We start from the raw sequence: 72,089 nt of genomic DNA on the forward strand, positions 1-72,089 counted from the left end.
CATACAGATCTATCAATCAATACACCTCCTATGCCAGCACATCCAGATCTATCAATCAGTATATCAATACACATCCTATGCCAGCACATCCAGATCTATCAATCAGTATATCAATACGCCTTCTATACCAACACATCCAGATCTATCAATCAGTATATCAATACATCTCCTATGCCAGCAGATCCAGATATATCAATCAATACACCACCTATGCCAGCACATCCAGATCTATCAATCAATAGACCTCCTATGCCAGCACATCCAGATCTATCAATCAATATATCAATACACCTTCTATACCAGCACATCCAGATCTATCAATCAGTATATCAATACATCTCCTATGCCAGCAGATCCAGATATATCAATCAATACACCTCCTATGCCAGCACATCCAGATCTATCAATCAATAGACCTCCTATACCAGCACATCCAGATCTATCAATCAGTATATCAATACACATCCTATGCCAGCACATCTAGATCTATCAATCAATATATATCAATACACCTTCTATACCAGCACATCCAGATCTATTAATCCAATATATCAATACACCACCTATGCCAGCACATCCAGATCTATCAATCAGTATATCAATACACCTCCTATGCCAGCACATCCAGATCTATCAATCAATATATCAATACACCTCCTATGCCAGCACATCCAGATCTATCAATCAATATATCAATACACCTCCTATGCCAGCACATCCAGATCTATCAATCAATAAATTAATACTCATTGTATACCACCTACCTATCTCTACTAATTAGGGTATCAATACAATATATCAATACATTCCCGCACCTGCACATCCTGATCAATGAATATCAATACACGTTCTATACTGCCCACCCAGATCTACCAATAAATATATCACTATACCCACCAATCTAAATCTACTGATTACTATATCAGTACCCCACCCACCCAGACCCACCAACCAATGTATGACTACCCCACCCAGACCCACCTACCCACCCAGATCTACCAATAAATATATCACTATACCCACCAATCTAAATCTACTGATTACTATATCAGTACCCCACCTACCCACCCAGATCTACCAACCAATGTATGACTACTCCACCCAGACCCACCTACCCAGCCAGACCCACCTACCCACCCAGATCTACCAACCAATGTATTACTACCCCACCTAGACCCACCTACCCACCCAGATCTACCAACCAATGTACGACTACTCCACCCAGACCCAGCTACCCACCCAGATCTACCAATCAATGTATGACTACCCCACCTAGACCCACCTACCCACCCAGATCTACCAACCAATGTACGACTACTCCACCCAGACCCACCTAGCCACCCAGATCTACCAATCAATGTATGACTACCCCACCTAGTCCCACCTACCCACCCAGATCTACCAACCAATGTATGACTACCCCACCTAGACCCACCTACCCACCCAGATCTACCAACTAATGTATGACTACTCCACCCAGACCCACCTACCCACCCAGATCTACCAACCAATGTACGACTACCCCACCTAGACCCACCTACCCACCCAGACCCACCAACCAATGTATGACTACCCCACCTACCCACCCAGATCTACCAACCAATATATAACTACCCCACCTAGACCCACCTACCCACCCAGATCTACCAACCAATGTACGACTACTCCACCCAGACCCACCTACCCACCCAGATCTACCAACCAATGTACGACTACTCCACCCTGACCCACCTAGCCACCCATATCTACCAATCAATGTATGACTACCCCACCTAGTCCCACCTACCCACCCAGATCAAACAACCAATGTATGACTACCCCACCTAGACCCACCTTCCCACACAGATATACAAACCAATGTATGACTACCCCAGCTAGACCCACCTACCAACCAATGTATGAATACCCCACCTAGATCCACCTACCCACCCATAGCTACCAGCCAATGTATGAATACCTGGCCTAGATCCACCTACCCACCCGGATCTACCAACCAATGTATAAATGCCTCACCTAACCACCCAGATCTACCAGCCAATGTATGAATACCCCACCTAGTTCTACCTACCCACCCAAATTTACCAGCCAATGTATAAATACCCTGCCTAGATCCACCTACCCACCCAGAGCTACCTACCAATGTATGAATACCCCACCTACCCACCCAGATCCACCTACCAATGTATGAATTCCTCACTTAGATCTACCTACCCACCCAGATCTACCTACCAATGTATGAATACCCCACCCAGATCCACCAACCAATGTATGAATACCCTGCCTAGACCCAGCTACCTACCATGATCTACCAACCGATATATGAATACCTGGCCTAGGCCCACCTACCCACCCATATCTACCACCCAATGTTTGAATAACTCACTTAGATCCACCTACCCACCCAGATCTGCCAACCAATGTATGAATACGCCGCCTAGATCCACCTACCCACCCAAATCTACCAACCAATGTATGAATACCCCACCTAGATCCACCTACCCACCCAGATCTGCCAACCAATGTATGAATACCCCACCTACCCATCCAGATCTACCAACCAATGTATAAATACCTTGCCTAGATCCACCTACCCACCCAAATCTACCAACCAATGTATGAATACTCCACCTACCCACCCAAATCTACCAACCAATGTATGAATACCCCACCTAGATTCACCTACCCACCCAAATCTACCAACCAACGTATGAATTCCCCACCTAGACCCACCTACCCACCCAAATCTACCAACCAATGTATAAATGCCCCAACCTACCCACACAATTCTGCCAGCCAATGTTTGAGTACCGCACCTAGATCCACCTACACATTCAAATTTACGAGCCAATGTATGAATACCCCACCTACCCACCCAGAGCTACCAACCAATGTATGACTACCCCACCTAGATCCATCTCCCCACCCAGATCCACCACCCAATGTATGAATACCCTGCCTAGGCCCAGCTACCTACCAAGATCTACCAACCAATATATGAATACCTGGCCTAGGCCCACCTACCCTCCTATATCTACTGACCAATGTATTAATATTCCACCTTAACCCCCTGCCCACCCAGATTTACCAATGTATGAATACCCCGCCTAGACCCACCTACCCACCCAGATCCTCCAAAGCGATGCATAAATCTCCTGCCCAGACCAACCTACCTACCGAGATGTACCAAATAAAATACCCCACCTAGACCCCCCCTACCTACCCTGATTTACCAACCAAGGTGTAAATATCCCACCTACCCACCCAGATATAGCAATCAATGTATGAAAACCTCACCTATAGCCACCTTCTCACCCATTCCTAATAACCAATTAATACCTAGTTTAGACCCACTTACCTACCCAGATCTACAAACCAATGTAAGAAAACTTGGCCTAGAGCCACCTACCCACCCAGATCTACCAAACAATGTATTAATACCCCATCTAGATCCACCTACCTACCCATATGTACCAACTAATATATGAATTCCTTGTGTAGTCCCACCTGCTTACCCAGATCAACCAATGAATGATTACCCTGTCTAAACCCACATACCCACCCAAATCTACCAGCCAATGTATGAATACCTGGCCTAAGCCCACCTACCTACCTAGATCTACCAACCCATGTATAAATATCCCATTTAGACCCACCTACCCACCCAGAACTATGCAGTATAAAAAACCTTGCCAAGACCTACCCACTTACCCAGATTTACCAACCAAATGGTGAATACCCCACCTATAGCCACCCCCTAGATGTATTCATCAATATACATCTCCCATACCTGCCAAATCAGATCAATAGATTAGTAAAATATTAATACACCCCTCCCCTGAGGAAGCAGTGAGGGGCGGAACAAGAACAGAATTTTATGTTCATTATTTATGCCCTCTGTGGTGTTATATTATGATCAGTGTTGGTCAGGTGACTAATACCTGTATTTTATATTCCCCTTCCCAGATCAGTCTGTATGCCGCCACCCTCTGGATCCTAAAACCTGGGCACTGGACTCCGGCCCTACCTTCCCGTGATGCTCCATCCGCCAATGGCCTGTCACCATCTGCAGAGATGACGGCTAGTGATCTGCGGGGTCGTCCTTTCTACTGCCGAGAATGGGTCTTCCAGAGGCTTCAACACTGTCTGGAGGGGCTGGGGGGAGCGCGGGCCCCTGGTATCCTAATCACAGGGGCCCCTGGCGCAGGGAAGACGGCCTTGTCTACGGAGATCCTCTGGCCGTCTTCAGAGGCAGGGAAGAACTCTCGCCTCGGTTCCTGTGTCCTGGCACACCACTTCTGTCAGGCGCACGCGCATGCCAGTTTGGATCCACTGCACTTCATACAGAGCCTGGCACGCCAACTCCGCCACAGCTCGCTCATCAAAGGCTACCGGGGAGAGGCTGACACCAATGCTTGTAAGGGTGATCTGAACGAGATATTCAAAAGGTGAGGAAATAGTGGTCCCACCCCTGAGGTTCTCTAGTATATCTGTTAGTTGTAGACTTTGTATGCCCACCTTCATCCAAAATTGTGTGGCAACACCCCTGAGGGTCAGTAATGAAACCTCTATTATGTTGTGTACCTGCTGTCTGTGTAGGCTGTATGATCCCATCCCAAGGACACGCAGTGTATCTTATTTCTGCTCTGTAGCCCCCACCCCTAAGAATCTGTACCTGTAATCTGTAAATTGTGTAACACCGCCCCTGCGGGTCAGAAAGGAAATCTCTATATTGTGTATCTGCAGGCTGTATGATCTCGCCCCATAGACATGCAGTGTATCTTATTTCTGTAACTCTGGCCCCACCCCTGTGGATCTGCAGTATACCTGTAAGTTGTGTGGCACCTCCCCTGAGGGTCTACACTGAATTCTCTATAATGTTTATCTGAAAGTTGTATGATTTCACCCCACAGACATGCAGTGTATCCTATTTCTGTAACTCTTTGGCCCCACCCCTGAGGATCTGTGGTGAACCTGTAAGTTGTGTGGCACCTCCCCTGAGGGTCTACACTGAATTCTCTATAATGTTTATCTGAAAGTTGTATGATTCTACCCCACAGACATGTAGTGTATCCTATTTCTGTAACTCTGTGGCCCCACCCCTGAGGATCTTTAGTGTACCTGTAATCTCAATATTGTGTAAGTTAATTGTGTACTGGTCCAAATCATTTGGTGGAGGGGGGATTATGGTGTGGAGTTGTCTTTCAGGGGTTGGGCTTAGCCCCTTAGTTCCAGTGAAGGGAACTCTTAAGGTGTCATCATACCGAGACATTTTGGGCAATTTTATGCTCCCAACTTTGTGGGAACAGTTTGGGGACAGTCCCTTCCTATTCCAACATGACTGCGCGTCAGTGCACAAAGCAAGGTCTATAAAGACATTAATGAGCGAGTTTGGGGTGGAGGAACCTGACTGGCCTGCACAAAGTCCTGATCTCAACCTGATAGAGCACCATTGGGATGAATTAATGCAGAGACTACAAGCCAGGCCTTTTCGTCCAACATCAGTGCCTGACCTCACAAATTAATTTCTGGAAGAATGGTCAAACATTCCCATAGACACACTCCTAAACCTTGTGGACGGCCTTCCCAGAAGAGTCGAAGCTGTTATAACTGCAAAGGGTGGGCCAACTCAATATTGAACCCTACGGACTAAGACTGGGATGCCATTAAAGTTCATGTGTGTGTAAAGGCAGGCGTCCCAATACTTTTGGTAATATAATGTATTTGGCAGCACAGCGGTAGACCAGCCACATACATGCCTTTGGAATGGGTCACTTTGTTGTGCTGAGAGCATGCTCAAGTTAACGCCCTAGCACTGTGACCGCGCTGTCGCCAACATCTTCTGGTAAACTAGTGACAGTTGAGAGCCGGGCTTCTAATCATGTGATTGCTGTGATAGGCGATCACATGATCTGAAAGACCAGTGGCGGCTGGTTCGTTAGGGGTGCAGGGGCGCCGGACGCATGGAGTTCAATGGGGATTTTTTATTTTTTTGCATCACCTGATTAGAGCCAGAGGCTCTAATAGGGCGATGCAAAGGGTGGACCCGGGGCGCAGAGCAGTGCGTCCCGAGCCCACCCATTGTGTGACAATAGCGAATGAAAGTTCGCTATTGTCACACCGATCCTCCTCCTGGCCAATCAGGAACCCATGCCATTGGCCAAGGAGGAGTCGGGAGCGGAAGGACTGGAGGAGACGCGCCGCCGGGACCGAGGAGAAGCCGTTGTTCGGGGGACTGAGGAGAAGCCGATCGCCGCCGCTGCTGCTCCAGGTAAGTAAGGGGGCACGCACGCTGATCTCTGCATTGGGGGCATGTATGCTGGTCACTACATTGGGGGCACACACGCTGATCTCTGCATTGGGGGCATGTATGCTGGTCACTGCATTTGGGGCATGTATGCTGGTCACTGCATTGGGGGCATGTATGCTGGTCAGTACATTGGGGGCATGTATGCTGGTCACTGCATTGGGGGCATGTATGCTGGTCACTGCATTGGGGGCATGTATGCTGGTCACTGCATTGGGGGCATGTATGCTGGTCACTGCATTGGGGGCATGTATGCTGGTCACTGCATTGGGGGCATGTATGCTGGTTAATGCATTGGGGGCATGTACGCTGATCTCTGCATTGGGGGAATGGTACGCTGGTCACTGCATTGAAGGGGGCATGTATGCTGGTCTCTGCATTGGGGGCATGTACGCTGATCTCTGCATTGAAGGGGGCATGTACGCTGGTCACTGCATTGAAGGGGGCATGTACGCTGGTCACTGCATTGAAAGGGGGCATGTATGCTGGACACTGCATTGAAGGGGGCATGTACGCTGGTCACTGCATTGAAAGGGGGCACGCTGGTCACTGTGCATTGAAAGGGGGCACGCTGGTCACTGTGCTTTGAAAGGGGGCACACTGGTCTCTCTGCATTGAAAGGGGGCACACTGGTCACTGTGCATTAATAGGGGGCACGCTGGTCTCTCTGCATTGAAAGGGGGCACACTATACCTTAATTACTGAAGGCCCCTTTCACACTTTTGGGACCTCAAAGTCACACAATTTTTTACAGCGTTTTTTGCCGCAAAGCAATGCCTATTACATTTTTCTGTTTGCGCTCCCCCAAAAATTTTGAGCACCAGCCGCCACTGTGAAAGACGATGTAGCACCTCTAGCCTTGCGATCTCTTCAAATGCCGGCCCTTGCCAACGGGAAGGGGATAACAAGGCAAAAGGGAGCAAATAAGAGAAGTTTAATGATAAGGTTTACGGAACGCGTGGAATGGTCTGCAGGACTGGTCGTGTTGTTTTGTCACAAAGTATTCTCGGGTAACTAATGTGGAGCCTTGTTCAGGAGAACCTTTGAGGTGATGTTTTGTAGCCTTACTGACGCGTTTTCCTTTTTTTGAGGGTGATCCTTGCTGAGATGCAGGTGTGAAGGCCGATCGGAGAACCTAATAATGGCTTCTCTTCTTGCTGAATGAGCCTACTGACGTCATTTCTGCTGCCAGGTGGTCTTTAGTTCCTGGCATTATATATTGTTTCGGGCAGGCCTCTGGGTATTGTTTTGTTCTTGCTGCGTGGGTTCCTTTTTTGACCTGTCTTGTGGTGGGATGACCTTACTGATGTGTTGTCTTATTTCCGCGTAGTTTTGTTGCCTTAGAGGGGCCTTCACTGACATGTTCTAGTTATGTAGAGTCTACATTTCCTGGCACGTGGCCATCTAATAGGGTGATCCCTCATTGACTCGTGGGCTCATTACAGGCTGGTCTTCCTTATACTGATATCTAGTCGCATTGCTTAGTGGTTCCTAATTAGGGATAGACCGATATCGTTTTTACAGGGCTGATACAGATATTTTGGTCCCAACGTATCGGTATCGGCCGATATTTTGTACATTTAAAGTTTTGAAAAATAAAGATATTTTTTGACACAAATCTGGTACTGAGCATATTCATTTTTGTTTAATGCTTAATGGCTGGCTGTCTGGCACCCTGTGGTGGGTGGGTGGCTGGCTGGCTGTCTGGCACCCTGTGGGGGGTGGGTGGATGGCTGTCTGTCTGGCACCCTGTGGTGGGTGGCTGGCTGTCTGGCACCCTGTGGTGGGTGAGAGGCTGGCTGTCTGGCACCCTGTGGTGGGTGGGTGGGTGGCTGGCTGGCTGGCACCCTGTGGTGGGTGAGAGGCTGGCTGTCTGGCTCCCTGTGGTGGGTGGGTGGCTGGCTTGCTGTCACCCTGTGGTGGATGGCTGGCTTGCACCCTGTGGTAGGTGGCTTGCACCCTGTGGTGGGTGGGTGGCTGGCTGGTACAGGGCCTGTGGGCGGCTGGCTGGTACAGTGCCTGTGGCTGGCTGGTACAGGGCCTGTGGGTGGCTGGCTGTCTGGCATCCTGTCTGTGGGTGGCTGGCTGTCTGGCACCCTGTGGGTGGGTGGTTGTCTGGCACCCTGTGGTGGGTGGCTGGCTGGCACAGGGGCTGTGGGTGGCTGGCTGGTACCTGAGGGTGGCTGGCTGGCTGGTACAGTGCCTGTGGCTGGCTGGTACAGGGCCTGTGGGTGGCTTGCTGGCTGGCTGGTACAGTGCCTATGGCTGGCTGGCTGGTACAGTACCTGTGCATGGCTGGAACAGGGCCTGTGGGTGGCTTGCTGGTACAGTGCCTATGGCTGGCTGGCTGGTGCAGTGCCTGTGGCTGGATGGTGCAGTGCCTGTGGCTGGCTGGTACAGGGCCTGTGGGTGGCTGGCTGGCTGGCTGGTACAGTGCCTTTGGCTGGCTTGCTGGTACAGGGCCTGTGGGTGGCTGGCTGGCTGGTACAGTGCCTGTGGCTGGCTTGCTGGTACAGGGCCTGTGGATGTGGGTGGCTGGCTGGCACCGGGCTGCTGTGGGTGGATGTATGGCTTTGATAGACTCCCGCAAGACTAGTCCCGACTCCAGACGAGGCTGTCCAAGGCGAGGGAGGCGGCCTAAGAAGGCAGAATGACATCACAAAAATATCAGCCAGTTCCGGGGCCGATACCGATATATCGGGGAAAGTGCTTATCGGCCTTGCTGATAATCGGTCTATCCCTATTCCTAATTCACCGGCATAAGACCTGGTTGCTGGGTGGTGCTCAGTTTACTTTCATATGTCCTCATTCTAGGCAAGGCCTTCATTTAGTGATGTGACTTCTTTGCAGGATGTGAACGTGTCCTTATTGTAGGCTGGCCCTCTGTTTATTGACATGGCTTCTTTGCAGGCTGGTTGATGGGTTTCCTCATTGTGGGTGGGTTCTTCATTTACTGACGTGTCCTTGCCACCGGCTTATCCTCCATTTATTGACGTGGCTTCTTTGCAGGCTGGTTGATGGGTATCCTCATGGTGGCCTGGTCTTCCATTTGTTGACATGGCTTCCTTGCAGGCTGGTTGATGGGTATCCTCATGGTGGCCTGGTCTTCCATTTGTTGACATGGCTTCCTTGCAGGCTGGTTGATGGGTATCCTCATGGTGGGCTGGTTCTTGGTTCAATGACATACAGGTGCATCTCATTAAATTAGAATATCATCAAAAAGGTCATTTATTTCAGTAATTTGCTTCACAAAGTGACACGGCTCCCCAAACCATCACTGACTGTGGAAACTTCACACTGGACCTCATGCAACTTGGATGCCTCTCCACTCCTCCTCCAGACTCTGGGACCTTGATTTCCAAATGAAATGCAACATTTTCCACAGTCTGTGATGATATAAGTTTTTTTACTTTTTGAGTTGAATTACTAAAATAAATTCAAATTTTGATGATAGTCTAAGTTTATGAGATGCACTTGTATGTCCTCATTGCAATGTTTCTTGCAATTCCTTTCATCTTTGCAGGCTGGTTGATAGGTGCCCTTATTGTGGGCAGGTTCTTCATTTACTGACGTGTCCTAATTGCAGGCTGATCATTTATTGGTGTGACTTGTTTGCAGGCTGGTTGATGAGTGTCCCTAAGATTGGCTGGTCCTCAGTTCACTGACATATCTCCTCCTTGCAGGCTGGTCCTTCATTTTTTGATGTAGCATCTTTGCAAGCTGGTTGACGGGTGTCCTAATTTTTGGCAGGTTCTTTGGAAGCTGGTTGATAGGTATCCTGATTGTGGGTGGATTCTTCGTTTACTGACATATGTCTTCATTGCAGGCTGATCATCTATTTTCTGATGTGGCATCTTTACAGACTGGTTGTCAGGTGTCCTCGTAGTGGGCTGGTCCTCCGTTCGCTGACATATGCCCTCCTTGCAGGACTGGTCCTTCATTTTTTGGTGTAGCACCTTTGAAGGCTGGTTGATAGGTGTCTTCATGGTGGACTAGTCCTTTATCTATTGACATGACATCTTCTTTGCAGGATGGTTGATAGGTGTCCTCATGATGGGCTGATTTACTGACATATGGCCTCCTTGCAGGCTGGTCCTTCATTTTTGATGTAGCATTTTTGCAGACAAGTTGATAGGTGTCCCCATTGTAGGTGAGTTCCTAATTTACTGACCTGTCCTCATTGCAGACTGATACTCCATTTATTGATGTGGATTTTTTGCAGGCTGGTTGATAGGTTTCTTTGTAATGGGCTGGTCCTCACTTTACTGACATGGCCTCCTTGTAGACTGGTCCTTTGTTTTTTGATGTAGCATCTTTGCAGATTGGTTGATAGGTGTCCTCATTGTAGGTGGGTTCTTCATTTACTGACCTGTCCTCATTGCAGGCTGATACTCTATTTATTGATGTGGATTCTTTGCAGGCTGGTTGATAGGTGTCCTCATGGTGGGCTGGTCCTCTATTTACTGACATGGCTCCTTTGCAGGATGGTTTGTAGGTATCCTCATGGTTGGGCTGGTCTATTTACTGACGTGTTCTTATTGCAGGCTGGTCCTCTTGCCACTGACAGAGATTCCTCCTCCTTCCCAGAACCTCTTGCTGCTGGTGGATTCTGTAGATGAGACTTGCTGCTGTTGTCGTTCAGATGGATTTGAGGCAGAGTCCAGCTGTACCATCGCAGAGTTGCTGGCCAGTCACCATGAGCTGTTCCCACCATGGCTGCTGCTGGTGTGCACGGCACGGAGGCAAAACAAGACTGTCACCAGGATGTTTACAGGTGAGCATGGGAGAATAGTATCCCTGTGGCATGCATGATGTATGCAAATCTCCCGAGACCAGACACGAAGTTCTAGTAGATGCTCTCCCTGGACACGTAGTTCTAGTAGACGCTCTCCCTAGACACGTAGTTCTAGTAGACGCTCTCCCTAGACACATAGTTCTAGTAGACGCTCTCCCTAGACACTTAGTTCTAGAAGGCGCTCTCCCTAGACACGTAGTTCTAGTAGATGCTCTCCCAAGACACGTAGTTCTAGGAGATGCTCTCCCTAGACATGTAGTTCTAGTAGACGCTCTTCCTAGACACGTAGTTCTAGAAGGCGCTCTTCCTAGACACGTAGTTCTAGAAGGCGCTCTTCCTAGACACGTAGTTCTAGTAGACGCTCTCCCAAGACACGTAGTTCTAGGAGACGCTCTCCCTAGACATGTAGTTCTAGTAGACGCTCTCCCTAGGAAGGTAGTTCTAGTAGACACAGACGCTCTCCCTAGACACGTAGTTCTAGTAGACGCTCTCCCTAGACACTTAGTTCTAGTAGACACAGACGCTCTCACTAGACACGTAGTTCTAGTAGATGCTCTCACTAGACACGTAGTTCTAGTAGACGCTCTCCCTAGACATGTAGTTCTAGTAGACGCTCTCCCTAGGAGCGTAGTTTTAGTAGACACAGACGCTCTCCCTAGACACGTAGTTCTAGTAGACGCTCTCCCTAGACACGTAGTTCTAGTAGACGCTCTCCCTAGACATGTAGTTCTAGTAGACGCTCTCCCTAGGAGCGTAGTTCTAGTAGACACAGACGCTCTCCCTAGACACGTAGTTCTAGTAGACTCTCTCCCTAGACACTTAGTTCTAGTAGACGCTCTCCCTAGACAGGTGGTTCTAGTAGACGCTCTCCCTAGACACGTAGTTCTAGTAGACGCTCTCCCTAGACACGTAGTTCTAGTAGACGCTCTCCCTAGACACGTAGTTCTAGTAGACGTTCTCCCTAGACACGTAGTTCTAGTAGACGCTCTCCCTAGACACGTAGTTCTAGGAGATGCTCTCCCTAGACATGTAGTTCTAGTAGACGCTCTCCCTAGACACGTAGTTCTAGAAGGCGCTCTTCCTAGACACGTAGTTCTAGAAGGCGCTCTTCCTAGACACGTAGTTCTAGAAGGCGCTCTTCCTAGACACGTAGTTCTAGAAGGCGCTCTTCCTAGACACGTAGTTCTAGTAGACGCTCTCCCAAGACACGTAGTTCTAGGAGACGCTCTCCCTAGACATGTAGTTCTAGTAGACGCTCTCCCTAGGAAGGTAGTTCTAGTAGACACAGACGCTCTCCCTAGACACGTAGTTCTAGTAGACGCTCTCCCTAGACACTTAGTTCTAGTAGACACAGACGCTCTCACTAGACACGTAGTTCTAGTAGACGCTCTCACTAGACACGTAGTTCTAGTAGACGCTCTCCCTAGACATGTAGTTCTAGTAGACGCTCTCCCTAGGAGCGTAGTTCTAGTAGACACAGACGCTCTCCCTAGACACGTAGTTCTAGTAGACTCTCTCCCTAGACACTTAGTTCTAGTAGACGCTCTCCCTAGACACGTAGTTCTAGTAGACGCTCTCCCTAGACACGTAGTTCTAGTAGACGTTCTCCCTAGACACGTAGTTCTAGTAGACGCTCTCCCTAGACACGTAGTTCTAGTAGACGTTCTCCCTAGACACGTAGTTCTAGTAGACGCTCTCCCTAGACACGTAGTTCTAGAAGGCGCTCTTCCTAGACACGTAGTTCTAGAAGGCGCTCTTCCTAGACACGTAGTTCTAGTAGACGCTCTCCCTAGACACGTAGTTCTAGTAGACGCTCTCCCTAGACACGTAGTTCTAGTAGACGCTCTCCCTAGACACGTAGTTCTAGTAGACGCTCTCCCTAGACACGTAGTTCTAGGAGATGCTCTCCCTAGACATGTAGTTCTAGTAGACGCTCTCCCTAGACACGTAGTTCTAGAAGGCGCTCTTCCTAGACACGTAGTTCTAGAAGGCGCTCTTCCTAGACACGTAGTTCTAGTAGACGCTCTCCCTAGACACGTAGTTCTAGTAGACGCTCTCCCTAGACACGTAGTTCTAGGAGATGCTCTCCCTAGACATGTAGTTCTAGTAGACGCTCTCCCTAGACACGTAGTTCTAGAAGGCGCTCTTCCTAGACACGTTCTAGTAGACGTTCTCCCTAGACACGTAGTTCTAGTAGACGCTCTCCGTAGACACGTAGTTCTAGTAGACGCTCTCCCTAGACACGTAGTTCTAGTAGACGCTCTCCCTAGACACGTAGTTCTAGTAGACGCTCTCCCTAGACACGTAGTTCTAGTAGACGCTCTCCCTAGACACGTAGTTCTAGTAGACGCTCTCCCTAGACACGTAGTTCTAGTAGACGCTCTCCCTAGACACGTAGTTCTAGTAGACGCTCTCCCTAGACACGTAGTTCTAGTAGACGCTCTCCCTAGACACGTAGTTCTAGTAGACGCTCTCCCTAGACACGTAGTTCTAGTAGACGCTCTCCCTAGGCACGTAGTTCTAGTAGACGCTCTCCCTAGGCACGTAGTTCTAGTAGACGCTCTCCCTAGGCACGTAGTTCTAGTAGACGCTCTCCCTAGGCACGTAGTTCTAGTAGACGCTCTCCCTAGGCACGTAGTTCTAGTAGACGCTCTCCCTAGGCACGTAGTTCTAGTAGACGCTCTCCCTAGGCACGTAGTTCTAGTAGACGCTCTCCCTAGGCACGTAGTTCTAGTAGACGCTCTCCCTAGGCACGTAGTTCTAGTAGACGCTCTCCCTAGGCACGTAGTTCTAGTAGACGCTCTCCCTAGGCACGTAGTTCTAGTAGACGCTCTCCCTAGGCACGTAGTTCTAGTAGACGCTCTCCCTAGGCACGTAGTTCTAGTAGACGCTCTCCCTAGGCACGTAGTTCTAGTAGACGCTCTCCCTAGGCACGTAGTTCTAGTAGACGCTCTCCCTAGGCACGTAGTTCTAGTAGACGCTCTCCCTAGGCACGTAGTTCTAGTAGACGCTCTCCCTAGACCCCTAGACTTGTAGTTCTAGTAGACGCTCTCCCTAGACACGTAGTTCTAGTAGACGCTCTCCCTAGACACGTAGTTTTAGTAGACGCTCTCCCTAGACACGTAGTTTTAGTAGACGCTCTCCCTAGACACGTAGTTTTAGTAGACGCTCTCCCTAGACACGTAGTTCTAGAAGACGCTCTCCCTAGACACCTAGTTCTAGAAGACGCTCTCCCTAGACGCCTAGTTCTAGTAGACGCTCTCCATAGACACGTAGTTCTAGAAGGCGCTCTCCCTAGGAATGTAGTTCTAGTAGACGCTCTCCCTAGGAACGTAGTTCTAGTAGGCACTCTCCCTAGGAACGTAGTTCTAGAAGACGCTCTCCCTAGACACATAGTTCTAGTAGACGCTCTCCCTAGACACTTAGTTCTAGAAGGCGCTCTCCCTAGACACGTAGTTCTAGTAGATGCTCTCCCAAGACACGTAGTTCTAGGAGATGCTCTCCCTAGACATGTAGTTCTAGTAGACGCTCTCCCTAGACACGTAGTTCTAGAAGGCGCTCTTCCTAGACACGTAGTTCTAGAAGGCGCTCTTCCTAGACACGTAGTTCTAGAAGGCGCTCTTCCTAGACACGTAGTTCTAGAAGGCGCTCTTCCTAGACACGTAGTTCTAGTAGACGCTCTCCCAAGACACGTAGTTCTAGGAGACGCTCTCCCTAGACATGTAGTTCTAGTAGACGCTCTCCCTAGGAAGGTAGTTCTAGTAGACACAGACGCTCTCCCTAGACACGTAGTTCTAGTAGACTCTCTCCCTAGACACTTAGTTCTAGTAGACGCTCTCCCTAGACACGTAGTTCTAGTAGACGCTCTCCCTAGACACGTAGTTCTAGTAGACGTTCTCCCTAGACACGTAGTTCTAGTAGACGCTCTCCCTAGACACGTAGTTCTAGTAGACGTTCTCCCTAGACACGTAGTTCTAGTAGACGCTCTCCCTAGACACGTAGTTCTAGAAGGCGCTCTTCCTAGACACGTAGTTCTAGAAGGCGCTCTTCCTAGACACGTAGTTCTAGTAGACGCTCTCCCTAGACACGTAGTTCTAGTAGACGCTCTCCCTAGACACGTAGTTCTAGTAGACGCTCTCCCTAGACACGTAGTTCTAGTAGACGCTCTCCCTAGACACGTAGTTCTAGGAGATGCTCTCCCTAGACATGTAGTTCTAGTAGACGCTCTCCCTAGACACGTAGTTCTAGAAGGCGCTCTTCCTAGACACGTAGTTCTAGAAGGCGCTCTTCCTAGACACGTAGTTCTAGTAGACGCTCTCCCTAGACACGTAGTTCTAGTAGACGCTCTCCCTAGACACGTAGTTCTAGGAGATGCTCTCCCTAGACATGTAGTTCTAGTAGACGCTCTCCCTAGACACGTAGTTCTAGAAGGCGCTCTTCCTAGACACGTTCTAGTAGACGTTCTCCCTAGACACGTAGTTCTAGTAGACGCTCTCCGTAGACACGTAGTTCTAGTAGACGCTCTCCCTAGACACGTAGTTCTAGTAGACGCTCTCCCTAGACACGTAGTTCTAGTAGACGCTCTCCCTAGACACGTAGTTCTAGTAGACGCTCTCCCTAGACACGTAGTTCTAGTAGACGCTCTCCCTAGACACGTAGTTCTAGTAGACGCTCTCCCTAGACACGTAGTTCTAGTAGACGCTCTCCCTAGACACGTAGTTCTAGTAGACGCTCTCCCTAGACACGTAGTTCTAGTAGACGCTCTCCCTAGACACGTAGTTCTAGTAGACGCTCTCCCTAGACACGTAGTTCTAGTAGACGCTCTCCCTAGGCACGTAGTTCTAGTAGACGCTCTCCCTAGGCACGTAGTTCTAGTAGACGCTCTCCCTAGGCACGTAGTTCTAGTAGACGCTCTCCCTAGGCACGTAGTTCTAGTAGACGCTCTCCCTAGGCACGTAGTTCTAGTAGACGCTCTCCCTAGGCACGTAGTTCTAGTAGACGCTCTCCCTAGGCACGTAGTTCTAGTAGACGCTCTCCCTAGGCACGTAGTTCTAGTAGACGCTCTCCCTAGGCACGTAGTTCTAGTAGACGCTCTCCCTAGGCACGTAGTTCTAGTAGACGCTCTCCCTAGGCACGTAGTTCTAGTAGACGCTCTCCCTAGGCACGTAGTTCTAGTAGACGCTCTCCCTAGGCACGTAGTTCTAGTAGACGCTCTCCCTAGGCACGTAGTTCTAGTAGACGCTCTCCCTAGGCACGTAGTTCTAGTAGACGCTCTCCCTAGACCCCTAGACTTGTAGTTCTAGTAGACGCTCTCCCTAGACACGTAGTTCTAGTAGACGCTCTCCCTAGACACGTAGTTTTAGTAGACGCTCTCCCTAGACACGTAGTTTTAGTAGACGCTCTCCCTAGACACGTAGTTTTAGTAGACGCTCTCCCTAGACACGTAGTTTTAGTAGACGCTCTCCCTAGACACGTAGTTCTAGAAGACGCTCTCCCTAGACACCTAGTTCTAGAAGACGCTCTCCCTAGACGCCTAGTTCTAGTAGACGCTCTCCATAGACACGTAGTTCTAGAAGGCGCTCTCCCTAGGAATGTAGTTCTAGTAGACGCTCTCCCTAGGAACGTAGTTCTAGAAGGCGCTCTCCCTAGACACGTAGTTCTAGTAGATGCTCTCCCAAGACACGTAGTTCTAGGAGATGCTCTCCCTAGACATGTAGTTCTAGTAGACGCTCTCCCTAGACACGTAGTTCTAGAAGGCGCTCTTCCTAGACACGTAGTTCTAGAAGGCGCTCTTCCTAGACACGTAGTTCTAGAAGGCGCTCTTCCTAGACACGTAGTTCTAGAAGGCGCTCTTCCTAGACACGTAGTTCTAGTAGACGCTCTCCCAAGACACGTAGTTCTAGGAGACGCTCTCCCTAGACATGTAGTTCTAGTAGACGCTCTCCCTAGGAAGGTAGTTCTAGTAGACACAGACGCTCTCCCTAGACACGTAGTTCTAGTAGACGCTCTCCCTAGACACGTAGTTCTAGTAGACGCTCTCCCTAGACACGTAGTTCTAGTAGACGTTCTCCCTAGACACGTAGTTCTAGTAGACGCTCTCCCTAGACACGTAGTTCTAGTAGACGCACTCCCTAGACACGTAGTTCTAGTAGACGCTCTCCCTAGACACGTAGTTCTAGTAGACGCTCTCCCTAGACACGTAGTTCTAGTAGACGCTCTCCCTAGACACGTAGTTCTAGTAGACGCTCTCCCTAGACACGTAGTTCTAGTAGACGCACTCCCTAGCCACGTAGTTCTAGTAGACGCTCTCCCTAGACACGTAGTTCTAGTAGACGCTCTCCCTAGACACGTAGTTCTAGTAGACGCTCTCCCTAGACACGTAGTTCTAGTAGACGCTCTCCCTAGACACGTAGTTCTAGTAGACGCTCTCCCTAGACACGTAGTTCTAGTAGACGCTCTCCCTAGACACGTAGTTCTAGTAGACGCTCTCCCTAGACACGTAGTTCTAGTAGACGCTCTCCCTAGACACGTAGTTCTAGTAGACGCTCTCCCTAGACACGTAGTTCTAGTAGACGCTCTCCCTAGACACGTAGTTCTAGTAGACGCTCTCCCTAGACACGTAGTTCTAGTAGACGCTCTCCCTAGACACGTAGTTCTAGTAGACGCTCTCCCTAGACACGTAGTTCTAGTAGACGCTCTCCCTAGACACGTAGTTCTAGTAGACGCTCTCCCTCGACACGTAGTTCTAGTAGACGCTCTCCCTCGACACGTAGTTCTAGTAGACGCTCTCCCTAGACACGTAGTTCTAGTAGACGCTCTCCCTAGACACGTAGTTCTAGTAGACGCTCTCCCTAGACACTTAGTTCTAGTAGATGCTCTCCCTAGACACGTAGTTCTAGGAGATGCTCTCCCTAGACATGTAGTTCTAGAAGGCGCTCTTCCTAGACACGTAGTTCTAGAAGGCGCTCTTCCTAGACACGTAGTTCTAGAAGGCGCTCTTCCTAGACACGTAGTTCTAGAAGGCGCTCTTCCTAGACACTTTCTAGTAGACGCTCTCCCAAGACACGTAGTTCTAGGAGACGCTCTCCCTAGACACGTAGTTCTAGTAGACGCACTCCCTAGACACGTAGTTCTAGTAGACGCTCTCCCTAGACACGTAGTTCTAGTAGACGCTCTCCCTAGACACGTAGTTCTAGTAGACGCTCTCCCTAGACACGTAGTTCTAGTAGACGCTCTCCCTAGACACGTAGTTCTAGTAGACGCTCTCCCTAGACACGTAGTTCTAGTAGACGCTCTCCCTAGACACTTAGTTCTAGTAGATGCTCTCCCTAGACACGTAGTTCTAGTAGACGCTCTCCCTAGACACGTAGTTCTAGTAGACGCTCTCCCTAGACACGTAGTTCTAGTAGACGCTCTCCCTAGACACGTAGTTCTAGTAGACGCTCTCCCTAGACACTTAGTTCTAGTAGATGCTCTCCCTAGACACGTAGTTCTAGGAGATGCTCTCCCTAGACATGTAGTTCTAGAAGGCGCTCTTCCTAGACACGTAGTTCTAGAAGGCGCTCTTCCTAGACACGTAGTTCTAGAAGGCGCTCTTCCTAGACACGTAGTTCTAGAAGGCGCTCTTCCTAGACACGTAGTTCTAGAAGGCGCTCTTCCTAGACACTTTCTAGTAGACGCTCTCCCAAGACACGTAGTTCTAGGAGACGCTCTCCCTAGACATGTAGTTCTAGTAGACGCACTCCCTAGACACGTAGTTCTAGTAGACGCTCTCCCTAGACACGTAGTTCTAGTAGACGCTCTCCCTAGACACGTAGTTCTAGTAGACGCTCTCCCTAGACACGTAGTTCTAGTAGACGCTCTCCCTAGACACGTAGTTCTAGTAGACGCTCTCCCTAGACACGTAGTTCTAGTAGACGCTCTCCCTAGACACGTAGTTCTAGTAGACGCTCTCCCTAGACACGTAGTTCTAGTAGACGCTCTCCCTAGACACGTAGTTCTAGTAGACGCTCTCCCTAGACACGTAGTTCTAGTAGACGCTCTCCCTAGACACGTAGTTCTAGGAGATGCTCTCCCTAGACATGTAGTTCTAGTAGACGCTCTCCCTAGACACGTAGTTCTAGAAGGCGCTCTTCCTAGACACGTAGTTCTAGAAGGCGCTCTTCCTAGACACGTAGTTCTAGAAGGCGCTCTTCCTAGACACGTAGTTCTAGAAGGCGCTCTTCCTAGACACGTAGTTCTAGTAGACGCTCTCCCTAGACATGTAGTTCTAGTAGACGCTCTCCCTAGACATGTAGTTCTAGTAGACGCTCTCTCTAGATACGTAGTTCTAGTAGACACTCTCTCTAGACACGCAGTTCTAGTAGACTCTCTCCCTAGACACGTAGTCCTAGTAGACTCTCTCCCTAGACACGTAGTCCTAGTAGACGCTCTCCCTAGACACTATCTTATCCACGGTTAACACAAAAGTGCTTAAAAAAGAAACAAGAGATAAAAGGGTGGGTTTTTAAAGGTGTGGAGACCCCCTCTCAGAATGACAATCTGAACACAGACAGAAGTTAAAAAGGTTATTTTATTGTTACAAAATTCATTAAAAATGTTTGTTAGGGATACATATCCCTTTACAAACCAAAAAGGTCTATCTCAAAATCTTATGCAGCTCCTATTTCAAACCTCAACACCCCTGAAATCAACATTGAGGTATCACATTAGGGAAGGCAGTCACAATCCTGACGCGATTCACCTTGTCAACTTTTTCAAGGGCTCAGAGGGGTGTGGTAAGTAAAAGTGATCCCTTCCACTGTGTGTATATGGTATATTCAAAATATATAAAGATCAAAAATTTTGAAAAATCACCATTGAGGTATCACGTTAGGAATGCGTTTTGCCTTGTTTGCTTCTTCAAGGTCTCAGAGGGTTGTGGTAAGAAAAAGTTGAATGGATATGAGATAGAATATGTCCCAGGAGAAACCAGAGAGATCTCTCCCACTGCGGTCATACACCAGATGGGCACGGGATGGTAATCATCAGATGGATGCACAGCAATGGGGGGGGGAGAGAGAGAGAACCCCCCCCACACGCACCTCAGAGAGGGCCACAGAAAGAGTCCCAAATGGGAGGAGTTTCTCCTGGGGCATATTCTATCTCCTATTCATTCAGCTTTTTCTTACCACACTCTTCTGAGCCCTTGAAGAAGCAGACAAAGTGAAACGCGTCATCAAGGTGACTACCCTCCCTAGTGTGACACCTCAATGTTGATTTTTCAAAATTATAGATCGTTCTAAATTTTGATTAAACTATATACACACAGTGGGAGGGATCACTTTTTCTTACCACACCCCTCTGAGCCTTTGAGGAAGCAGACAAGGCGAAACACGTCAGCATGGTGGCCATCCTCTCTAATGTGATAACTCAATGTTGATTTTTCGAAATTTTATGTCATTCTATAATTTGATTAAACTATATACACAAAGTGGGAGGGATCACTTTTTCTTACCACACTCCTCTGAGCCCTTGAAGAAGCCGACAAGGCGAAACGTGTCAAGATTGTGATTACCCTCCCTAATGTGATAACTCAATGTTGATTTTTCTCAATTTGTCACCTGACCTATGCATGCAGTTTTGGCCCCATTATCGGCACCTTTTTCTCTATCGGCAAAATGCTGAAATCACCATTTTTGGCTGATATGTTTTGGCCGCCCAAATTTCTGTTCATGTCTAAATGCAACCCAAGTCTTCCTTGTTTATTGCATATATAAGATATTATGTATTGTAACGGATCAATTGGCACCCCGACTGAGTACCTCCGTTGACGGATGCTCCTAGTGCTTCCCGAGGGCTCCAATCACTCCACCAGACACAGTAACCACCTCAGACCCCATGACCCGCCGCAGCTTGGTTGGGGTCTCGCCGTCTCCTACCCACCCTGGACCTACGACAAGGCTCCAGGTTCCTGTTGGTGAACCTCTCTTTCCCCAGAAAGTGATGCAGGAACAGGAACAAGCTTTTACAAGAGCTTAGTGATTATTCAAGAGGGTATGAAGAGCATAGCAATCCCTTGTAGCAGATTCCCCCAATAAGAGACAGGACTGTAGATTGAGGGTGAAGTAGAACTCTAGGTTTAATGGTACAGCTGCTCTTTATACAGTTTTCCCCCACAAGGTTACCGCCCAGGTGGACCTTGTGTGGAACAGGACATGAAATACACAATCCAATAAAAACAGAGTTTTACACTCAGTCACTTTTATACGCAATCCCTTCCCTCTGCCTGATTACATTATCATATGCAGATGAAATTATATACAGAAACAGAATTAACCTGAACTTATTATCTAGCCATCTGGACAGAACACTGTGAGGTCATTAACATTTAACAATGGGACAGGCAGACTTAACACAATACACATTCCATCTCAAAACAGACAATAGGACAAGACTGCCAATGACAGTCTGTCCGCCCCCTACATTGAAGGAAAATTGAATACACATTATCTCAATACACAAACAGCAGGGAAAACCTTTCTGACATTGCAGGACATGGAATAGAAGCCAATGTGATTAGCTCTTTCAATGAACATGTTCAGAATCAACTATATAAAATATATAAATAAATGACAAATATTACTTGAAGCAATTCAAACTATTAAGTATCTGTCTTTCATTCCCAGTGACTGTGAATACCGTCACATGTATCATTTATTACAGGATATACATTATTCACATAGTATAGGTGATGCGGTTTGCAGATCCTGTTGGTAAATATCTTTCTTTTTTTTTTTTCTGCAGGTTTCCGGAGACTGTGCCTGGACGACCTCCGCAAAGCGCACATTGTACGTGACGTTCAGCAGTACATCCTGTGCCGCCTGGACTGCGAGGAGACTCTGCGGCAGCACCTGACCCTGGACACTGCCGAAATGCTCAACCAGCTTCACATAAAGAGCAACGGCTGCTTCCTGTACCTGGAGCGTGTACTGGACGGGGTGTCCGAGGGCTCCATCCTCCTCCGAGAGGTCCGCCATATCCCCGGCACTCTGAATGGGCTATACCTGTGGCTGTGCCAACGCCTGTTCTCCGGGCGCCAGTTCTGCCACGTGCAGACGCTGCTAAATGGCATCCTGGCATCACCATCTCCGATCTCTCCTTCCCAGCTGCACAGGGCAGTGTGGACCAAACAAATGAAAGGTTGGAGCACCGAGGACTTTAACAAGATCTTGGAGTCCATTTCCTCCCTGCTTCGCCCAGCGGGGGTCTCTCGGAGCTGGCTGGTGCTCTTCCATCACAGCTTCTCAGAGTGGCTGCTGGACGTCAAGTACTGCACACAGAAGTATCTCTGCAGCGTACCTGAGGGGCACAGTATGCTGGCCATGAGTTTATCAACAAGGGCGCCCGATCTGTCCCCTGCCGAGGTCCAACAACTCGCCAGGCACCTCTTGCTGTCAGATCTCCGAGGGCTAGATCCGTCTCACCTGGCTCTGTGGCTTTTGTGGACTGGGGTGCCCGTGTCGGACTGCCTGGCCTCAGACATTCCTCTAGAACTAGAAGTTTTACAGCTGCTGCTCTTGGCCAGATCAAAAGTAGATGGAGTTTTGGCTGTAGAAGACTCCGGGGCCTTGAGAAGGACCCTAGAGCGTGGTGGCTCTGTGGAAATGTTATTGGACGGTGGAGGTAGTCTCAACAAACGGGATCGAGCAGGACGGACTTTGCTGGCCGCAGCAGCCTATGCTGGGAATCTGGAAGCCGTGACCCTAATGATTTCCAGAGGAGCCAGTCTAGAGTCCACAGATGAAGATGGGCAAACCCCTCTAGGCCTGGCAGCTCACCGGGGCCATCTCTGGGTGGTTGAGCTCCTTCTGCAACACGGTGCTCGTCATGATCACACGGACAGCCGGGGGTGGACTCCACTGCGAGCTGCCTCTTGGGGAGGCCACACAGAGGTGGTGGAAGCACTACTTGCCGCTGGAGCTCAGCCTGACATCTCTGGCTGTGATGGACGCACCGCGCTCAGGGCAGCTGCCTGGGGAGGGCATGAGGGGCCGGCGAAGGCCCTGCTAAGAGCTGGAGCTGGGATAGACCAGGCTGATGTGGAGGGCAGGACTCCCCTCATGGCTGCCGCATATATGGGCCATCGCACAGTGGCAGGACTCTTGCTGGAATCCGGTGCTAATGTGAATTTGTGTGATTTAGAGGGCCGGACTGCCCTTGCCGTAGCCTGTCTGTGTATGCCCTCTGGGAACACATATCCAGAGATGGTATCTCTGCTGTTGGAACATGGTGCAAATCCAGAGCTGGAAGATAAAGAAGGGGTCACACCACTACTGGTGGCTGCTTATGAGGGGAAAGAAGAGGTGGCAGAGCTTCTGCTTGAGGCGGGTGCTGACCCTGATAGACCTGGCAAAGGTCATATGACACCACTACTTGCAGCCGCCTTAGGGGGCCACGCTGAAACGGTGCGGGTCCTACTTCTGTGGGGTGCCGCAACTGACATTATGGACAGGGAGGGGAGGACGGCACTCCTTCTGGCATCTGCTGCTGCTGGAGGAGAAGAGGCCGCCAAGGTCTTACTGGATAGGGGGCTTAACGAGAATCATGAAGACCTACTGGGATGGACTGCACTGCACTGGGCTGCCTGTGAAGGACGCAAAAACACCTGTCGCGCCCTGATAGAAGGAGGAGCCAAGCTGGGCATGAGAGACCGTGAGGGGAACACCCCGCTCTTGCTGGCAGCTCAGGAAGGGCACACAGGCTGCGTAGACTTACTGATTAACCGTGGGTCCCCTGTAGACCAGCATGGAAGTGACCAAATGACGGCTTTATGCTTTGCTTCTTCTGGGGGCCACAAAGGCACAGTGAAATTACTACTGAAAAAAGGAGCAGATCCCGATGTTAAGGCCAGTCAAGGAAAGCCCCTCCTGTACCTGCTAGCTCTGCAAGGACTGACAGATGTGGTCGAAATTTTCTTTGACCACGGAGCCAACCCCGAGGTAAGAGACTCGGAGGAACGCACAGCTTTGCACGCCTCCTGCTGGCAAGGAGACTGGGAAATGGCACGAATTCTTCTACAAAAGGGCAAGGCCAACTGCAATGCCCTCGACAAGGAAAGGAGGACTCCGTTACACTGTGCTGCATGGAGAGGGCATGTCAATATTGCCCGACTTCTTCTAGAGAATGGAGCTTTTATCGATGCGCAGTGTTCACAAGGTGCTACCCCTCTCTGTATTGCCGCTCAAGAGGGACATGAAGAGCTGGCCCGGGTGCTGCTGGAGGAGGGAAAGGCCAGCCCCTTCCACGCAGACCACTATGGCCGGACGCCAATAAGAGTTGCAGCAAAAGGTGGACACATGGCAATTGTAAATCTCTTGGAGAAACATGGCGTTCCACCATACCAAGGCTTGATAGGAAAGCATCCAGAGAAAGACACTAATAAGAAAGTAGTGGAAGGAACTGGTGGTAGCTGGTCTACCCTTTCTCCGGTGTCCACAGGCAGCCAATCACTGGACAACTCTCTAAAGAGCTCCAAAGGATCAATATTAACCTCATCCACCTACCACTCCCAGGCAACTGTGCCAGCAGACAGTCTGACTTTTACTCAGCAGGTTCAGCAGCACTCTCTTCCTCGCAGCCGTTCACGCCAAGCCGTGGCCCTCACCGGGATGTTTAGTGGCCAAGTCCTCCCTGAACTTTTACCCAATCAAATTTCAGCTGCATCAGGCTTAGATCAGACCTCCAGCTCACCTAATGCCTGGGTCAGATCAGAAATGGTTGGTGTACCCTCTCAGAACCCAAGTTCTCCTGACCGTGAGTTAAAAAGGAACGGGATTCTCACAAACCCAAAATATGGAAGTCCCACCTATTCTCGTTTCAAGGCAGGAGATTATGCGCCTCCTCCAAACAGGAATGCCAGCCCCAGGTCTTACAGCAGGACCGCAGACCTCGGGGATGACCAAAATAAAAGTTCTGGATACTCTTCAAGCCAAGCTGGCACCGAGAGGGAACTCTACTGCAAAAAGACTGTGGACTCTGCAGAAAACACTAAAAATATTGTGCAATTCGCCGCTAAAACCGGGAAATCTGTGCCTTCACCCCAGATAATTGGGACTTCTATGTCTTCTCCAAAGAAGAGTCCCTCTCCTGTGAACCCCTCCAAGAAAAATGTGGAACCTGTTTATTCCCCAAATAAGCCCCCAAATTCTATGTCGCCCCGTTCAAGGTGCGAGGACCCAGTCTACTCTGCAAAAAAGCCTGTGGACTTTGTATACTCTCCTAAAAGAACTGCAGATGAAGCGTCCTCGCCCAATAGAATAACCAAGGACCCACAGTTTTGTAGTACCAAGGACCAAACTGGCTCGCCAAGTCCATTGAACTCTCCAGTTATCTCCATGACCACTATGGACCCTCAGCTCCACCTCAAACAAGCCATCAAGCTGCAATTCGAGGGCCGCACATGTGGGTTTAACTTCAGGAAGGAGACTCCGCTGTGAGGTGGGTACGGTAATTGCATGTAGTTCTTCACTTGTATCTGCCTTTTATATGTGTTGTCTAAATTTGTCAGCTGGCTTCTGATATTTTTTAAGTATAGTTTAAACATTACTGTCAGTTTTTTTGGTCTGTGACTCATTTAGAGAGATTTTACCTAACTTCCTGTCTCTGAGACTCCTGTACAAAAAATAGGAGGAATGGTTGTCAACACGGTCAGCAACAAAAATATTGTCTGACTTTTTAAAAATCCCGACTCGAGCTACAACGGTATCTTGGCTTTTGATAGATTTGGAAAGGGTTAGAGTAGCCATTCTCGATCAAGGTTCATTTAGGAGTTGCTAGGGGTTCCTTGAGGTGTGGCTGATGAACCTCCCATTTGGTGGTGCCTGCCTAGTTTTGGAGCGAACATCACTTGGCCAGCTGCGTGACACCAATAATCTTGTTGGCTGTCTAAAAGGAGGGGCATTCTTCGAACTGACCCCCCAATTAAATGGTTTTAGCAGGGGTTCCCCCAAACCTGAAAATCATTGCAAGGTTTCCTCTAGGGCAAAAAATGTTCAGAGAGGCTGAGTTGGAGCCATAATTAGGTCATTTTTCTTGCTGGGGAGATCTTTTCACTTCCTGTGTGTTGCCAGGATAGAAGGTGAGGTGAACTCTAGTGGGGACCTAGACCTACTTGGGTGTCCCAATTGGACCCAGATCTACTTGGGTTTCCCAATTGGACCCAGATCTACTTGGGTTTCCCAATTGGACCCAGATCTGCTTGGGTGTCCCAATTGGACTCAGACCTACTTGGGTGTCCCAATTGGACCCAGAACTTCTTGGGTGCCCGATTGGACCTAAACCTACTTGGGTGTCCCGGTTGGACCTAGACCTACTTGTGTGTCCTGCTTGGATCTAGACCTACTTGTGTGTCCCTCTTGGACCTAGACCTGCTTGTGTGTCCCTCTTGGACCTAGACCTGCTTGTGTGTCCGTCTTAGACCTAGACCTGCTTGTGTGTCCCGCTTGGACCTAGACCTGCTTGTGTGTCCCGCTTGGACCTAGACCTGCTTGTGTGTCCCGCTTGGACCTAGACCTGCTTGTGTGTCCCGCTTGGACCTAGACCTGCTTGTGTGTCCCGCTTGGACCTAGACCTGCTTGTGTGTCCCGGTTGGACCTAGACCTGCTTGTGTGTCCCGCTTGGACCTAGACCTGCTTGTGTGTCCCGCTTGGACCTAGACCTGCTTGTGTGTCCCGCTTGGACCTAGACCTGCTTGTGTGTCTCGCTTGGACCTAGACCTGCTTGTGTGTCCCGGTTGGACCTAGACCTACTTGTGTGTCCTGCTTGGATCTAGACCTACTTGTGTGTCCCTCTTGGACCTAGACCTGCTTGTGTGTCCCTCTTGGACCTAGACCTGCTTGTGTGTCCGTCTTAGACCTAGACCTGGTTGTGTGTCCCGCTTGGACCTAGACCTGCTTGTGTGTCCCGCTTGGACCTAGACCTGCTTGTGTGTCCCGCTTAGACCTAGACCTGCTTGTGTGTCCCGCTTGGACCTAGACCTGCTTGTGTGTCCCGCTTGGACCTAGACCTGCTTGTGTGTCTCGCTTGGACCTAGACCTGCTTGTATGTCCCGCTTGGACCTAGACCTACTTGGTTGGACTTAGACCTACATGGGGGTCCCGATTGGACCTGGACTTTGACCTTCATGGGTCATTTCCAGCAAACTATGCAATGAAAAACAGGGATATTTAGTTAATTTAGTCCATACAGAATTTGTAGTGTTAATATGTGGTCACACCCCTTTAGCACCTGATAGTTTTAAATACATTTACAAGCTATTGTATTTTGAGCACATGTATATCTTTTCTCTGCTGTAATGGAGGGCAGTGACCAGACCTGAACCTAGTAGCTCCCCCCCATCTTGTGTCTCTATGCCCCAGGTTGGCATGGTGTCCACCGTATTTGCAGTGGCGGAGCAGAGTAGGACTGGCCATAAGAAGGATTACTTTGATACAGTTGGTCAGTGACTTCACACGAGCACACTATATGCAGTTGGTCAACTTAATCATGTATTGCAATATTTGTGAACTAACAATCCCTGTTTTTCATTGCATAGTTTGCTGGAAAGTGTAAAGCCGTGTGCAGAGGGTCTATCCAGAATTTGTAGTGTTAATATGTGGTCACGCCCCTTTACCACCTGATGGTTTAAATAAATGTACAAGCTATTGGGATTTGAGCACAGGTATATCTATTCTTATCATATAGCTGGTTATTTGTATTTACCACTGCATAGCAGTGGCGGCTGGTGAAGTTTTAAGATGGGGGGGTGCAAGACCCTGCCCTTCCATTTTGACCCCTCCCATTTCTCAGAAGCCCCACCCCTTATAGACTCCACCCATTTTGTCCCCTGTATTTTGCTTGCGTGAACCAATTCTCCCAATATATCACATATTAAGGGGTCCATCAGTACTAGAACAGGGGCCCTATTATGGGATATACTGTGAGAGACATCCTATTATGGGATACATGGACTGAGAGTGGCACAAACCCCACAGTACAGACCCTCCAGCACAAACCTCACAGTACAGACCCCCCCCCCCCCAGCACAAACCCCTCAGGCACAAACCCCGCACAAACAACTCAAGCACAAACCCCACAATACATGCCCCCTTCAATATAGTGACCAGTATAAATGCCCCCTTTCAATGTAGTGACCAGCATACATGTCCCCAATGCAGTGACCAGTATACATGTCCCCAATGCAGAGCTATGCGTGCGTGGCTCCAGTGCAGCCAGTGACCACCAGTATACGTCCCCCAATGCAGAGCTATGCGTGCGTGCCTCCAGTGTAGCCAGTGACCACCAGTATACATCCCCCAATGCAGAGCTATGCGTGCGTGCCTCCAATGCAGTGACCACAAGTATACATCCCCCAATGCAGAGCTATGCGTGCGTGCCTCCAGTGCAGTGACCACAAGTATACATCCCCCAATGCAGAGCTATGCGTGCGTGCCTCCAGTGCAGTGACCACAAGTATACATCCCCCAATGCAGAGCTATGCGTGCGTGCCTCCAGTGCAGTGACCACAAGTATACATCCCCCAATGCAGAGCTATGCGTGCGTGCCTCCAATGCAGTGACCACAAGTATACATCCCCCAATGCAGAGCTATGCGTGCGTGCCTCCAATGCAGTGACCACAAGTATACATCCCCCAATGCAGAGCTATGCGTGCGTGCCTCCAATGCAGTGACCACAAGTATATGTCCCCCAATGCAGAGCTATGCGTGCGTGCCTCCAATGCAGTGACCACAAGTATACATCCCCCAATGCAGAGCTATGCGTGCGTGCCTCCAGTGCAGTGACCACAAGTATACATCCCCCAATGCAGAGCTATGCGTGCGTGCCTCCAGTGCAGTGACCACAAGTATATGTCCCCCAATGCAGAGCTATGCGTGCGTGCCTCCAGTGCAGTGACCACAAGTATATGTCCCCCAATGCAGAGCTATGCCTGCATGCCTCCAATGCAGTGACCACCAGTATATGTCCCCTAATGCAGAGCTATGCGTGCGTGCCTCCAGTGCAGTGACCACAAGTATATGTCCCCCAATGCAGAGCTATGCGTGCGTGCCTCCAGTGCAGTGACCACAAGTATATGTCCCCTAATGCAGAGCTATGCGTGCGTGCCTCCAATGCAGTGACCACCAGTATATGTCCCCTAATGCAGAGCTATGCGTGCGTGCCTCCAGTGCAGTGACCACCAGTATATGTCCCCCAGTGCAGAGCTATGCGTGCGTGCCTCCAGTGCAGTGACCACCAGTATATGTCCCCCAATGCAGAGCTATGCGTGCGTGCCTCCAGTGCAATGACCACCAGTACATGTCCCCCAATGCAGAGCTGTGCGTGCCTCCAATGCAGTGACCACCAGTATACATCCCCCAATGCAGAGCTATGCATGCGTGCCTCCAGTGCAGTGACCACAAGTATACATCCCCCAATGCAGAGCTATGCATGCGTGCCTCCAGTGCAGTGACCACAAGTATATGTCCCCCAATGCAGAGCTATGCGTGCGTGCCTCCAGTGCAGTGACCACCAGTATACGTCCCCCAATGCAGAGCTATGCGTGCGTGCCTCCAGTGCAGCCAGTGACCACCAGTATACATCCCCCAATGCAGAGCTATGCGTGCGTGCCTCCAATGCAGTGACCACAAGTATACATCCCCCAATGCAGAGCTATGCGTGCGTGCCTCCAGTGCAGTTACCACAAGTATACATCCCCCAATGCAGAGCTATGCGTGCGTGCCTCCAATGCAGTGACCACCAGTATATGTCCCCTAATGCAGAGCTATGCGTGCGTGCCTCCAGTGCAGTGACCACCAGTATATGTCCCCCAATGCAGAGCTATGCCTGCGTGCCTCCAATGCAGTGACCACCAGTATATGTCCCCTAATGCAGAGCTATGCGTGCGTGCCTCCAGTGCAGTGACCACAAGTATACATCCCTCAATGCAGAGCTATGCGTGCGTGCGTGCCTCCAGTGCAGTGACCACAAGTATATGTCCCCTAATGCAGAGCTATGCGTGCGTGCCTCCAATGCAGTGACCACCAGTATATGTCCCCTAATGCAGAGCTATGTGTGCGTGCCTCCAGTGCAGTGACCACCAGTATATGTCTCCCAATGCAGAGCTATGCGTGCGTGCCTCCAGTGCAGTGACCACAAGTATATGTCCCCTAATGCAGAGCTATGCGTGCGTGCCTCCAGTGCAGTGACCACCAGTATATGTCCCCCAATGCAGAGCTATGCGTGCGTGCCTCCAGTGCAGTGACCACCAGTATATGTCCCCTAATGCAGAGCTATGCGTGCGTGCCTCCAGTGCAGTGACCACCAGTATATGTCCCCCAATGCAGAGCTATGCCTGCGTGCCTCCAATGCAGTGACCACCAGTATATGTCCCCTAATGCAGAGCTATGCGTGCGTGCCTCCAGTGCAGTGACCACCAGTATATGTCCCCCAATGCAGAGCTATGCGTGCGTGCCTCCAGTGCAGTGACCACAAGTATATGTCCCCTAATGCAGAGCTATGCGTGCGTGCCTCCAATGCAGTGACCACCAGTATATGTCCCCTAATGCAGAGCTATGCGTGCGTGCCTCCAGTGCAGTGACCACCAGTATATGTCCCCCAGTGCAGAGCTATGCGTGCGTGCCTCCAGTGCAGTGACCACCAGTATATGTCCCCCAATGCAGAGCTATGCGTGCGTGCCTCCAGTGCAATGACCACCAGTATATGTCCCCCAATGCAGAGCTATGCGTGCGTGCCTCCAGTGCAGTGACCACCAGTATATGTCCCCCAATGCAGAGCTATGCGTGCGTGCCTCCAATGCAGTGACCACCAGTATATGTCCCCCAATGCAGAGCTATGCATGGGTGCCTCCAATGCAGTGACCACCAGTATATGTCCCCTAATGCAGAGCTATGCGTGCGTGCCTCCAGTGCAGTGACCACCAGTATATGTCCCCTAATGCAGAGCTATGCGTGCGTGCCTCCAGTGCAGTGACCACCAGTATATGTTCCCCAATGCAGAGCTATGCATGCGTGCCTCCAGTGCAGTGACCACCAGTATATGTCCCCTAATGCAGAGCTATGCGAGCGTGCCTCCAGTGCAGTGACCACCAGTATATGTCCCCTAATGCAGAGCTATGCGAGCGTGCCTCCAATGCAGTGACCACCAGTATATGTCCCCTAATGCAGAGCTATGCGTGCGTGCCTCCAGTGCAATGACCACCAGTATATGTCCCCTAATGCAGAGCTATGCGTGCGTGCCTCCAGTGCAGTGACCACCAGTATATGTCCCCTAATGCAGAGCTATGCGAGCGTGCCTCCAATGCAGTGACCACCAGTATATGTCCCCTAATGCAGAGCTATGCGAGCGTGCCTCCAATGCAGTGACCACCAGTATATGTCCCCTAATGCAGAGCTATGCGTGCGTGCCTCCAGTGCAGTGACCACCAGTATATGTTCCCTAATGCAGAGCTATGCGTGCGTGCCTCCAGTGCAGTGACCACCAGTATATGTCCCCCAATGCAGAGCTATGCGTGCGTGCCTCCAGTGCAATGACCACCAGTATATGTCCCCCAATGCAGAGCTATGCGTGCGTGCCTCCAATGCAGTGACCACCAGTATATGTCCCCCAATGCAGAGCTATGCATGGGTGCCTCCAATGCAGTGACCACCAGTATATGTCCCCTAATGCAGAGCTATGCGTGCGTGCCTCCAGTGCAGTGACCCCCAGTATATGTCCCCTAATGCAGAGCTATGCGTGCGTGCCTCCAGTGCAATGACCACCAGTATATGTCCCCCAATGCAGAGCTATGCGTGCGTGCCTCCAATGCAGTGACCACCAGTATATGTCCCCCAATGCAGAGCTATGCATGGGTGCCTCCAATGCAGTGACCACCAGTATATGTCCCCTAATGCAGAGCTATGCGTGCGTGCCTCCAGTGCAATGACCACCAGTACATGTCCCCCAATGCAGAGCTGTGCGTGCCTCCAATGCAGTGACCACCAGTATACATCCCCCAATGCAGAGCTATGCATGCGTGCCTCCAGTGCAGTGACCACAAGTATACATCCCCCAATGCAGAGCTATGCATGCGTGCCTCCAGTGCAGTGACCACAAGTATATGTCCCCCAATGCAGAGCTATGCGTGCGTGCCTCCAGTGCAGTGACCACCAGTATACGTCCCCCAATGCAGAGCTATGCGTGCGTGCCTCCAGTGCAGCCAGTGACCACCAGTATACATCCCCCAATGCAGAGCTATGCGTGCGTGCCTCCAATGCAGTGACCACAAGTATACATCCCCCAATGCAGAGCTATGCGTGCGTGCCTCCAGTGCAGTTACCACAAGTATACATCCCCCAATGCAGAGCTATGCGTGCGTGCCTCCAATGCAGTGACCACCAGTATATGTCCCCTAATGCAGAGCTATGCGTGCGTGCCTCCAGTGCAGTGACCACCAGTATATGTCCCCCAATGCAGAGCTATGCCTGCGTGCCTCCAATGCAGTGACCACCAGTATATGTCCCCTAATGCAGAGCTATGCGTGCGTGCCTCCAGTGCAGTGACCACAAGTATACATCCCTCAATGCAGAGCTATGCGTGCGTGCGTGCCTCCAGTGCAGTGACCACAAGTATATGTCCCCTAATGCAGAGCTATGCGTGCGTGCCTCCAATGCAGTGACCACCAGTATATGTCCCCTAATGCAGAGCTATGTGTGCGTGCCTCCAGTGCAGTGACCACCAGTATATGTCTCCCAATGCAGAGCTATGCGTGCGTGCCTCCAGTGCAGTGACCACAAGTATATGTCCCCTAATGCAGAGCTATGCGTGCGTGCCTCCAGTGCAGTGACCACCAGTATATGTCCCCCAATGCAGAGCTATGCGTGCGTGCCTCCAGTGCAGTGACCACCAGTATATGTCCCCTAATGCAGAGCTATGCGTGCGTGCCTCCAGTGCAGTGACCACCAGTATATGTCCCCCAATGCAGAGCTATGCCTGCGTGCCTCCAATGCAGTGACCACCAGTATATGTCCCCTAATGCAGAGCTATGCGTGCGTGCCTCCAGTGCAGTGACCACCAGTATATGTCCCCCAATGCAGAGCTATGCGTGCGTGCCTCCAGTGCAGTGACCACAAGTATATGTCCCCTAATGCAGAGCTATGCGTGCGTGCCTCCAATGCAGTGACCACCAGTATATGTCCCCTAATGCAGAGCTATGCGTGCGTGCCTCCAGTGCAGTGACCACCAGTATATGTCCCCCAGTGCAGAGCTATGCGTGCGTGCCTCCAGTGCAGTGACCACCAGTATATGTCCCCCAATGCAGAGCTATGCGTGCGTGCCTCCAGTGCAATGACCACCAGTATATGTCCCCCAATGCAGAGCTATGCGTGCGTGCCTCCAGTGCAGTGACCACCAGTATATGTCCCCCAATGCAGAGCTATGCGTGCGTGCCTCCAATGCAGTGACCACCAGTATATGTCCCCCAATGCAGAGCTATGCATGGGTGCCTCCAATGCAGTGACCACCAGTATATGTCCCCTAATGCAGAGCTATGCGTGCGTGCCTCCAGTGCAGTGACCACCAGTATATGTCCCCTAATGCAGAGCTATGCGTGCGTGCCTCCAGTGCAGTGACCACCAGTATATGTTCCCCAATGCAGAGCTATGCATGCGTGCCTCCAGTGCAGTGACCACCAGTATATGTCCCCTAATGCAGAGCTATGCGAGCGTGCCTCCAGTGCAGTGACCACCAGTATATGTCCCCTAATGCAGAGCTATGCGAGCGTGCCTCCAATGCAGTGACCACCAGTATATGTCCCCTAATGCAGAGCTATGCGTGCGTGCCTCCAGTGCAATGACCACCAGTATATGTCCCCTAATGCAGAGCTATGCGTGCGTGCCTCCAGTGCAGTGACCACCAGTATATGTCCCCTAATGCAGAGCTATGCGAGCGTGCCTCCAATGCAGTGACCACCAGTATATGTCCCCTAATGCAGAGCTATGCGAGCGTGCCTCCAATGCAGTGACCACCAGTATATGTCCCCTAATGCAGAGCTATGCGTGCGTGCCTCCAGTGCAGTGACCACCAGTATATGTCCCCTAATGCAGAGCTATGCGTGCGTGCCTCCAGTGCAGTGACCACCAGTATATGTCCCCTAATGCAGAGCTATGCGTGCGTGCCTCCAGTGCAGTGACCACCAGTATATGTCCCCTAATGCAGAGCTATGCGAGCGTGCCTCCAATGCAGTGACCACCAGTATATGTCCCCCAATGCAGAGCTATGCATGGGTGCCTCCAATGCAGTGACCACCAGTATATGTCCCCCAATGCAGAGCTATGCGTGCGTGCCTCCAATGCAGTGACCACCAGTATATGTCCCCCAATGCAGAGCTATGCATGGGTGCCTCCAATGCAGTGTCCACCAGTATATGTCCCCTAATGCAGAGCTATGCGTGCGTGCCTCCAGTGCAGTGACCACCAGTATATGTCCCCTAATGCAGAGCTATGCGTGCGTGCCTCCAGTGCAGTGACCACCAGTATATGTCCCCTAATGCAGAGCTATGCGAGCGTGCCTCCAATGCAGTGACCACCAGTATATGTCCCCCAATGCAGAGCTATGCATGGGTGCCTCCAATGCAGTGACCACCAGTATATGTCCCCTAATGCAGAGCTATGCGTGCGTGCCTCCAGTGCAGTGACCACCAGTATATGTTCCCCAATGCAGAGCTATGCGTGCGTGTCTCCAATGCAGTGACCACCAGTATATGTCCCCTAATGCAGAGCTATGCGTGCGTGCCTCCAGTGCAGTGCCCACCAGTATATGTCCCCTAATGCAGAGCTATGCGTGCGTGCCTCCAGTGCAGTGACCACCAGTATATGTCCCCTAATGCAGAGCTATGCGTGCGTGCCTCCAGTGCAGTGACCACCAGTATATGTCCCCTAATGCAGAGCTATGCGTGCGTGCCTCCAGTGCAGTGACCACCAGTATATGTCCCCTAATGCAGAGCTATGCGAGCGTGCCTCCAATGCAGTGACCACCAGTATATGTCCCCCAATGCAGAGCTATGCATGGGTGCCTCCAATGCAGTGACCACCAGTATATGTCCCCTAATGCAGAGCTATGCGTGCGTGCCTCCAGTGCAGTGACCACCAGTATATGTTCCCCAATGCAGAGCTATGCGTGCGTGTCTCCAATGCAGTGACCACCAGTATATGTCCCCTAATGCAGAGCTATGCGTGCGTGCCTCCAGTGCAGTGACCACCAGTATATGTCCCCTAATGCAGAGCTATGCGTGCGTGCCTCCAGTGCAGTGACCACCAGTATATGTCCCCTAATGCAGAGCTATGCGTGCGTGCCTCCAGTGCAGTGACCACCAGTATATGTCCCCTAATGCAGAGCTATGCGTGCGTGCCTCCAGTGCAATGACCACCAGTATATGTTCCCTAATGCAGAGCTATCCGACAGAGCAGTGCACTTACCTGAACTCGGCTTCTCCCTCTCCTCTTCTCCGGTCTCCTCTCCGCTCCGCTCTCTGCAATGCCGGTCCACGCGACGTCAGCGGGGTCAGCATGGGGCCATGGGATGTCCTGGATGATGATTGGTCCAGGCTGTAGACTGGACCAATCACAGCCAGGATATCAGGAAAGTGGGGGTGCCCAAGCGCAATGACTTGCGCTCAGGTTACGCCCCCAGAAGGCAGCCAATCGGCGCCCTTCTGGGTCGTAAACCCCACCCCCCCCCCATAGCCACCAAATAGGCCGGGGTAGCGGCGAACACAATTTTTTTTTTTTTCAAAACTTTATTTGTTCGTTTTGTATTTTTTTTTTTTTTCAAAACTTTATTTGTTCGTTTTTTTTTTTCTTCTTTTTTTTGTCCTAATTCAGTTTCATAATATTTTATTAATCCCAAAAGGAAATTACTACCCAAAGGCGAATTATTAATTGAAGCTTGACCTACTTGAGTGTTCCAATAGGACCTAGACCTACTTGAGTTTCCCGAATTGACCTAGAACTACTACTTGGGTGTCCCAATTGGACCTAGACCTACTTGGGTGTCCCATTTGGACCTAGACCTACTTGGGTGTCCCAATTGGACCTAGACCTACTTGGGTGTCCCAATTGGACCTAGATCTACTTGGGTGTCCCAATTGGACTTAGACCTACCTGGGTTTCACAGTTGGACCTAGACATAGACCTACTTGGGTGTCCTAATTTGGATTTATAATATTTTTTTAATCCCAAAGGTAAATTACTACCCAAAGGGAAATTACTAATTTAACCTTAACCTACTTGGGTGTCCCAATAGGACCTAGACCTTCTTGGGCACCCCGATTGGATCTAGACCTACATGGGTGCCCCGATTGGACCTGGACCTAGACCTACTAGATTGTCCCAACTAGACCTAGACTGGAACATAGACCTACTTGAGTGTCCCAACTGGACCTAGAGCTAGACTGACTTTGGGTGTCCCAGTTGGACCTAGACAGTAATATATATAGAGACAAAGAAAAATGGCCCGCGGAACTTTAGATGAGGTTGTGCTTAGTGGCTGGAGAACAAAGAATACATGGTGCATAAGTAAAGCAATAATTGATTTTTATTGCATAATATGAACAAGTTAAGTTGTATGAGTAAAATTAATAACATGTACTACCAATAGCACATGACATAGCTTTGTAGCTGGTATATGAGTAATATACAACATGAACAATATTCCATCACATCATAGTAAATATCTTGATGTAGCCACTTGATTACACGGATAGCCTGAATGATATATAGGGAAATTCCATGAGAGTAGGATATATGACATCATGAACTGACGCGTTTCGGGAGCAGTATCTCCCTTCTTCAGAGATCAATTTGATTCAAAATATATCTACAAAAAAATATATAATAAAATATATAAAATATTGGAGTATGCAGTATGGAATAAGAAACATTTAGAATAGAAAGAATTTTCAATCCAATAGTGAGGATTCCAAAGAGTGCTCAATACTCACAGGTGAATAAAACTTGATTGGAAAAATTGGCTAGTGTGGAACAGCGGCACATCGTGTCTCACCCGGGAGCTGAAGGGTCCTAAAGAATTTGGCAGACCAGAGAGGGGAATCCATGGTAGGTGGATAAACAATGTGTGGTAGGGAGATGTACCTTCTGAACCGGTCATCCATGTAACAAATGTGAAAAAAATAGAATGATGAAGATGTAGCAGATTGCTACCAATGGTTGTGAAGATACATAGATGTGTGTTGGGAAGGAAAGGCTGGTGTGGTGGGCAAAAGGAGATCCCAAATGGGTGTTGAGAAAGAAAGGAGAGAGAGAAAGAGCAAAATGCAAAAACCACCAAGTTGAAGTTGGGATGAAAGAAGAGGAAAAATTAATAGCAGTGTGTCATGACCAAGGTAGAGTGAATGGAAAGTGAGTGAGGTGGGATAGTGAGGAAAGGGTTAGGCTGGTGGCCCGAGGACAGTGGATGTGAGGAAAGAGTGTGGCTGGAAAGGAGAAAGTGAGGAAAATAGCCCAGGAGCGCTGGAGGCGGACCTCCCCCTCCCGCAGGTGTAAGAGCACGCAGCAGCGCGGTGACGTCAGTGTAACCCTCTGACGCACAGCGCTGGATGTGCGGCATGACGCCGATGTAAAGGTGGACCCGCTCGTCCCATGGAGAGGGGAGGGGCGGGGAAAAGCTTTTGGTGGAAACCAGACCACTCCTCTTCTTTCATCCCAACTTCAACTTGGTGGTTTTTGCATTTTGCTCTTTCTCTCTCTCCTTTCTTTCTCAACACCCATTTGGGATCTCCTTTTGCCCACCACACCAGCCTTTCCTTCCCAACACACATCTATGTATCTTCACAACCATTGGTAGCAATCTGCTACATCTTCATCATTCTATTTTTTTCACATTTGTTACATGGATGACCGCTTCGGAAGGTACATCTCCCTACCACACATTGTTTATCCACCTACCATGGATTCCCCTCTCTGGTCTGCCAAATTCTTTAGGACCCTTCAGCTCCCGGGTGAGACACGATGTGCCGCTGTTCCACACTAGCCAATTTTTCCAATCAAGTTTTATTCACCTGTGAGTATTGAGCACTCTTTGGAGTCCTCACTATTGGATTGAAAATTCTTTCTATTCTAAATGTTTCTTATTCCATACTGCATACTCCAATATTTTATATATTTTATTATATATTTTTTTGTAGATATATTTTGAATCAAATTGATCTCTGAAGAAGGGAGATACTGCTCCCGAAACGCGTCAGTTCATGATGTCATATATCCTACTCTCATGGAATTTCCCTATATATCATTCAGGCTATCCGTGTAATCAAGTGGCTACATCAAGATATTTACTATGATGTGATGGAATATTGTTCATGTTGTATATTACTCATATACCAGCTACAAAGCTATGTCATGTGCTATTGGTAGTACATGTTATTAATTTTACTCATACAACTTGTTCATATTATGCAATAAAAATCAATTATTGCTTTACTTATGCACCATGTATTCTTTGTTCTCCAGCCACTAAGCACATACCTCATCTAAAGTCCCGCGGGCCATTTTTCTTTGTCTCTATATGTATTTAGGGATGGAGGTGTGCTTTTGGTGGAAACCAGACCACTCTCCTTTGCTAGACAGTAATATAGACCTACTTTGGTGTCCCAACTGGACCTAGATCTAGAGCTATACCTACTTGGGTGTCTCAATTGAACCTAGACCTGGATCTAGACCTACTTTGGTGTCCCAATTGGGCCTAGACCTGGATCTAGACCTACTTGGGTGTCCCACTTGGATGGGTTTGGCCATAAAAGGGGCTTGGCACAGTAGAAAGAAAAACACTTTTAAACTATAGTGTGTGAATTATGCAGAAACAACAAAGAAAATGGCCTCTGCCCCCACCTATAACTGGCCTTCATAGCAAAGAACACATGGAAGGGCAACGCACATGAGACAAACAAAAATAAAATTCCCAGTTCAATTTGCTAACCAGTTTGCTTACCAACCAAATTAACCTCTCTAACAATTTGTGTCAAAACAGGGGTTTCGTTAGCACACATTTGCAAACGCATGTGTGAGCTGCAGGGCCACTCCACGGCACCCTGTATTACCTGCAGTCCTAACTCTAATGAATTTATGAGAGTCTTCACAGTGGAAGCACATGCAAGCTAATGGATAGATAGGGGGCAGGTGAGCCTGGAGGTGGCCCATCCCTCCTAAAGGTACTTGGGGGCATAATGGAAGCCCAGCCAATTGTATTACAGCAAAGGCATCCAGTATGTCCACACACCAGTATACATTAACAACAAAGAAAATGGCCTCTGCCCCCACCAATAGCTGGCCTTCATAGCAAAGAACACATGGAAGGGCAACGCACATGAGACAAACAAAAATAAAATTCCCAGTTCAATTTGCTAACCAGTTTGCTTACCAACCAAATTAACCTGTCTAACAATTTGCGTCAAAACAGGGGTTTAATTAGCACACATTTGCAAACGCATGTGTAAGCTGCAGGGCCACTCCACGGCAGCCTGTATTACCTGCAGTCCTAACTCTAGTGAATCTAGACCTACTTTGGTGTCCCAATTGGGCCTAGACCTGGATCTAGACCTACTTGGGTGTCCCAATTGGATGAGTTTGGCCATAAAAGGGGCTTGGCACAGTAGAAAGAAAAACACTATTAAACTACAGTGTGTGAATTATGCAGAAACCCTTACCATAGTGTATTTGTTCAAATTACTGTAGAAGAATTTTAAATTATATTTGCAAGCGGATATACAACGACTCCGGTGTGAAAGTAAGATAAATCTGGCATCTGCCTGCCATTTCTGAAGAAGCGGTCAAAAAAGCCACGAAACCTGTTGGAGGTGTTGTACTGTATATCTGTGTACAAATATAAATGAGATTTTCCATATATTGATGCAACATGCAAATTTGTAAATTTCCCCTCCTTGGTGGTAATCTGTATAGCAGAGCATGGGGTCTGCGATGCTCCTTATTACAAAATACATTTTTTTTTACTGCCTAAAGGACTCGCCTGTCTGAGAGTAATATGAGGGATGCTGGGTTTTCCTTCTGAAAATTGGGTGTCCCAAATGGACCTAGACCTACTTGGATGTGCCCCAATTGGACCTAGGCCTACTTGGGTGTCCCAATTGTATGTAGACTTGCATCTAGACCTACTTGGATGTCCCAATTGGCCCTAGACCTGGATCTAGACCTACCTGGGTGTCCCAATTTGACTTAGACCTACTTGGGTGTCCAAATTGGACCTATATCTGGATCTAGACTTACTTGGGTGTCCCAGTTGGACCTAGACCTACTTGGGTGTCCCAATTGGACATAGACCTGGAATATAGACCTTCTTGGATGTCCCAATTGGACCTAGACCTGGATATAGACCTACTTGGGTGTCCCAATTGGACCTAGACCTACTTGGGTGTCCCAATTGGACCTAGACCTGGATCTAGACCTACTTGGGTGTCCTAATTTATGTAGACCTACTTGGGGTGTCCCAATTGGATCTATACCTGGATCCAGACCTATTTAGGTGTCCCAATTGGATCTAGACCTACTCGGTTGTCCCAATTGGACCTAGACCTTGAATATAGACCTACTTGGATGTCCCAATTGGACCTATACCTACTTTGATGTCCCAATTTGACCTAGACCTGGACCTGGATCTTCTTGGATGTCCCAATTGGACCTAGACCTACTTGGATGTCCCAATTGGACCTATACCTACTTGGATGTCCCAATTGGACCTAGACCTGGATCTAGACCTACTTGAGTGTCCCAATTGAATCTAGACCTACTTGGATGTCCCAATTGGATCTAGACCTACTTGGGTGTCTTAATTGGACATAGACCTGCATCTAGACCTACTTGGATGTCCCAATTGGCCCTAGATCTGGATCTAGACCTACTTGGGTGTCCCAATTGGACCTAGACCTATAATTGTATTACAGCAAAGGCATCCAGTATGTCCACACACCAGTATACATTAACAACAAATAAAATGGCCTCTGCCCCCACCAATAGCTGGCCTTCATAGCAAAGAACACATGGAAGGGCACAACATGAGACAAACAAAAATACAATTCCCAGTTCAATTTGCTAACCAGTTTGCTTACCAACCAAATTAACCTGTCTAACAATTTGCGTCAAAACAGGGGTTTAGTTAGCACACATTTGCAAACGCATGTGTAAGCTGCAGGGCCACTCCACGGCAGCCTGTATTACCTGCAGTCCTAACTCTAGTGAATCTAGACCTACTTTGGTGTCCCAATTGGGCCTAGACCTGGATCTAGACCTACTTGGGTGTCCCAATTGGATGAGTTTGGCCATAAAAGTGGCTTGGCACAGTAGAAAGAAAAACACTATTAAACTACAGTGTGTGAATTATGCAGAAACCCTTACCATAGTGTATTTGTTCAAATTACTGTAGAAGAATTTTAAATTATATTTGCAAGCGGATATACAACGACTCCGGTGTGAAAGTAAGATAAATCTGGCATCTGCCTGCCATTTCTGAAGAAGCGGTCAAAAAAGCCACGAAACCTGTTGGAGGTGTTGTACTGTATATCTGTGTACAAATATAAATGAGATTTTCCATATATTGATGCAACATGCAAATTTGTAAATTTCCCCTCCTTGGTGGTAATCTGTATAGCAGAGCATGGGGTCTGCGATGCTCCTTATTACAAAATACATTTTTTTTTACTGCCTAAAGGACTCGCCTGTCTGAGAGTAATATGAGGGATGCTGGGTTTTCCTTCTGAAAATTGGGTGTCCCAAATGGACCTAGACCTACTTGGATGTGCCCCAATTGGACCTAGGCCTACTTGGGTGTCCCAATTGTATGTAGACTTGCATCTAGACCTACTTGGATGTCCCAATTGGCCCTAGACCTGGATCTAGACCTACCTGGGTGTCCCAATTTGACTTAGACCTACTTGGGTGTCCAAATTGGACCTATATCTGGATCTAGACTTACTTGGGTGTCCCAGTTGGACCTAGACCTACTTGGGTGTCCCAATTGGACATAGACCTGGAATATAGACCTTCTTGGATGTCCCAATTGGACCTAGACCTGGATATAGACCTACTTGGGTGTCCCAATTGGACCTAGACCTACTTGGGTGTCCCAATTGGACCTAGACCTGGATCTAGACCTACTTGGGTGTCCCAATTTATGTAGACCTACTTGGGGTGTCCCAATTGGATCTATACCTGGATCCAGACCTATTTAGGTGTCCCAATTGGATCTAGACCTACTCGGTTGTCCCAATTGGACCTAGACCTTGAATATAGACCTACTTGGATGTCCCAATTGGACCTATACCTACTTTGATGTCCCAATTTGACCTAGACCTGGACCTGGATCTTCTTGGATGTCCCAATTGGACCTAGACCTACTTGGATGTCCCAATTGGACCTATACCTACTTGGATGTCCCAATTGGACCTAGACCTGGATCTAGACCTACTTGAGTGTCCCAATTGAATCTAGACCTACTTGGATGTCCCAATTGGATCTAGACCTACTTGGGTGTCTTAATTGGACATAGACCTGCATCTAGACCTACTTGGATGTCCCAATTGGCCCTAGACCTGGATCTAGACCTACTTGGGTGTCCCAATTGGACCTAGACGTACTTGGGTGTCTTAATTGGACATAGACCTGCATCTAGACCTACTTGGATGTCCCAATTGGCCCTAGACCTGGATCTAGACCTACTTGGGTGTCCCAATTGGACCTAGACCTATAATTGTATTACAGCAAAGGCATCCAGTATGTCCACACACCAGTATACATTAACAACAAATAAAATGGCCTCTGCCCCCACCAATAGCTGGCCTTCATAGCAAAGAACACATGGAAGGGCACAACATGAGACAAACAAAAATACAATTCCCAGTTCAATTTGCTAACCAGTTTGCTTACCAACCAAATTAACCTGTCTAACAATTTGCGTCAAAACAGGGGTTTAGTTAGCACACATTTGCAAACGCATGTGTAAGCTGCAGGGCCACTCCACGGCAGCCTGTATTACCTGCAGTCCTAACTCTAGTGAATCTAGACCTACTTTGGTGTCCCAATTGGGCCTAGACCTGGATCTAGACCTACTTGGGTGTCCCAATTGGATGAGTTTGGCCATAAAAGTGGCTTGGCACAGTAGAAAGAAAAACACTATTAAACTACAGTGTGTGAATTATGCAGAAACCCTTACCATAGTGTATTTGTTCCAGTTACTGTAGAAGAATTTTAAATTATATTTGCAAGCGGATATACAACGACTCCGGTGTGAAAGTAAGATAAATCTGGCATCTGCCTGCCATTTCTGAAGAAGCGGTCAAAAAAGCCACGAAACCTGTTGGAGGTGTTGTACTGTATATCTGTGTACAAATATAAATGAGATTTTCCATATATTGATGCAACATGCAAATTTGTAAATTTCCCCTCCTTGGTGGTAATCTGTATAGCAGAGCATGGGGTCTGCGATGCTCCTTATTACAAAATACATTTTTTTTTACTGCCTAAAGGACTCGCCTGTCTGAGAGTAATATGAGGGATGCTGGGTTTTCCTTCTGAAAATTGGGTGTCCCAAATGGACCTAGACCTGGATCTAGACCTACTTGGATGTGCCCCAATTGGACCTAGGCCTACTTGGGTGTCCCAATTGGATGTAGACTTGCATCTAGACCTACTTGGATGTCCCAATTGGCCCTAGACCTGGATCTAGACCTACCTGGGTGTCCCAATTTGACTTAGACCTACTTGGGTGTCCAAATTGGACCTATATCTGGATCTAGACTTACTTGGGTGTCCCAGTTGGACCTAGACCTACTTGGGTGTTCCAATTGGACATAGACCTGGAATATAGACCTTCTTGGATGTCCCAATTGGACCTAGACCTGGATATAGACCTACTTGGGTGTCCCAATTGGACCTAGACCTACTTGGGTGTCCCAATTGGACCTAGACCTGGATCTAGACCTACTTGGGTGTCCCAATTTATGTAGACCTACTTGGGGTGTCCCAATTGGATCTATACCTGGATCCAGACCTATTTAGGTGTCCTAATTGGATCTAGACCTACTCGGTTGTCCCAATTGGACCTAGACCTTGAATATAGACCTACTTGGATGTCCCAATTGGACCTATACCTACTTGGATGTCCCAATTTGACCTAGACCTGGACCTGGATCTTCTTGGATGTCCCAATTGGACCTAGACCTAGACCTACTTGGATGTCCCAATTGGACCTATACCTACTTGGATGTCCCAATTGGACCTAGACCTGGATCTAGACCTACTTGAGTGTCCCAATTGAATCTAGACCTACTTAGATGTCCCAATTGGATCTAGACCTACTTGGGTGTCTTAATTGGACATAGACCTGCATCTAGACCTACTTGGATGTCCCAATTGGCCCTAGACCTGGATCTAGACCTACTTGGGTGTCCCAATTTGACCTAGACCTATAATTGTATTACAGCAAAGGCATCCAGTATGTCCACACACCAGTATACATTAACAACAAAGAAAATGGCCTCTGCCCCCACCAATAGCTGGCCTTCATAGCAAAGAACACATGGAAGGGCAACGCACGTGAGACAAACAAAAATAAAATTCCCAGTTCAATTTGCTAACCAGTTTGCTTACCAACCAAATTAACCTGTCTAACAATTTGCGTCAAAACAGGGGTTTAGTTAGCACACATTTGCAAACGCATGTGTAAGCTGCAGGGCCACTCCACGGCAGCCTGTATTACCTGCAGTCCTAACTCTAGTGAATCTAGACCTACTTTGGTGTCCCAATTGGGCCTAGACCTGGATCTAGACCTACTTGGGTGTCCCAATTGGATGAGTTTGGCCATAAAAGGGGCTTGGCACAGTAGAAAGAAAAACACTTTTAAACTACAGTGTGTGAATTATGCAGAAACCCTTACCATAGTGTATTTGTTCAAATTACTGTAGAAGAATTTTAAATTATATTTGCAAGCGGATATACAACGACTCCGGTGTGAAAGTAAGATAAATCTGGCATCTGCCTGCCATTTCTGAAGAAGCGGTCAAAAAAGCCACGAAACCTGTTGGAGGTGTTGTACTGTATATCTGTGTACAAATATAAATGAGATTTTCCATATATTGATGCAACATGCAAATTTGTAAATTTCCCCTCCTTGGTGGTAATCTGTATAGCAGAGCATGGGGTCTGCGATGCTCCTTATTACAAAATACATTTTTTTTTACTGCCTAAAGGACTCGCCTGTCTGAGAGTAATATGAGGGATGCTGGGTTTTCCTTCTGAAAATTGGGTGTCCCAAATGGACCTAGACCTGGATCTAGACCTACTTGGATGTGCCCCAATTGGACCTAGGCCTACTTGGGTGTCCCAATTGGATGTAGACTTGCATCTAGACCTACTTGGATGTCCCAATTGGCCCTAGACCTGGATCTAGACCTACCTGGGTGTCCCAATTTGACTTAGACCTACTTGGGTGTCCAAATTTTACCTATATCTGGATCTAGACTTACTTGGGTGTCCCAGTTGGAAGTAGACCTACTTGGGTGTCCCAATTGGACATAGACCTGGAATATAGACCTTCTTGGGTGTCCCAATTGGACCTAGACCTGGATATAGACCTACTTGGATGTCCCAATTGGACCTAGACCTACTTGGGTGTCTTAATTTGACCTAGACCTGCATCTAGACCTACTTGGATGTCCCAATTGGCTCTAGACTTGGATCTAGACCTACTTGGGTGTCCCAATTGGACCTAGACCTACTTGGATGTCCCAATTGGCTCTAGACCTGGATCTAGACCTACTTGGGTGTCCCAATTTATGTAGACCTACTTGGGGTGTCCCAATTGGATCTATACCTGGATCCAGACCTATTTAGGTGTCCCAATTGGATCTAGACCTACTCGGTTGTCCCAATTGGACCTAGACCTTGAATATAGACCTACTTGGATGTCCCAATTGGACCTATACCTACTTGGATGTCCCAATCTGACCTAGACCTGGACCTGGATCTTCTTGGATGTCCCAATTGGACCTAGACCTAGACCTACTTGGATGTCCCAATTGGACCTATACCTACTTGGATGTCCCAATTGGACCTAGACCTGGATCTAGACCTACTTGAGTGTCCCAATTGAATCTAGACCTACTTGGATGTCCCAATTGGATCTAGACCTACTTGGGTGTCTTAATTGGACATAGACCTGCATCTAGACCTACTTGGATGTCCCAATTGGCCCTAGACCTGGATCTAGACCTACTTGGGTGTCCCAATTGGACCTAGACGTACTTGGGTGTCTTAATTGGACATAGACCTGCATCTAGACCTACTTGGATGTCCCAGTTGGCCCTAGACCTGGATCTAGACCTACCTGGGTGTCCCAATTTGACTTAGACCTACTTGGGTGTCCAAATTGGACCTATATCTGGATCTAGACTTACTTGGGTGTCCCAGTTGGACCTAGACCTACTTGGGTGTCCCAATTGGACATAGACCTGGAATATAGACCTTCTTGGATGTCCCAATTGGACCTAGACCTGGATATAGACCTACTTGGATGTCCCAATTGGACCTAGACCTACTTGGATGTCCCAATTGGCTCTAGACCTGGATCTAGACCTACTTGGGTGTCCCAATTTATGTAGACCTACTTGGGGTGTCCCAATCGGATCTATACCTGGATCCAGACCTATTTAGGTGTCCCAATTGGATCTAGACCTACTCGGTTGTCCCAATTGGACCTAGACCTTGAATATAGACCTACTTGGATGTCCCAATTGGACCTATACCTACTTGGATGTCCCAATTGGACCTAGACCTGGATCTAGACCTACTTGAGTGTCCCAATTGAATCTAGACCTACTTGGATGTCCCAATTGGTTCTAGACCTACTTGGGTGTCTTAATTGGACATAGACCTGCATCTAGACCTACTTGGATGTCCCAATTGGCCCTAGACCTGGATCTAGACCTACTTGGGTGTCCCAATTGGACCTAGACGTACTTGGGTGTCTTAATTGGACATAGACCTGCATCTAGACCTACTTGGATGTCCCAATTGGCCCTAGACCTGGATCTAGACCTACCTGGGTGTCCCAATTTGACCTAGACCTACCTGGGTGTCCCAATTGGACCTAGACCTACTTGGATATCCCAATTGGCCCGAGATCTGGATCTAGACCTATTTGGGTGTCCCATTTGGAAGGGTTTGGCCATAAACGGGGCTTGGCACGGTAGAAAGAATAACACATTCACCACTACAGTGTGTGAATTATGCAGAAACCCTTACCATGGTGTATTTGATCCAATAAGAAGACATTTTTTTATTACATTTGCAAGCGAATATACAACGACTCCAATTTACAAGTAAGAAAAACATCTGCCTGCCATTTCCGAAGAAGCGGTAAAAAAAAAGCCACGAAACGTGTCGGAGGTGTTTGTATATCTGTGTACAAATGTCAATGAGATTTTCTATATATTGATGCAAAGTGCAAATCTGTAATTTCCCCTCCTTGGTGGTAATCTGTATAACAGAGCATGGGGTCTGCATTGCTGTATAAAGGACTCGCCTGTCTGAGAGTATTATAAGGGCTTCTGGCTTTTTCTTCTGAAAATGCTAGTTTCCTGGCTCTCCAAACACTCCTAATCTGGAAGAAGTATGCCAGCAGTGAGATCAGAACTCCTCACTTGCAAGGAACGGCTGCCTGCTTATTCCTGAGCTACAGAAGATTTCCTTTAAAGTGTATCTAAAGACGGCTTACTGGTCCTTAGATGTGATGGCTGCATTCGTTTTCTTTTTTAGGCTTTCTTTCCTTTTTTTTTTTTTTTTTTCTCCTGGTATTCCGGCCAGTAACACACTTCCTGGCTTATGGTGACAACACTCATTGTACTATATGAGGAGAGGGGAGATGTTCTGTAATCCCTTCCTAGGGTGATGGTGCTGCTCCTCCATAGATAGTGCATGAGTGTTGTCACCCTAGGACAGGAGCTATACCCTGACTTCCATAGAGGGGATCTCTGATCCTTCTACCCAGGTATCTCATATCCCATCCAATGCACAGTACACAACAACATACATTACTTTCTTGCGTTCATACAATTTTATACAGTTATTTTTTTATATTAATACATTTTTTTTCAAATTTGTTCCTAATAAACCCCTTATTAACATTTATTTTACCCTAACCACCTAATCAACACTAATTAAAGTGGAAATGTAATTTTTAATTTTGCCCCCCTCTTACACAAATGTAAAAAAAAAAAAGGATTATTAAAATTGTTAATATTTAATATATTTTATTATTAATAATGAATATATATTATTTATACGTCTTTATTGAATTCCTGCTTTCTGGCCTAGGCTGGGCAGTTAGGGGGCTATTTATAACATTGGTTGGCTGAATGTCAGAAACCTTCCTACAACCTGGACAAACTTTTATTTCTTTTTTTTTCAATAAATTAATTTCTGAATCAGCTCCATCTGCTGGCCAAAATGTGGTAAATGTTCTCATTGAGGCATTTCAGAAAACTATACCTTATTTTGGCCACTAGATGGAGCTGATACAAGAATTATTCTCTTAGGGAAAAATATGGTCAAATTTTGTTCATGAGTGTCTCTGGAGATATCCATTTCCATTCACCACCAAAAGAAAGTCCAGTTTGTCCTGAAAAAACAAAAAAAAACACAAGGAATATTTCGCTGGTATACACAGAGTAGTTGCAATGTTATATACATATTTACACATGCCAAAGTTGCAAAACTGGTTTCAGGCAGTAAGATTTTTTTTTTTTACACACCGGCATGAAAGGGTTAACCTACTTTTTTTTCTTCTTCTTTTTCTAACCATGAATATAATTTTTTTTTTTTGTTTTGATGATTTTTTCCCCGCAAAATGAAAAAGTGCAAAATTGAAGAAAAAGAATCTTTTGTTTCATATTTGTAATTCTTTGTGGTGCATCGGATATATGAAAATCCTCGTACCAAAATTAAAAATTCAGGATCCACTTGGCTGAAAACCGAAAAATGAAATGGACAGTTTTTTTTTTTTAGTATTTTTTTCTATTTAACCACTTGCCTTCTGTGCACTTAAACACCCTTCCCATCCAGGCCAATTTTCAGCTTTCAGCGCTGTCACACTTTGAATGACAATTGCGCAGTCATGCTACACTGTACCCATATGAAATTTTTATCATTTTTTTCACACAAATAGAGCTTTCTTTTGGTGGTATTTAATCATCTCTGGGTTTTTTATTTTTTACAAAAAAAAAGAATAAATACAAAAAATTTTGAAAAAAAAAAAGTTTTTCTTATTTTCTGCGAGTAAATTTTGAAAATAAATTTTTCTCCTTCACTGATGTGCGCTGATGAGGCGGCACTGATGGGCACTGATAGGCTGCACTGATGGGCACTGATGAGGTGGCACTTATGGGCACTGATGAGGTGGCACTTATGGGCACTGATGAGGAGGTACTAATATGCCGCACTGATGAGCACTGAGAGGCGGCACTGAGAGGCAGCACTGAGAGGCGGCACTGATGAGCACTGATAGGCGGCACTGCTGGGCACTGAGAGGCGGCACTGCTGGGCACTGAGAGGCGGCACTGCTGGGCACTGAGAGGTGGCACTGCTGGGCACTGACAGGTGGCACTGCTGGGCACTGAGTGGCGGCACTGATGGGCACTGATAGGCGGCACTGATGGGCACTGGCGGATGGCACTGGACACTGACGGGTGGCACTGATGAGCGGCACTGATGGGCAGCACCATCAGTGCCCACACTCAGTGCCCATAGTGCTGCCAGTCAGTGCTCATCAGTGCCTAGATGAGCAGGCACTGATGGGCACTGACTAGCAGCACTATGGGCACTGATTGTGGGCATTGATGGGGGGCACTGATGGCGGGCACTGTGGGCACTGATGTGGGGGCACTGTGTGTGTGTTTTTACCTTTTAGTAATCAGGGCACTGGTGATCGGTGCCCTGATTACATTGCTGTGTGTCCCCAGCGGCTGTCGGCTCCCCCTCCTTCCTCACACTGCAGGCTCTGTGTGAGGAAGGAGCGCCGGCGATGAGAGATGATCTCATATGTTTACATATGAGATCATCGCTCATTGGACGGCCAGATCACGTGGTGAATGGCCGCTGTGATTGGCCATTCACCACGATCTGTGATCGGCTGTGTCCAAGGGACACGGCCGACACAGATTTTCCCCGCAGCGCGCTCGCGGGAGCGCGCTGGGGGCGTGTCACTGGGAGGCCGTTTAAAAACGGCCTCCCGAAAATTCGAGTCCGCGCTGCAGCCATATATAGGCTGTAGCGCGGACGGGGGGAGGTTAAATGTATTATATTCGGCTTCTTAATTAATATAATGAATATGAATTAATATGAATTTATTTTCAGCCATTAACGGCACCAAAAACCCTGTTTTTCGGCCGATAATTTTTGTCAGCCATTATTTGCACATTTATTTTTTTTATCGGTAAATATAAACCGATTTTCGGTCATTATAGGCACTGATAACCCTATTATCAGCCATTATTGCCACCGATAACCCTATTTTTGGCCATTATTGGTACTGATAACCCTACTTTCGCCCACTATCAGCATTGATAACCATATTTTTAGCTGCTATCGGTGCCAGTAATTTTCGGCAGCCATTATCGGCATCTTTTTTTTTTCTATCGGCAAAACGCCAATAACCCTATTTTCAGCCAGTGATATTTGGTGGCTGATATATTAATGCATCCCTAGTAAATCTTTGTAGCAGAATAATTTTAAACAGGACAAATCATGGTGGGTGGGAGGCTCTGGGAGGGGTAGTGTTGGGTTGAGTGGTGGGGGAGGGTGGTGGTCATGGTGGGTGGTGGGTGGGAGGCTCGGGGAGCAGTGGTGGTGGTGAATTGAGTGGTCAGGGAGGGGTGGTGATCATGGTTGGTGGTGGGTTGAGTGATTAGGGAGGGATGGTGGTGGTGATGGTGGTAGGTTTAGTGGTTGGGGAGTGGTGGTGATGGTGGATTGAGTGGTCCAGGAGGGGTGGTGGATGTGAGACTCGGGGAAAGGTGGTGGTGGGTTGAGTGATTAGGGAGGGGTGGTGATGGTGGTAGGTTTAGTGGGTTTAGTGGTTGGGGAGGGGTGGGAGGCTCGGGGGGGGGGTGGTGATGTTGGTGGATTGAGTGGTTGGGGAGGGGTGGTGGTCATGGTTGGTGGTGGGTGGGAGACTTTGGGAGGGGTGGTGGTGGGTTGAGTGATTAGGGAGGGGTGGTGGTGGTGATGGTGGTAGGTTGAGTGGTTGGGGAGAGGTGGGAGGCATAGGGATGGTGGTGCATTACATGGTTAGGGAGGGGGGGGGTGGTCGTGGTGGATGAGAGGCTCGGGGAGAGTTTGGTGCTGGAGTGGAATTAGTGGTTGGGTTGGGGTGGTGGTCATGGTGGGTGGGAGGCTCAGAGAGGGGTGGTGGTGGGTTAAGTGATAAGGGAGGGGTGGTGGTGGTCATGGTGGTGGGTTAAGGGGTTGGGGAGGAGTGGTAGTCATGGTTGGTGGTGGGTGGGAGGCTTGGAGAGGGTTGGTGGTGGTGGATTGAGTGGTTGGGGAGGGGTGGTGGTGGTCATGGTTTGTGGTGGGTGGGAGGCTCGGGGAGGATTGGTGGTGGTGGATTGAGTGGTTGGGGAGAGGGTGGTGGTCATGGTTGGTGGTGGGTGGGTGGGAGGCTCAGGGAGGGATGATGGTGGTGGATTGAGTGGTTGGGGGGGTGGTCATAGTGGGTGGTGGGCTCGGGGAAGGGTTGTGGTGGGTTGAGTGATTAAGTAGGGGTTGGGGAGGAGTGGGGGCCATGGTTTCTGGTGGGTGGGAGGGTTGGTGGTAGTGATGGTGGTGGATTGAGTGGTTGGGGAGAGGGTGGTGGTCATGGTTGGTGGTGGGTGGGAGGCTCAGGGGGGGATGATGGTGGTGGATTGAGTGGTGGGGGGGGATCATAGTGGGTGGTGGGCTCGGGGAAGGGTTGTGGTGTGTTGAGTGATTAAGTAGGGGTGGTGGTGGTGGTGGGTGGGAGGATTGGTGGTGGGGTGGCTGGTAAGTTTCATAACTGGGGAAGGACAGGTTTATTGATATCAGACTCACCAATTTCTGTATTTACAGGTCCTGAACCAGAATCGGCATGGTGGAGAGCCGTGGTGTGACCTCAGGGATGGTGCACTGAGCATCATGGAAGAAGGATGGCTTGTATTGGAGGAGCAGAGACTTCCAGCCTGGCGAGGTGGTGCCTTGTATGCTCAGGACAAGCTTTGGCAACTGCTCCCCCCATGACTACTAATGGAACTTTTATAATTGACTTTTTTTTTTTTTTTTACTGAGAACCTGAAGTATTGCAGAACTTCTCACATACTAAAACAGTCACAGTTTATACATCATCATCATCTTCAGTATGCGAAAGTTATAGAAATCCCACCGACAATAAAAGTGCCTTCTGTTATTAATAAAAACTCAAAAGCGTGACGCTGTTCCTTTAATGCACCGCATGCATCTGCCGCAGTCCTTCACAAAATACTCCTTAAAGAGGAAGTATCACTTCAATGTTCCCTCCATAGTGCATGGAGTACTTTGTCCCGTGTTGGTCCATGCTGTGGTTGATGAACCGGTGCGGGTGACTCTAGTTTCTTCCTTCCCCCCTCCTCTGTTCATTCTGATTTCTTATCAGGAGGGGAATTTCAAATGAGTTATCAGTGACGGTGCTTGTCCCTGGAATGTCTATCCATACAGCGCCTTGCAAAAGTATTCACACCCCTTGACATTTTCCACATTTTGTAAAGTTACAACCAAAAACGTAAATGTACTTTATTGGGATTTTATGTGATAGACCGACACAAAGTGTCCATAATCGTGAAGTGGAAGGAAAATGATAAATGATACAAATAAATCTGTGAAAAGTGTGGCTGCATTTGTATTCAGGGTCAGCTAGTGTGGGGACATCATCCCGCTCCACCATATTCTACAGCAATGACAAATGACCACACTTAGCATGAGCTTAGCCAGGTGATTTATGCCTCGTACACACGCAACGATTATTGGCCGTGAATTTTCGGCCAACGTCCGATCGGCCGATTTTCGGCTTGTTAGTATGATGCTTCCGACAACTGACTCCGACTTTTCGGCCGAAAAAAATCTGGTGTGCAGGCTATAAAATTTTTGTTGGCCGTCGACACAATGGCCGATTTTCCGTCAGTCAGTACAGATTTCGGCAGAAAAAAATCTGATGAGCAAGACTGGGCATGCTCAGAGAAGAAAAAACACACGGAAAGTAAACCATCACATGACATCACTTCAGAAGTAGATTTTTGTTGGCCGAGAAAATTTGTGTGCAGTCTAGAGCACATTTCAACCAACAAAACAGCAATCTGGACAAAAGTCGGACGATCGGTCGGCCGATAATCGTTGCGTGTGTACTAGGCATTAGAGACTTTGTGTGATTTGTAGTATAGGAGAATCAAATGTTTTTGGCCCTCTAGACTTGTGAGCTCCAAAAAAACATACGTAAGCACGTTTTTTCCAGCTCCTATTAAATTCTACAGGCACAAAAAAACATGCGATTCTACCCCGAAGAAGCTTTTTTGAACTTTATACGTCAAAAGTGTGAACAGATCCAATGTGTAATTTTTCATCTTGAGTGTTGGCGAAGTTTGGGAAAACACGCAGGGTGTGAACGGGGGTTCAATGTCATGAATATTGGGCTGAATGAAATAAGTATCACTGACCTTCCCCCGAAAATCCTCCAAACCCAGTTTTCTTTGACCAACCTCTGGTTTTGCCACTTCTGGTCTTTGCCTAAACACTACCAATCACTTGTCGGATTTGAAGTGCGTCGTGCTGAATTTGGTAGGACTGATTCCGGGAACCTAAGTGCTGTCTGGTTGAGGTCTGAAAAGGAAAAACTATCTGCAACCCACCTACCTTAGCAAGCAGCCCAGGGGGTATGTATCCAAAGGGTCTCAAAATGACCACATAAAGATGCAATCATCAATATGCAGCAGATGAGGATGAGACGGCGGTGGTGGGGGTGGCTCTTTGCTGACCACTGCCCGGGTAGCCTGTTCTACATCTAATAATTACATACTAAATAACAGTTACCCAACTCATGTCCTCATGGTGAATGGACGTAACTGACGATCACACAGTTATTGACCTGTGTATGGTGCTATCGAGGGTGTTTGGGCTGGTCACCCAATGTCCATGTTTGCCCACATAAGCCAGTCAGGTCCTTTAGCTAGATCTGAATATGTCCCGGTTTTGTTTTTAATGCCCAACTCCAGCCAAACTTTTTTAAGTTTTGCATAGGGGGAAAGAGTAAAGAATAGCGTCCTGCTCTCTCCAGAACAAAATACAACATTTTGACCAGATTCAGGTTTTAGGAGCTTTATTGAATGTTCCAAAAGGCCTTAGTGTTCAGCCTAAAGTTGCCAAAGTGCAAATTCACCCTCCAACTCCAACAAATCTCATCCCGATTGAAATTTTACTAAACCGATTAGAGGCAATGATCAGAGCCTGTTATCTCTACTCAGGGGCGTACCGTGGGGTTGGCCAGAACGGCGCCCGCCAGGGGCGCAAAAACACTGTAGCAGACGCAGTGAATTACCACTCCTCCTTTCACCCTGTGCCCCCTCTCTCTCTCCCTGTCACCCCTTCTCACTCCCTGTCACCCCCTCTCTCTCCCTGTCACCCCCTCTCTCTCTCCCTGTCACCCCTCTCTTTCTCCCTGTCACCCCCTCTCTCTCCCTCTCTCCATGTCACCCCCTCTCTCTTCCTGTCACCCCCTCTCTCTCTCCCTGTCACCCTTCTCTCTCTCTCCCTGTCACCCTTCTCTCTCTCTCCCTGTCACCCCCCTCTCTCTCTCCCCGTCACCCCCCTCTCTCTCTCCCCGTCACCCCCTCTCTCTCTCCCCGTCACCCCCTCTCTCTCTCCCTGTCACCCTTCTCTCTCTCTCCCTGTCACCCTTCTCTCTCTCTCCCTGTCACCCCCTCTCTCTCTCCCTGTCACCCCTCCCTCTCTCTCCCCGTCACCCCCCTCTCTCTCTCCCTGTCACCCCCCCTCTCTCTCTCTCCCTGTCACCCCCTCTCTCTCTTCCTGTCACCCCCTCTCTCTCTCTGTCACCCCTCTCTCTCTCTCTCTCCCTGTCACCCCCCCCTCTCTCTCTCTCTCCCCATCACCCCCCTCTCTCTCTCCCCGTCACCCCCTCTCTCTCCCTGTCACCCCCTCTCTCTCCCTGTCAGCCCCTCTCTCTCTCCCTGTCACCCCCTCTCTCCCTGTCACCTCCTCTCTCTCTCTCCCTGTTACCCCCCACCCTCTCTCTCCCTGTCACTCCCCTCTCTCTCTGTCACCCCCTCTCACTCTCTGTCACCCCTCTCTCTCTCTCCCTGTCACCCCCTCTCTCTTTCTCTCTCCCTGTCACCCCCTCTCTCTCTCCCTGTCACCCCCCCTCTCTCTCTCCCTGTCCCTCCCCCCTCTCTCTCTCCCTGTCATCCCTCTCTCTCTCTCTGTCATCCCATCTTTCTGTCAAACCCTCCCCCTCTGTCTCTCTCTGACAAACACTCTCTCTTTCTCTGGGGGGCGCCGATACAGCTCCTCGCCAAGGGCGCTGGAGACCCTAGTTACGCCTCTGTCTCTACTCTATGGAGCTGCACTTTTTTTTGGTCCCATAGGCTTAAATGTAAGCACCTGAAAAATGCATGTTCTCCCATTAAAGTCTAGGGGCCAAAAACGAATGATTCTGCCCCGAAGAAGCTCATGTACTTTTTCAAACATCATGCAGCAAGGTGTAAATGGAGCCACTGCCAATAATGGGATTTTTCATCTTAAGTGTTGTTGCACCTTGGAAATCACGCAACTAAATTCTCAGGTGTGAATAGGAGCTTAATGTCATCAATGTTGGGCAGAGTGAAATAAAAATCGCTGACCTCCCCCTGAAAATTCTCCTAACCCAGCTGTCATGGGTATCCTCTGGTTTCAATACTTCTGATTTCGCTGATTTAGAGCCAGAAGCCATGGAAGGTCAGCGAGGGAGGCCTCAGATCTCCAGAAGATGACAGTTCCCCGACAATGCCCATTTCTCTATTTCTGTATACAGTAATGGATTTTCTTGCTTTGTGTTTCCATTAGTAGAAACAATGGTAGAATCTGATATATGAGGTGTCATCAACATATTCCATCATCCCGGGGAAATGGGGGGAGGACGCCATGTGAAGAATTATACCCTTGCCATGGGCTCTGGGAATGGTTGGGAATCCCACCTCATGCCAGCCTAGGGGCAGCTGGGAAATTTGGAATTTTAAGCTGTATCAGAGCAGTCAGCAGGGGGCGCTCTGAGCCCAGTATAGCAGCTTGAGTAAAGTATATCTAAATCCAATGCTCTTTTTTTTTTATTCATTTTGGTTGCAGCAGTGGCTCCTCAACTTTTTGGAGACCAGCGCCCGGCTAACTGTTCCAAAACCTTCCATGCCCCAAGGGTAAAAAGAAAAAGTGTATAATCACACAATAAAATTATGGAAATAAAAAGTATGTATTGAAATGCTGGAGGGCTCTGGATGGGACGGGGTATCACTGCGGTGTTGTTGGGGGGGGGAAGGGGATTGAGTAAGTTAGGGGACTCTGCAGTAGGCTTGGTGGCCCTGTAATGGATGAGGTTCCTGAAGGGAGCTTGGGACAAACGTAGGGGATACATTTCAATAGGTATGTGGGTTTAATGGCCACCCGTCGTGCTGCCACATATATGGGTTACATTAATGGTCACCCGTCGTGCTGCCACATATATGGGTTACATTAATGGCCACATGTCGTGCTGCCACATATATAGGTTACATTAATGGCCACCCATCGCACTGCCCCATATATGGGTTACATTAATGGCCACATGTCGTGCTGCCACATATATGGGTTACATTAATGGCCACCCATCGCACTGCCCCATATATGGGTTTAATGGCCACCCGTCGTGCTGCCACATATATGGGTTACATTAATGGCCATCCGTTGTGCTGCCACATATATGGATTACATTAATGGCCACCCGTCGTGCTGCCACATATATGGGTTACAAATAATGGCCAGCCGTCATGCTGTCACATATATGGATTACATTAATGGCCAGCCGTCGTGCTGCCACATATATGGGTTACATTATTGGTCACCCGTCATGCTGTCACATATATGGATTACATCAATGGCCACCCGTCGTGCTGCCACATATATGGGTTACATTATTGGTCACCCGTTGTGCTGCCACATATATGGGTTACAAATAATGGCCACCCGTCATGCTGTCAAATATATGGATTACATTAATGGCCATCCGTTGTGATGACACATATATATGGATTACCTTAATGGCCACCCGTCGTGCTGCCACATATATGGGTTACATTATTGGTCACCCGTTGTGCTGCCACATATATGGGTTACAAATAATGGCCACCCGTCATGCTGTCACATATATGGGTTACATTAATGGCCACCCATCGTGCTGTCACATATATGGGTTGCAAATAATGGCCACCCATCATGCTGCCACATATATGGGTTACATTATTGGTCACCCATCGTGCTGCCACATACATATATGGGTTACAAATAATGGCCACCCATCGTGCTGCCACATATATGGGTTACATTATTGGTCACCCATCGTGCTGCCACATACATATATGGGTTACAAATAATGGCCACCCATCGTGCTGCCACATATATGGGGTACATTAATGGTCACCCATCATGCTGCCACATATATGGGTTACAAATAATGGCCACCCATCATGCTGCCACATATATGGGGTACATTAATGGTCACCCATCATGCTGCCACATATATGGGTTACAAATAATGGCCACCCATCATGCTGCCACATATATGGGGTACATTAATGGCCATCCATCGTGCTGCCACATATATGGATTACATTAATGGCCACCCGTCGTGCTGTCACATATACAGTATGGGTTAAATTAATGGCCACCGTTGTGCTGCCACATATATGGGATAACATTAATGACCACCCATCCTGCTGCCACATACAGTATCTCACAAAAGTGAGTACACCCTTCACATTTTTGTAAATATTTTATTCTATCTTTTCATGTGACAATACTGAAAAAATGACACTTTGCTACAATGTAAAGTAGTGAGTGTACAGCTTGTATAACAGTGTAAATTTGCTGTCCCCTCAAAACAACTCAACACACAGCCATTAATGTCTAAATTACTGGCAACAAAAGTAAGTACACCCCTAAGTGAAAATGTACATATTGGGCCCAATTAGCCATTTCCCCTCCCCGGTGTCATGTGACTCGTTAGTGTTACAAGGTCTCAGGTGTGAATGGGGAGCAGGTGTGTTAAATTTGGTGTTATCGCTCTCACTCTCTCATACTGGTCACTGGAAGTTCAACATGGCACCACATGGCAAAGAACTCTCTGAGGATCTGAAAAAAAGAATTGTTGCTCTACATAAAGATGGCCTAGGCTATAAGAAGATTGCCAAGACCCTGAAACTGAGCTGCAGCACGGTGGCCAAGACCATACAGTGGTTTAACAGGACAGGTTCCACTCAGAACAGGCCTCGCCATGGTCCACCAAAAAGGTGAGTGCACGTGCTCAGCGTCATATCCAGAGGTTGTCTTTGGGAAGTAGACGTATGAGTGCTGCCAGCATTGCTGCAGCAGTTGAAGGGGTGGAGGGGTCAGCCTGTCAGTGCTCAGACCATACGCCGCACACTGTCATTTCTTCAGTGTTGTCACATGAAAAGATAGAATAAAATATTTACAAAAATGTGAGGGGTGTACTCACTTTTGTGGGATACTGTATATGGGTTACATTAATGGACACCCTACTACCGGACCCCAAGTTAGGATACCTGGGAAATCCCGCGGACCCCACATCACATCTCCCCCAGGAAGGGAACCACCACACAGAGCAAGGACCAGCGAGACATATCCACAGTACCCGCTCTTTACCCCTGTGTGGGGTGGGTACATCTGGTGAGTAGGTTTTTTAATAGGAGCCATCCCGCAACTCACCAGTCACCCACCTTGGGGGTCACCGTAAGATACTGCTCACTTATTTCACTGGGCACATTCACCAATTCATGGACTTATCCCAGCATATGACCTGATTGATTATCACCTGTTGTTGCACTTTGTATAATAGTTTCCCGCACATCTACTTTTTGCACAATCCCCATTCACGGACTCATTTTTTATACGAATTGAAAAAATACCACCTCTTGCTGCACTTTGCATAAAACTCTCCTGCATATTTGCACATTTATTTATTTTGTATATAAAGTTTCCCGCACCTTTTACCATTTAGATATTGGATTCACTCAGCACTATTTGTTGTCTCATTTATCATATTTATTCACTTATTCACTCATTTATTTATCTAAGGCTGTTTAATTTGTATTAATTTTGTGAATTATTTATTCAAATTGTCATTTATTATTGTACACATATACGAAGGCATATTTATTGATTGTAGCACCTATTGCACTTTGCACTACGCCCTCTGGTGGCCATTTTTAATCATTTCATATCTTTTCATTTCAATTATTGAGTTTTACCCTCATAATATATATTTACATATTTATTCTTTTATCACATCTAACACACAATATTTCTATATTTTAGCACCTATTTGCACTTTATAGAGTAAGCAGCGCCATCACCTCCATTCTTACATACTTATATAGCCTTTCGGCCATAGTTCAAGTGAGGCTGCAGCTTATTAGTGCACATAAATTTATCCTTGGATTCCTTAGCGCGGATTTAATCAGTTACTTTTTGTTGGCCGTCAACACAACGGCCGATTTTCCGTCAGTCAGTACAGATTTCAGCAGACAAAAATCTGATGAGCAAGACTGGGCATGCTCAGAAAAGAAAAAACACACGGAATGTTAACCAGCACATGACATCACTTCTGAAGTTGGTTTTTGTTGGCCGATAAAATTCGTGTGCAGTCTAGGCACATTCCAAACAACACAACAACACTGGACAAAAGTCGGCCGATCGGTCGGCCAACAATCGGTGCGTGTGTACGAGGCATTAGTGCTTTCTTGTTGAGGACTGAGCTGGAAAACCTTACAGCAGCAACCTACCTACCTTAGCGGGCAGCCCAGGGATATGTATCCAAAGAGTCTGAAAATAACCATATGAAGATGCAGTCATCAATATCCAGCAGATGAGTTGATGGAGGTGGTTGTGGTGGGGGCTCTTGCTGACCAGTGCCAGGGTAGGTTGTTCAATAGCTAATCATCACCTAGTAAATAATGGTTATCCAACCCGTGTCCTCTCCTCTAGAATGGTGAATGGATGTAATTGAAGATCATACAATCAGTGGGTTGTTTATGGTTCTATCATATGAGTTCGGCTTGGTCACCCAACATCCAGGTCTTAGAGATCCGTCCACCCAAGCCTGTCAGATCCTTCATCTAGATCTGAAAGTGTCCAGGTTTGGTTTTGTGCCTAACTCTGGTCAACCTTCATTTTCGCATACATGAAATTAGTAAAGAAATAGTGTCCTTCTCTATCAGAACCGATTACAAAGTTTTTGCTGTATTAACCACTTGCCGACTGCTCACAGTATATTTACTGCGGCAGTCAGCCCCTCACAGGCAGAGTGACGTAGGTCTACGTCGCTAGCCTGTGAGGCTCCGGGGAGCGAGCGCACGCCGCCGGAGGAGCGCTCCCGCGCGGTCACGGACCCCACACGCGTGTGACGGGCGGACCCGATGTCCGCCGGTCACTCGGCGATCGTCGGGGGAGAGGGAGAAAGTCAGGCGGCTTGTGTAAACAAGCCACCTGTCATTCTCCTCGGTGTAAAAACACTGATCACATGGATCTACTATGTAGATCCGTTGATCAGTGTCCTTACAGCTCAAGCCACAGCCAATCACAGTAGAAAGCACGCCCCTAGGGACACACACAGCCCCTCCCTCCCAAATAAAGTTAACCCCTTCACTACCAGTGTATTTTTACAGTAACAGTGCATATATATAGCACTGATTACTGTAGAAATGTCACTGGTAACCCCAAAAGTGTCAAAAATGTCAGTCAAGGGTCCGATCTGTCCGCCCCAATGTCGCAGTACCGCAAAAAAAATCGCAGATCGCCGCCATTACGCGTTAAAAAAAAAAAAAAAAAAATGACAAAAATCTTTCCCTTTGTTCGTAAACGCGATAACTTTTGCGCAAACCAATAAAAATACGCTTTTTTCAATTTTTTTTACCAAACATATGTAGCAGAAAACAAATTGGCCGAAAATGTTAAAAAATTTTGATTTTTACATTTTTTTGGGGGAATTTCATATAAAAAAATGTGAAAAATATTGTTATTTTTTCAAAATTTACGCTCTTTTTTTGTTTATAGCGCAAAAAGTAAAAAGCGCACAGGTGATCAAATACCACCAAAAGAAAGCTCTGTTTGTGGGGAAAAAAAGGACGTAAATTTCGTTTAGGTACAGCATCGCACGACCGCGCAATTGTCCCTTAAAGTCACGCAGTGCCGAATCGCAAAATACCCCCTGGTCGTTTAGCAGGAAAATCCTCCGGGGCTAAAGTGGTTAAGGTACCGTATTTTCCGGCGTATAAGACAACCCCCCTATTACATGATCTACCGGTAATACTTATACTTAGGTTACCTTGGAGATATTATACTCGGCGTATAAGACGACCTCCCATTTTTGGGGGATGTTTTTGAGGTTCAAAAGTAGTCTTATACGCCAGAAAATACAGTATTTACTAAACACTTCAAAAGACCGAGGGGACCCTATTAAAGTGGAGTTCCACCCTATTTTTATACTTACCTCCATCTTCTCGCTCCGGGTCACCTGAAAAAGAAATGGATAATCGCATATTTTTTTTTTTTTTACTTACCTCGTAGCGAAGAAAATATACTTACCTTACTTCCTCTTCCTCCTTCCTCGGCCGCGGCCCGTCGTCACTTCCTGGCTCTGCAATGATTCCTGGGAGCTGGACGTCATAGCTCCCAGGAATCATTGCGCCTGCACCGGCCCCGACGTCAGTTCCGGGTCGCGCGCGTCATCCCCTTCTAAACAGCTTCTGGGCATGCCCAGAAGCTGTGGAGGGGTGACGCGCGCGACCCGGAAGTGACGTCGGGGCCGGCGCAGAGCATCGTGGGACCACAGAAGGCGGAAGAAGACGCCGAAGAGGATCTCGCTGGCTTCAAGCTGCCCACATCTGAGATGGCAGCGCTGGACAAGACGTTTGCAAGGTAAGTATTTCGTCTTGCAGGTAAGTGCAACCCGGGACAGATCAGAGGCTAGCCATTGTGGAATGCACTAGCCCTGACTGTCCCGGGGGTATTAAAAAAACAAAAAACAAATCCAGGGTGGAACTCCGCTTTAGGTCACCAAGTCCCAAGTTCAACCTTCAACTCCAACAAATCCCATCCCAGTTGAGTTACTAAACCGACAGTAGGCAATGATCGGGAAAACTCTGGTTTATGGAGCTGCACTTAGGGGTGTCACCGGTATATATAGCCAATCGTATTGAAATAACAGTTGTGCCGGCAAGATTACCAGGTAATAAGACTATGTTACATTGGGGGGGGGGGGCAGAGAAACGAACATTGCTGTATTAAAGCTACTAACAGACAGCATCATATATGCAATTTTTTTTTACATGTATGCCCAGAGTTCCCTCTGGGGAGCAACTTAGGACCTCCCTTCTCCACCCCATCGAAAACTAAAAAAAACTAATGAGGGGTGACAGGTTATACTTACAAGAATACCTTAGATGTTACCACCCCAAATACAGGGTATAGATAAGAATTACCCCCCCCCCCCCCTTAAAATAATGACATTTTGTTGCTTTTCAGCCTGAAATGAAGACAGACACAGTTTTTGTTTTATCCAGCAGTATTTATTCCATGCAACTTATAACATCTGCTGCAAAGCAACAAAATGTGGTTATTTTAAAGGCGGGGGGGGGGGGGGGATTATTTTCTATACTCACCGTATATCTATGCACAAAATACGCGCAGACGCCGGCTACAGTTTAATTGACAAACAGTGTACACCAGCCAAGGGATAAACAGCTGCTACAATTATAGGAGAATCCCTTAGAGGAGGCCGGATCCGGCATAGGTACACCTGGCACCGAGCTAGGAGAGGCTGCCAATTGTACCTGTCTCTTGCCAGTACTGTGTTTGGAAGTATCTCTGCCCCTGTATACAGACTGATCCCTTCATGTGCTCGGCTATTAGCATTGGTCACAACATCCAGCGGGTCAATTGGGTCCCCCTGCAAACATCTCCAGGGGAGCTAAGGGTGTATAGGGACTAGGGCTTGGGTGGGTCTGGGGAGGGGGAGTGGGGTGGGCAGTTTGGGGGTGTATGGAGACATTCCCAAGGGTTGGATTCCCATGGTTGGTTGCAGGCATGCACCTTAACACTGTGCAGCCACCACATCTAAGGCCTGGTAAGCTGCAATCTATCATATTTCTCTCCTTGGGTTTAGATTTCATTTGATAGCATGCTTTGTTGTGTCGGGCCATTGTGCAATCAGGCAGCTGCTCCTTGAACCCTTCTAGGAGTCATCCTTTCAATGCTCTGCGCCCCGGGTCCACCTTTTTTTGAAGCCTATTCGAGCCTCTGGTTCTAATCAGGTGATTAAAAAAAAGCTCCAGGCCGCTGACTCACTCGCTGCTAAACTGACTGAGCAGTGAGGAGAGGCGGCATAGGCGGGGCTTGGCTTGCAATGCCACCCCACCCTACACCAATGGACAGGTGAGGCACAGTCCAGCTCCGCCCCGACCCGCCATTTTTAGCCATAGGGCGGCCGCGCTGGACATCTCCCAGCCGAAAGATGGAGGCAGCCGCAGACAGTGTGTGAACTGTGTATGTCAGAGTCAGACAGACAGAGTGACACTGCGGATGCCCCCCCCCCCCCAGATGTTGCGCCCGGTGCGGCTGGCCCCCCCTTGCACCCCCCACGCTACGCTACTGGAAGGACGGTCTGCAGTTGTAAACACAGCTGACCGTTCTTCTCCCTGGAATGATCACAGAGCTCCTGTGATCCTTCTATATAGGATCACATGTCTCTGTGATCATTCCACAAGCCCCTCCCCCACAGTTAGAATCACTCCCCTAGGCCACATTTAACCCCTTGATCACCCATAGTGTTAACCCCTTTCCTGCCAGTGTCATTAGTACAGTGACAGTGCATATTTTTAGCACTGATTACTGTAGTAATGTCACTGGTCCCCCCAAAAGTCTCAAAAATGTCAGTTAGGGGTCCGATCTGTCCGCCGCAATGTTGCAGTCCCACTAAAAATCGCAGATCGCCGCCATTACTAGTAAAAAAACAATAAAAATGACATAATCTTTCCCGTAGTTACAGCTAATTGTAACATGTGTTAATTCTTTTCAATAAAGCACATTTTTGTGAAAAAAAAAAAAGTAGACGCGATAACTTTTGCGCAAACCAATCAAAATACACTTATTGCGATTTTTTTTTTACCAAAAATATGTAGCAGAGAACAAATTGGCCTAAAATGTTACAAAATTTAGATTTTAAATTTTTTTTTTTTTGGGAATGTTATTTAGCAAAATGTGAAAAATTATTGTTTTTTTTTTTTTTCAAAATTGTATTTTTTTGTTTATAGCGCAGGTGATCAAATACCACCAAAACAAAGCTCTGTTTGTGGGGAAAAAAAGGACATCAATTTAATTTGGGTACAGCGTCGCACGACCGCGCAATTGTCTGTTAAAGTAACGCAGTGCCGAATCGCAAAATAGGGCCTGGTCAGTAATGGGGTAAAATCTTCCGGTCTTAAAGCGGTTAAAAATACGCTCATTGAGAATTTTTTTGTCAAAGACATGTAGCTAAATACATTTTGGCCTAAATGTATGACAAAAATTTAATATATTGGATATTTTTTAACTGTCAAAGTAGAAAAATATTGTTAATTTTTGAAAATCGTCGCTCTTTTTTTATTAATATCGCAAAAAATAAAAATCGCAGGTGATCAAATACCACCAAAAGAAAGCTCTGTTTGTGGGGGAAAAAAAGGACCTAAATTTTGTTTGGGTACGGCGTTGCATGATCGCGCAATTGTCAGTTAAAGTCGCACAGTGCCGAATCGCAAAAAGTGGCCTGGACGTAAAGCAGGAAAATCCTCCGGTTGTAAAGTGGTTAAGGGGGGAAAATCCTTCCGGTCCAGAAGTGGTTAAAACGATGTGACCTTGGGGGCTTAGAAAGAAACAAACTGCAGCTCTAATGCTACTGAAATCCTGCAGTATACAAGTCTAATTTTATTTTTGCCCAGGGTTCAACTTTATGGAGCTCTCCCTCCACTTCCTGTGTGGTCACCAGGACAGGAAGTATAGTGCAATCTCCCCATTGGGGACACAGAAACTTGTCTGACACCTTCTAATGGAAAGGCAGCGTCCACATCACAACTGATGAAGTGTTAGGTAACCCTAATATATAATCAGACTCTCTTTCACAGCCAAGGCGTACTGCAGAGACCCCCATACAGACTGTAACCCCCCCAATTGGATGAAATAGGATATTAGATTCAATGAAGTAACACTGAGAACTTTCACTCAACAAATATATACTTTTATTTCAGAGTTCCTTAGGACAATTTGTTTGGGGGGGGGGGGGGGGGTAAACACTCTTTGTAAGAATATGTAGACAATAAATTTACTGGTAGTAGTAAATCACTCTTTCATTACTGGCCTCCTGAAGAAAATGCTAGTTGCTTGGCTGTGTCAGGCTCCATTAAAAAAAAAAAATAGATATTCCATCTAAAAGGAAACAAATTTGCTGCAACGTCCATCTTCAATCCAAAGCTGTATCCGCCATACTATTTCCCAACACTAGATGTCCTCAGTCTTCCAGAATAAATACTGACCGTCCCACTTCCTCTGAGCCCAGGCTGTCATGGACCTGCCCCCCAGCCTGTGACTGGACAGTTCCTCTGAGCCCAGGCTGTCATGGACCTGCCCCCCAGCCTGTGACTGGACAGTTCCTCTGAGCCCAGGCTGTCATGGACCTGCCCCCCAGCCTGTGACTGGACAGTTCCTCTGAGCCCAGGCTGTCATGGACCTGCCCCCCAGCCTGTGACTGGACAGTTCCTCTTAGCCCAGGCTGTCATGGACCTGCCCCCCAGCCTGTGACTGGACAGTTCCTCTGAGCCCAGGCTGTCATGGACCTGCCCCCCAGCCTGTGACTGGACAGTTCCTCTGAGCCCAGGCTGTCATGGACCTGCCCCCCAGCCTGTGACTGGACAGTTCCTCTTAGCCCAGGCTGTCATGGACCTGCCCCCCAGCCTGTGACTGGACAGTTCCTCTGAGCCCAGGCTGTCATGGACCTGCCCCCCAGCCTGTGACTGGACAGTTCCTCTGAGCCCAGGCTGTCATGGACCTGCCCCCCAGCCTGTGACTGGACAGTTCCTCTTAGCCCAGGCTGTCATGGACCTGCCCCCCAGCCTGTGACTGGACAGTTCCTCTGAGCCCAGGCTGTCATGAACCTGCCCCCCCGGCCTGTGACTGGACAGTTCCTCTGAGCCCAGGCTGTCATGAACCTGCCCCCCCAGCCTGTGACTGGACAGTTCCTCTGAGCCCAGGCTGTCATGAACCTGCCCCCCCAGCCTGTGACTGGACAGTTCCTCTGAGCCCAGGCTGTCATGAACCTGCCCCCCCAGCCTGTGACTGGACAGTTCCTCTGAGCCCAGGCTGTCATAGACCTGCCCCCCCCCAGCCTGTGACTGGACAGTTCCTCTGAGCCCAGGCTGTCATGAACCTGCCCCCCCAGCCTGTGACTGGACAGTTCCTCTGAGCCCAGGCTGTCATGAACCTGCCCCCCCAGCCTGTGACTGGACAGTTCCTCTGAGCCCATGCTGTCATGGACCTGCCCCCCCCCCCCCAGCCTGTGACTGGACAGTTTCTCTGAGCCCAGGCTGTCATGAACCTGCCCCCCAAGCCTGTGACTGGACAGTTCCTCTGAGCCCAGGCTGTCATGAACCTGCCCCCCAAGCCTGTGACTGGACAGTTCAGCACTGCTCTCTCCTCCTATCAGCATGCGATGGGGACTGACTCCTTGTGCTGCTTTTCCCTCTCCCAGTCTGAGCCCTGGGCTGTACTGGGGACTACAAGAGATTGATACCAGGTCAAATATAGGATTAAAAAACAAAATAAATAAATAAAGCATCAGCATGACAGCCAGGGGACTTATATTCTCAGCAGCCTCTGTGATTCTTAAAGTGTATCTAAACCCAAGAAGGAAAAGGCGACATATGTTCAGCTTACCAGTCCTTATCCACTTGCTGACCGCCCGCCCGCCGCAGATATAATGCGACAGGCTGGCTCGGGTGCGTGAGCCACCGTACCTGTATAGTGATTCACGGGAGCGCTCCTGGGGGGCGAGCGCGCGCTGGCGGCGGCACGCACCCCAACCACTAGGCAGTGGGGAAGCCGATCCACGGGACGGGCGGCAGTGATTGGTGCCGGGCACCCGCAATCGCTCCCCGCTGAGAGAGAAGAACGGTCGGATGTTGTAAACACAGCCGATCGTTCTTCTCCCTGGAATGATCACAGAGCCCCTGTGATCCTTCTATATAGGAACACAGGTCTCTATGGTCATTTCACAAGCCCCTCCCCCATACAGTTAGAAAAAAACCCCTAGGCTCACACTTAACCCTTTTATCACCCTTGGGTTAACCCCTTCCCTGCCAGTGTCATTATTACAGAGACAGTGCATATTTATAGTGCTTGTGATCCTTCTCTATAGGATCACGGGTCTCTATGGTAATTTCACAAGCCACACCCCCATACAGTTAGAAAACACCCCCTAGGCTCACACGTAACCCTTTTATCACCCCTGAGCTAACCCCTTCCCTGCCAGTGTCATTAGTACAGTGACAGTGCATATTTTTAGCACTGATTACTGTAGTAATGTCCCTGGTCCCCCCAAAAGTGTCAAAAATGTCAGTTAGGGGTCCGATCTGTCCGCCGCAATGTCGCAGTCCCGCTAAAAATCGCAGATCGCCGTCATTACTCGTAAAAAAAAAAATAATAAAAATGACAGAAATCTTTCCCCTAGTTTGTAGACGCGATAACTTTTGTGCAAACCGATCAAAATACGCTTATTGGGATTTTTTTTTTACCAAAAATATGTAGCAGAATACAAATTGGCAGAAAATTATGAAAAAATTTGATTTTTATAAAAACTTTTTGGGAATATTTTATAGCAGAATGTGAAAAATATTGTTTTTTTTTTTTCCAGAATTGTCGCTCTTTTTTTGTTTATAGCGCAAAAAATAAAAATTGCAGAGGTGATCAAATACCGCCAAAAGAAAAATGGATTTTTGTAAAATCTTACCGTAAAATCCTTTTCTATTAGCTCATTGACAGACGTAGTCCTCGGTGATACAGCACCTTCGGGTTATGTTGCCTCCACAGGAGCAGGACTAGACAGGAAATTAAAATGCTCTGGCCACACCCTAGGGGCAGTCCCAGAGGCTATATCCTCTCTCTCTCTGCCTCAGCAAATCAGTTATGTGAAAAAGCAGTCTTTAGAGATTTTAACCCAACCCAACTCAAAAAAACAGAGGGGCGGGGACTACGTCTGTCAATGAGCTAAGAGAAAAGGATTTTACGGTAAGATTTTACAAAAATCCATTTTTCTCTAGCGCTCATTGACAGACGTAGTCCTCGGTGATACAGCACCTTCGGGACGTCCCAGAGCAGTATCACAAATGAAGGGTGGGAAAATGAAAATCAAATCCCAATCTAGAAGACCCAACCGGTGCCAACTAGAAGTTTACAATGCTCATCCTTAATGATGAGACTCAACAGAGAAAAATTTTTTTTTTTTTCAAACAGAAAAAACCCTTGAGGTAGACCACCGGTCTCCTCAAATTGCGGCCTGCAAAACCTTGCGGCCAAATGAGGCATCCGCCGATGCCGTCACATCAATTTTATAGAATTTTGTAAAGGTATGTACAGACGACCAGGTGGCCGCCTTACATACCTGGACCACTGACGCCTGATGGCGGAAGGCCCAGGAAGTACTGAGCGCTCGAGTGGAGTGCGCCCTAACAGGGAACGGAGGACTCTGACCCTTAATAGAATAAGCCTGTACCACCGTTTGTCTAATCCATTTGGCAATGGTCGCGGCAGATGCAGGCAAACCCTTTCTGGGGCCATCCGTGATCACAAAAAGTGAATCCGTCTTACGGAATGATTCCGTAGCTTTCAGGTATACCCTGATTGCCCGAACCACATCTAAGGAATGTAACGCATGTTCCCGATGATGCTTGGGCTGAGGACACAAGGAAGGTAGTACAATATCTTCATTCAGATGAAAATCTGAAACCACCTTAGGAAGAAAAGATGGCTTAGGATGAAGTACTACCTTATCCCTATGAATCACTAGGTATGGGGACTGGCATGATAATGCAGCCAGTTCTGACACCCTGCGAGCAGAAGTAATAGCCACCAAGAAGGCCACCTTCTGGGATAAAGTAAGCAAGGGAATCTCCCTGATGTTTTCAAAGGGAGGTTTCTGTAGAACCGACAAAACCAAATTAAGATCCCAGGGCGGTAAGGGCACGCGGACTGGTGGAGCCAGGTGCCGCACCCCCTGGATGAAATTCCGCACCAAGGACTTGGTAGCTAAAGGCTTCTGAAAGAAGATTGCTAATGCTGAAACTTGACCCTTGATGGTGCTCAAGGCTAGCTTCTGCTCAACCCCTTGTTGCAAAAAGGCCAATATTCGAGTCACCGAATAGGTACGTGGAGGAAATCCTAAAGATTCGCACCACGCAATATAAGTCTTCCATGTGTGATAATAGACCTTACTGGAAGTCGCTTTCCTTGCTTTAATAAGGGTAGGAATGACTGAAATAGACAAACCTCTGTCCTTCAGTACTTGGGTCTCGATGGCCAGGCCATTAAAACCAGCGACTGTAAAGCATGATGGTAAATTGGTCCTTGAGACCACAGACACTCCCTGAGACGAAGTTCCATTGGGAACGTCTGCGACTAGCATGTCCAAGTCGGCCAGGCCGGCTTGAGGAGGCCAGCCTAGAATTTCTAGGACCACTGGCGCTGATAGAATCTGAACCAGGCGTCCCTAGAGGTATCTGGCCCCGACCATCCGAGAAAGTCTGGTCGTTTTCTGTTCCCACACATTTATCAGATACCTGATTGTTATCAGGAAGGGTGATCTTTTCTGGTTGAACCTCAGGGACCGAAGTCACCCGACTAGAGGCTACTTGGCCTATCTGGTCAACCAGATCCGATTCCTGTGAGGTATAGGGACTAATCTTAGGAAAAGGTAAAGGAAAAGATCTATTCAGGGAACGGTAACTACCGCTTCCTGTAGTACTTAAATGTTGGAAGGGAAGAATCGCACCGGTAGTAGTGGTTGATGCTCGATCTAATGTCCTGAATACCAGTGAAAACGTCCCCCCACCCTGAAACCGGGTGGGGGCGCACCTTCAGGCTGTGTACTCCTTTGCTTCGGGTTTGGCTGGGTTGGTCCTCTGCTTGTCCGACCAGCCCTTCTTGAACCCTCCTGGAGGAGTCTTGCCTTTCCCGCTAGTACCAGCCGGGCGCCCTTTATGGGCGGTAAAGAAAGGTCCTCGCTTGTTGCGAGGTCCCTTAGCTTTAGCAGCCTGTGGCAAAAAAGTGCTCTTGCCCCCAGTGGCATCCTTAATGATTTCATCTAGGTTGGCCCCAAATAGATGATTCCCCTGAAAGGGGAGATTCGTCAAGGTCTTTTTGGAACCTAGGTCAGCTGACCAGCATTTTAACCACAGCACACGTCTGAGGATCACCGCTGACATAGATGCACCCTAATAAGGGAGTAGTGTCCAAGGCTGCGTCACAGATAAACTGTAGCCCTTGTATAATCTGTTCCATCAAATCAGATGTCTCCTGGGGAATATCTTTTCCCCTAAGGTCTTGGCGTACCATTTTCGCCCATTCCGTAAGTGTCTGGGAAACTAGACCAATAACAATTACTGGTCTAAATGCTGACCCTATCAGAGAGAAGATGGTGCGGGACTCTGCTTCCATCTTTCGATCCACCGGATCCTTAAAGGACGAAGTGTCCTCCACTGGGATAACCGTGGCTTTATTCAGCCTGGAAATAGGTGGATCCACCACTGGTGGTACCGTCCATTTCTTAATGATGGATTCCTCAAACGGATAGCGTCTAGCAATACGCTTGGAAATAGTAAAGGTACGTTTAGAATGCTCCCATTCTCCTTAATCTGATTACCGAAACACTTGGGTACAGGAAAAACCTTCACCGTTTTGATGGGCTTATTAGTACCAAAAGGAATCTCTGTTTCAGTTGCCTCTGCCGGTAAAGCCTCAAGTTTTAAGGTTTCCTGCACTGCCACAACTAGTGCGTCCACCAATGCTTCTTCCTGAATTATAGCGGGAGAAGAATCGTCCTCCTCACTGTCTGAGGGGGCTTTACCTGAGATAACAGCCCTTGCAGAGGGACCTGCAACTGCAGTGACCATCTCTGAATCTGAGTCAGAGGTGTCAGATAGTATAGGGGTAGGCGGGGGTCGCTTCCTTGACCCCCGTCCCTGACAGGCCGCCTCCACCCGAGCCACCATAGACTCCAAAATTGCTGTAAATGACTCTACACTCTGTGCACCGGCGGGTCCCGTGGCCCCCTCGAGGGAAACAGGTGGGGGAATATGTGTGGCAGGGTCCATGATAATTCCAGTCACTTCCTGGATAATATAATTCAAAAATAAAAACTTTTTTTTTTTTTTTTTTTTCAGACCCCCAGCGCCACAAAAGCCCCTTAGTGTTACCTGCTAGGGATCCCTATCGATCGAGAGAGAGAGAGATAGACCCCCAGGCTCACCACTTGATGCTCAGAGTTAAACTGCAACAGGTTACAGCGCTGTCTTGACAAACAGG

General features: G+C 48.1%; 1 protein-coding gene across 1 annotated transcript; it reads left to right on the top strand.

Moving 5' to 3' along the window:
* Positions 1–3,966: 3,966 nt before the first annotated feature.
* LOC309545760 (uncharacterized protein) lies at positions 3,967–52,593 on the top strand. Its single transcript, XM_082245111.1, has 4 exons — positions 3,967–4,445; positions 10,849–11,078; positions 21,885–25,577; positions 52,278–52,593. Exons 1-3 carry the CDS (start codon positions 4,072–4,074, stop codon positions 25,574–25,576), a joined length of 4,296 nt encoding a protein of 1,431 aa, XP_082101237.1. The 5' UTR covers positions 3,967–4,071; the 3' UTR covers position 25,577; positions 52,278–52,593.
* The last annotated feature ends 19,496 nt before the right edge of the window (positions 52,594–72,089 follow it).

The sequence above is a fragment of the Pelophylax lessonae genome, assembly GCF_965119305.1.
Source record: "Pelophylax lessonae genome assembly, chromosome: 2".
Classification (NCBI taxonomy): domain Eukaryota; kingdom Metazoa; phylum Chordata; class Amphibia; order Anura; family Ranidae; genus Pelophylax; species Pelophylax lessonae.

Excerpts from the sequence above, each read along its gene's own strand:
- LOC309545760 (XM_082245111.1), top strand. The coding sequence starts at position 4,072 with ATGACGGCTAGTGATCTGCGGGGTCGTCCTTTCTACTGCCGAGAATGG. Across the intron at positions 4,446-10,848 it reads CTGAACGAGATATTCAAAAG|GCTGGTCCTCTTGCCACTGA; the intron begins GTGAGGAAATAG and ends TTCTTATTGCAG. Across the intron at positions 11,079-21,884 it reads TGTCACCAGGATGTTTACAG|GTTTCCGGAGACTGTGCCTG; the intron begins GTGAGCATGGGA and ends TTTTTTCTGCAG.